The 68,210-nt window shown below is 42.2% G+C and overlaps 1 protein-coding gene and 12 non-coding genes across 13 annotated transcripts; 8 read left to right on the top strand and 5 right to left on the bottom strand.

Moving 5' to 3' along the window:
- The first annotated feature begins 42,150 nt into the window (after positions 1-42,150).
- Positions 42,151-42,224, top strand: trnat-agu. The gene has a single exon. It is a non-coding gene; the product is annotated as a tRNA-Thr (tRNA).
- A 322-nt stretch (positions 42,225-42,546) lies between these two features.
- Positions 42,547-42,620, bottom strand: trnat-agu. The gene has a single exon. It is a non-coding gene; the product is annotated as a tRNA-Thr (tRNA).
- A 119-nt stretch (positions 42,621-42,739) lies between these two features.
- Positions 42,740-42,813, bottom strand: trnat-agu. The gene has a single exon. It is a non-coding gene; the product is annotated as a tRNA-Thr (tRNA).
- A 231-nt stretch (positions 42,814-43,044) lies between these two features.
- Positions 43,045-43,118, bottom strand: trnat-cgu. Its single transcript has one exon. It is a non-coding gene; the product is annotated as a tRNA-Thr (tRNA).
- A 2,693-nt stretch (positions 43,119-45,811) lies between these two features.
- Positions 45,812-45,885, top strand: trnat-ugu. The gene has a single exon. It is a non-coding gene; the product is annotated as a tRNA-Thr (tRNA).
- Positions 45,886-46,178: 293 nt separating this feature from the next.
- On the top strand, positions 46,179-46,252 carry trnat-agu. Its single transcript has one exon. It is a non-coding gene; the product is annotated as a tRNA-Thr (tRNA).
- A 119-nt stretch (positions 46,253-46,371) lies between these two features.
- On the top strand, positions 46,372-46,445 carry trnat-agu. The gene has a single exon. It is a non-coding gene; the product is annotated as a tRNA-Thr (tRNA).
- A 322-nt stretch (positions 46,446-46,767) lies between these two features.
- Positions 46,768-46,841, bottom strand: trnat-agu. The gene has a single exon. It is a non-coding gene; the product is annotated as a tRNA-Thr (tRNA).
- Positions 46,842-47,363: 522 nt separating this feature from the next.
- trnat-cgu lies at positions 47,364-47,437 on the top strand. The gene has a single exon. It is a non-coding gene; the product is annotated as a tRNA-Thr (tRNA).
- A 184-nt stretch (positions 47,438-47,621) lies between these two features.
- On the top strand, positions 47,622-47,695 carry trnat-agu. The gene has a single exon. It is a non-coding gene; the product is annotated as a tRNA-Thr (tRNA).
- Positions 47,696-48,662: 967 nt separating this feature from the next.
- Positions 48,663-48,736, bottom strand: trnat-cgu. The gene has a single exon. It is a non-coding gene; the product is annotated as a tRNA-Thr (tRNA).
- Positions 48,737-55,597: 6,861 nt separating this feature from the next.
- trnae-uuc lies at positions 55,598-55,669 on the top strand. The gene has a single exon. It is a non-coding gene; the product is annotated as a tRNA-Glu (tRNA).
- Positions 55,670-59,316: 3,647 nt separating this feature from the next.
- Positions 59,317-63,549, top strand: LOC122774665. The gene is made up of 2 exons (XM_044034134.1): positions 59,317-60,384; positions 63,154-63,549. The coding sequence occupies exons 1-2, from the start codon at positions 59,317-59,319 to the stop codon at positions 63,547-63,549; spliced, it is 1,464 nt and encodes a 487-aa protein (XP_043890069.1).
- Positions 63,550-68,210: the final 4,661 nt, after the last annotated feature.

The raw sequence follows: 68,210 nt of genomic DNA, 5'->3' as shown, positions 1-68,210 counted from the left end.
ACTAAGGGAACAATAACAGATTTTTAAAGCACTTGTCAGGTCACTCAAAGAAAACAAAAGAAAGGTGATTAGTAATAAATAAATCAATTAAATGAATTAACGGGTGTTAAAACAACAGTTTGAACAGGTGGGTCCTCCCTCACATGTCCTCAAAACAATGCAATAAATGCTGGTCCCCACAATGTATTTAATACCTGCACAACACACACACAGAGGCTGATAAAGAACTGAGCCTTTAAATATTTAAATATGCCCATGATGCACTCTGAAACAAACACAATCAGCAGATTCTCAAAACACTTGAGCTCAGACAGAGTATGCGAGAAACCGCTCACACACACACACACTTGTTTTTATATCTTAGTGAGGACACATCATAGACATAATGCATTCCCGAGCCCCTTACCTTATCCATCACAACGTTAAGCACCCAACCCTAATCCCAAAACCTGGTCTTAACCTTGAATAAGTCCTCGTGGGGTCCAGACAACGATAGGTTTGCTTACGGACCTCCCAAAGATATAAATACAAACACAGACACACAAACCAACCAGAGCTAAAACATGACTCCATAACCTTAACCATAACTTACCCTTACCTTAACCTCACCACAATCCAAACCTTAGTCCTTAACTTAAACAGTTCTTCAGAAAAGGAGGTTCTGACTCATTAGGAACCAGGTTTTGGTCTCCATGAGGACTACAGGCCCCGACACGGTCAGTATTTTTGAAGCATGTGAATCTTCACACACACACACACACACACATGTCGCCTCCACGTGTGCAATATGTAGAAAATATTAAATCATACTTATCTAAATAAATAAATCTATATGTTCTATAAACAAATGCTGAGGATGAATAATTGATGAGGGAAGTGTGTCTGCAGTGATGTGCAGATGTGCGATGAACAAGTAAACACAAAACAAACCACACAAATACAACTCTTTTATGTGGACAACAATGACGATCAAGATGAAAACATGTTTGTTTGTTTGTTTGTTTAAAAAATACTCATTAAATAAAAAAAAAGTTGTTTTTTTTTAATTTTAGAGGATGTTTGTGAGATGACACGTCGTTAATAATGAAAACTGTCCATCAGTATTTATTTTTATTGCACAAAGACATTTCTTCGTACACATGTAAACAGAAAACAAACATGATTTAAATAGAAACACCTCTGGCTTCTTCCTGTTCCCACGCTGCATGTTAATGATGACTGGGTAAATTGTGGTTCCCTCGCCTGATGTTATCACCATGAACGTGGCGGTTTTTTATTTTTTCTCCGCTGCCCTTTCCTTTCTGCTCGACTCGGGACTCGAGACCGGAGACGTAGAACACACACACTCAAAGGTCATATTTACACCTGCTGTGTGGATACGTTAGTCACGTAATAGCCTCTCATTCACAGACACTGACGGACGTTAACAGTGTTATTAATACGATCACATCTCATCAGTGAGATTCACACAGCAGCTGTCATTCATTTATAAATCATCTGCTGCTTCTGCTGCTTATTCTTCTTCTTCTGCTGTTGCTTGTGGTTCTGCTGCTGATTTTGCTGATGCTGCTGCTGGTTATTCTTCTTCTTCTGCTGTTGCTTGTGGTTCTGCTGCTGATTCTCTGATGCTGCTGTGGTTATTCTTCTTCTTCTGCTGTTGCTTGTGGTTCTGCTGCTGATTCTGCTGATGCTGCTGCTGGTTCTGCTGGTTATGGATGGTCGTGTCTCTTGCAGTCAAATCCACTAACACAGAGGTCCCCAACCTTTTTTGCATCACGGACCGGTTTAATGTCAGACAATATTTTCATGGATCGGCCTTGTGTGTGTGGCAGATAAATACAACAAAATAAAATGATACGACCGGCATAAAAACTGGTATTTTCTGAATATATATAATAATAAACGTGAATCCACTGTGTATGCACATTTATTAGCAGCATGGCAGCAGCCAAGTCCATCAACCAGTTGCAGATGAGTTGGCGGAGAGAATCCGGTAATTTTTCAAAATAAAACATCGTTCGGAATTTAATTAAAGATAATAAATTTAACGAAAATAATGTAAGTTATGTATTCTTTCTGTGCGGCCCAGTACCAATTGACCAACGGACCGGTTCAGGTCCACGGCCCGGGGGTTGGGGACCACTGCACTAATAGTCAAAGTGAGATGAGAAACATGGAGACCGTGTGTGTGTGTGTGTGGCTGGTGAAACATGGAGTAAAGTTGTTTGTGGTCACAGAGGTTTAACTGTTCCTGAGAGTCTGTGTGTGTGTGGTCATCTCTGACTCTGTGGTTGTGTGCTTAGCACACACACACACACACACACACACACACACACACACACTCTGTCTGATTGGCCCACTGTAACACAGCCGCTGAAGGTCAGACAGAATTGACCGCTCCCGAGCTTCAGCTTCATCGACTGCAGATGAGACGATTTCTCGATCAAAGCGGCGTCTGCGTCTCACACACACACACACACACACACACACAGATATCTCGTTAGCAGTGACATCAGCAGCTGTCTCGTCTACAGTGGGAACTGAATAAATAAATAACCAAACCAACAAAAACAAATACGGAATCAAGCGTAATAAATGTGCCGCAGCGCCGCGTGTGATCCGTCTCTGCCGTCACCTTCCTCAGACTCGTCTGCTGCTGCAGCCATTTTTACACAGCACAGATGTTTTCAATTAATCGTGAATCCCTCTTCTCCCCATCTACCTCCCCTCCCCCGACCAGAACTCCCCCACTGAGCCGCGTTTGAGTAAATAAGTTTATTCTACATCAGGAATGGCAGCTCGTCTCCCTCCCTTCGCCCGGCTCCTGTCGTCCTCCACCGAGCACTGGCTGTGGTGAATGTGTTTTTTAACCTTGACTTGCAGGTGTCACTGTCAGGACAGGACAGTGTTTGTAATTATAAATGAGGGTTTAAGCAGCAGCAGCAGCAGCAGCAGCACCCGTGGCACCGCGGCGGCATCGGCACCGTGGTCGTCGTGGTGCAGCCCTGCAGGAAAAGCCCCGCTGTGCCGCGTGCGACTGCGGTCCAGGATACTTCATTAATCTTGCTGTCACTTCCGTGACGCTTTTCATTAGTTATGGGGTTTATCTGATCAACAGGCCTCACTCTCCACTTTCTTCAAACAGAGAGGCGCGAGGGGAGAGCTGAGGAGAGGAGCTGCAGCGCCGAGATTTCGGGGGGAAATCAAAGGCCGTCTGCTCGGCCTCGGTCGCTGACAAATCAAAGTCTTGTGGGAGGTCGACTCATGCGGAGCCGCCGAGGAGAAGCAGCTGCAGCAGCAACATCACGTGGCGCCGAGTTTGAACTCCATTTAAAATTCTTTATTATTCTCCTCAAGGACCAATAAAATCTATCTATGCGCTTTGTGCTGTTTGTTAAGTATAGAACAGAGGCATTCAGTCAAAACTCACCCAGGTCCAGATAGAGAAGGTTTTGCCCTCGAGCCAACGGTGGATTTAAGTCTGTGGACCAGCATCTGTGTTTGTATCTAAAATAAAGAGGGGCGGATTATAAATAAGTCCTGTAACGTCACACATGTGCTCCTTTATTTCATATCAAGACAAAAATAAAACAGAGATTTAATGAAAAACATTTAAAATTAGACACATGTGTTATTACTGTGTTCGTGATGGAATGAATGTGTATTGCTAAAGTAGCATGTTAGCATCAAAAACTCACTGTGGGCTACTGTAAAAACATGGCGGTCCAAAAACCTCTGATATAAATATAAAAAGAAAAACAAACACAATCATACAATAAGGTGAACGTATGAAGAAGTTATGAATTATTGTGTAATCTTCCATTTCTACAGTTTTGGAGGACATATTTATATGAAACCAGATACAGGAGTAATCAGACTTTGAATCGAATTATCCAGGTATGTTAGTCTGACTAAGACTAGCTCAAACTTAGTGGGACTAACATGTTTACATGACGTTAAGAAAACTGAACTATTGTCTTAGTCAGACTAAAATCGGACTTTTAACACACATGTAAACACACTACAATCCGTTTAAGCGTATACATGCAGGAGTAATCGGACTATGAATTGAATTATCCAGGTACGTTAGTCTGACTAGAACTAGCTCGATTTTACTCTGACTGACGTGTTTCTATATCATTGAGAAAACTGAGCTATTGTCTTAGTCCGACTAAAATTGGACTTTTAACATACATGTAAACTTAATCCAGTCCACTCCATTTAAGCGTATACATGTAGGAGTAATTGGGCTTTGAATCGTATTATCCAGGTTTGTTAGTCTGACTAAGACTAGTTTGTTTGTTTGTAAAACAAGCATGTAAACACACTGAATGACTACAAATCTGTAAAATGAGGGTTAAAATAGTTCTGCTTTAAAATTTGTATCCAGAGATCGAAATTTTCTGTCAGCTGAATATTCGTCTGAGCTTGTCCACACACACACACACACACACACAGACAGACATGTTGGGTGTAATGAAATATGTTGTAATACCCTGTAACTTCTATTCCCACTGAAACCGCACAGGGTTGATGAACTGTCATGACAACACAGAGGTGGAAAGAAAGAAAAAGCTGGCGTGTTTCACTCGCGTTTGCTGTGGAGCAACAACGACGACGATGACGACGATGACGATGAAGACGATGAGTCACTCACAGGGAGAAACATCCAGAGGAAACTCGACCAGATGGGAGAACGCTGGCCCGCGTCGCCTCCACCACAAGCCTTGTCTAAGTGGAGCGTTACGCTGATGACCGACGACCGTGATGGACGCTTTATGAGCGGCACCCGCTACTTAAAGTAAAGCGACGCCATGTCAAATGTTGTGGCTTGTGTGTAACCCCACCCACATGTGTGCCTGCGTCCCTCCCACTAAGCCCTCAGGGATTGACTCTGGTTTCCCACCATTTCCTCTCCATGTGTTTTAAATCATGGCAGTGAGCAGCGAGCAGGAGATAACCGCGTATACCTGCGGGGGAGAGGTTAAGCCAAACACGGCGGTTTAGCGGGCTCTTATTGTGAAATCCGATACGAACCCTCTGACACAAGTGACACGCCAGTAACTGTTTCCAGTCGTTCATGAACCTCCACTGAGAATAACTTCCCTTTTCTTTTCTTTTTTATTATTTTTCATGTACTGAAGAATAATAATAATAAAAAAAAAGAGATAGAGATTTCAGACTGCAGCCCGCAGCAGTGGAGAAATAAAATGACACATAAAACCACTCCTCCAAACTCCTCCAGTTGCTTTTTTTGATTGAAAACGGAACAGAAATGGGGTTTCAGGTAATCAGGCTGAAAATGCTGCTGCGGCATTCTCTGAAACGCTCGACCGCTCGCCAAACTGTTGATCCATCTCCTCTCTCCGCCTTTCTTTCTCCTTTCTTTCTTCTTCTCCTCCTCCTCCTCCTTCTTCTTCTTTTGCCTTAGAGTCTCCCGAGCAGAGAGGATCAAAGCGTCCCTGCGAAGCACTGCTCTTACCCAATGAAGTAATTGGAAGCAGAGGGTGAAGTCATGTCACCCAGGATGATGACTGTGATTGTCTGCGGGAAGAGCTCGGTGCAGAGCGAGAGACACCAAAGGAACAATGACTGCAAAGTGGTTTAAACGGGGTCAAGTGCTGACTAGATTTTCACCCAGACTTAGCTCACGAGAAAGAACAAGTAAAAATAAGTGGAGAAAAGTGTGAAACAAATGATACTCGAATACTTTAAGTGACAGTTAGGACATGTGTTATGACACTGTCTCCGCAGGGACAGGGACACAAGAACAGATTTTTGCCACATAACAAGGATATGTAGTTAACAACTATCTTAAAAACATGTTTGTTTGCTTTATCTTGCAGTGAAACAAACTTTTCTCACCCAAAACTCAAATTTTGTAAACCTGCACCAAACTCCATTGAGAAAAATCTGCATTTTTTTAGCTCACAGGGACACAGGAGCAGCTGTTCTAGCGCTGCCTCATTTGCTAAGTTTGTGACACTTACATAAATCTGAAGAAAGGATTTCAAGCACAGAAGTCGCAAAATAGCACATTTGAACGTAATGATTGAGGAAGCAATCGCCGATTTTCTCACTGGGCTTCGGTGTGGGAAACAGGCGCGGACGTTTCTCGTCAGAAACAGCTGTTTCACGGCTAGAAAAAAAGCAGTAAATGTATATTTAAGATGTTGAAGGCTTAAGCAGGTGCAGATTTTATGAGGTGAGTCTTTTGTTAAACGGCTTAAAATGTGTGCTTTTTTTTTACTTATCTACGGACTTTGGTCAGAAAATACAAACGAGCTAATGTTTATTTTCTTAAGTGAGTCTTTTATTAAATGACTAGAATCTCCATTTTCCCTTGTGTCCCCACATTGTCAGTGACACTAAAGAAAAGAACCACGTTTTTAGATGAAATGTGATATTTCTCCCTCCCCCCTAAAGCTTGGCAGGAGGGATTAAACTCCCCAAACATTAGGCTCATATTAAAGGTGGCTTTGGTTAAAAGACAATACGCCCATTTCATTACACCATTGTTGATGTTTACAGTATTTAATATTTTCCAAACGTTCAGGGTTGAATCACGGTTTCCTTCTTCATAAGAATGTAAACATTTGTTCCTGCTTGGTTTTTGTTTGTTGTAAAATTTCGAATCCAGTTATAACACATGATCTGCGTCATCTGTGTATATGATAAAAGTGTGAATATGAAGCGTGAAGTGGTTTGAATCCACGGTGATAAAGTGCCGTGACAGAGAGCTGCCTGCAGCTGCTGACCTCTGAGACGGGAGCACATTTTTCCATTACAACTCAAAACATTTGATTTTCAGTGAATTATTCCTTCAAAGGGATGGTTCTACGTTTTATATCGACACAGAGTTTGCCGATTGTGTCGCCAGAAGGAAGGATTTTAGCCTCTTTACCAAAAAAAGGCACATTTTATTAGTCTATGGAATCATAATAATATGTTTTCTCCTTTATTTCACAGGTAAAAAAATGTCCCCACGAGCTAAAAACAACGATTTTCTCAATGGAGTTTGGTGTGGACGAGTGAAAACTCGATTTCCAGCAGGATAAATGCCGTGTAATGACAAGATAACACGACATACATGTTATAAAGATACTTCAGCAGGTGGTATTGGCTAAACTCAGTTCTCAGTGACACACGTTACTTCAAACATCCTGAACTGTCCCTTTAAGTAACGTGATTTCTGCATCTTTTACCACCTGCAGAGCGTGTTCCGGCGGCTCACACACACGTCTGTCAGCTTAGCTTGAACTCACACCAGCCAGACGGAAATAATCTGTCTATATTAGTCACTCATCGCCGTGTCATGTGATGCAAAGTCGCTTCCACACTTTAAAACTGTAATTACGTCTCATTTCCTTTATTTAACTGCTCACAGCTCACAAAGAGTTGACTCTCTGAGACTAAAAGGCTGAAATGAAGAAGACTGTGGGAGATTTTCATTATTTTAAATGTTTTGCAAGGGAATACTGAAGATTAAGACCTAATCTGCACGAGAGATTCCTGGCTGTAAGCGTTGGTAAAAACACATTTATAGCTTTGTCTTCAGTGATTCAGTGATTCAACAGAGACTGGGTTGGGACCCCCAAATTATCCAAAGACAAGAGCAAATTTGGGGGCAGGTCAACAGGAGCCGAGGAATCCCCATCACAAATTTAAAAAAACAAGTCACCCAAAATCGACTTTCGCTGCGGTGTGTCTAGCTCCTCCCCCTAGAGTACGCCAAATGAAGGGTGCCAAAAAGTGGATCCAGACGGATCAGTTATCTTTGTACCATTCGCAAAACATAATTCATTACACAACAAAACAAACTGCAGCATGATCCTAGTCTTCAGAGAACAGTTTGCATAAACATGCACGCTAATAATGGAAAAACATTATTATACGTCTTTCTTCTCCCTCTCCAGGGGTCGCCACAGTGGATGATCTCCATGTTTCCCTTGGCTCAGCCACCGGATGCTCTTCCTGACACAACAGTGGGATTAAGACCAGCACCAGGAGAACACTGACCCCTGTGGCTGGGGGTCAATTCAGAGCACAGTTTCACGGTGTCCACGGGACACACTGCCCTGCCTGTTCTTGATGTTTCCCCTGCTCCGACACACCTGATTCAAGATAACGGGTCGTTATCAGAGCCAGGATTGAGAAACCCTGATTTACAGTGTCCAAGTAAAGACCTGTGCATCGTCCACAAGAATAGGTTTTAGGGTTAAGCCTGCGAGAAAAGAATGACGTCATTATTTATCTGGGCACAACTTGTTCTTGTGTGTTGCCTGACAACTGTTTTTTTGTGATTGAAAGTGTGGTTTATGTGGAAATTCCCAACGAGGACTTCCCAGGAGTTCTGCACTTGAGGTTCTCGTGAAGTGTGAAATGTCCTGGTCAGAACTTTGTTCTTGTTCTTGCCACCTCAAGAAAAACAACACATTTCTCTGTTCTTGCAGATCATGTGAGGCTTTAACCATGAGCCATGAGGTAACCCAACCCTTCACCTGACACCCATCAGTCACAAGCCAAGTTCCCCTTCGCTTGGCTATGAGTTGCAACAAATGGCTCTCAACAAATATTACCGAATTCAAATGTCTACGTCTCCAGAGCACAGGAACAAAGAAGAACAAAGAACGCACAAAGAACACAGATTCACGAGATTGATGCATCTTGCATTAATTAATTGGTTACAATCGAGGTGTGAAGAGGATTTAACCTTAACACTCAAATCAAACCTAATCAAATAAGTCAAGGTGTTTTGTCTTGTAAGGCAAAGACAGCAGGAAATAATCCCAATTAAAGCAATTAAAGCAATTAAAAAGCTGCTAAAAAAGGTTTTATGTCACACATTCAAATTAAGGATATTGAGTCACATGATCCAAAAAGTCCAAAAGTCTGAATAAAAGTGTAAATAACCACAATTACACATGTATAGCAGTTCAGAAAACCCAATTAAAGCAGTCTGAAGGCTTTATTTGGTGTAATCACAATAGTACAGAAAGTTTGTTATCAGGAAATGTCACAGTGACCAAACTGAAGACGTCTGTGGAGACATGCTCCAGCAATAAAACCAATTCCAGATTCACTCTGCAGCTTTGACTCTTGTGGTCCCCTCCACTTCTTTCCTCCCTCCTCCCTCCCTCACTCCCTCTTTGCAATCTCTCCGTCCCACTTTCTCTCCACTTTATCTGTCTTTACAGCTCGTAAAGCCGGAGAGCCAGAGAGAGACGAGCGGAGGTATTGATCCCAGGGAGGAGGAGGAGGAGGAGGAGCGCTGCAGTTTAACGAACACTAAATTGGTGTCAAAAACTCGTCACTTGACTAAAAGACAAGTTTGTCTCGGCTGAATGTTTTACCATCACTCAAAGAGTTCTTAGCCGAGAAAGACAAGATTAAGTAAAGTGCTCAGACAAAAGAAGCATCACATTGATTAGGTCGTTAAACAGCCAAGAGCTTTCAGACCTTTCAGAGCCTTCAGAGCCTTCAGAGCACAGCTGAGCTCAGGCCTGAGCGTCAGTCTTTTTTATCTCACTCTGGACCATTTTACGCCGTGTCAGAACATTTCCATGCACGGTTAAATTCAGCCAATTAAGTGGACGACGTTTCTTTCTTCCTCTGTTGACGAATAAAAAAAGAGCAAAAGTTATTGTTGTTTTTCAGCAGCTGGAATTAGGTTTGATGTCGGCGACTTTGTCAAGCGTCCAAGTTTGTGATGGAGGGGTTCTGACGTGATGCCGTTACATAATACTTGGCAGTTACAGACGTTCTTGGTCTATTTTCGGTTAATAACGAGTTCATATGTTGTGTTGGCATCACGATCACGTCCACGTCGGATCTCGAGTGAATGATGATGATTTCACGTCTGTGGTCATGATGTTACCTGGCCGAGGGAAACCAGGGTAACGTGTATGTGTGTGTGTGTGTGTTAAACTTCAGAGAGGATCAATAAGAAAAATAACAATCCAAAACTTCTCTTTACAAACCTAATCGTACGTGCTTATCTTACATAAACAAAAAAACCTCAAAAGCAAAGAATCCATTTACTTCGGTTTTCAGAACCCCCCAAATCTGCGTTTATATGTTTTAAATAACCTGTATACAATTCATGTTTACCATTTTAACTTTAGGTGTAACCCAACCTCTGGGGGCGGGGCCACGTCCAGCTGTTAAGTTGAGGGTTTGCGTGAGGCCAAATTGAAAAATGCGGATCACTAAAGACGATTCTGCCACACTGGATCGGCGGAAGACAAAGAGGACATGAGGACAGTCGGTGTAGCAGAAGAGGACACAAGGGGGACATGGTAAAATGGAGGCAAATTATCTGCTGTGGCGCCCCCTAAAGGGGAGAAGCCAAAGGAAGAAGAAGAAGTTAGAGACATGGCTGTAAATAAGTCGCTACCTTATTCACAAACGTGAAAAAGTGGGTCACCATGTATGAAGTCTGGGAAACACGGACATGGACCGTTCCACTGGTTCACATGTCGAACACGACAAACGAGTGGTTTCTTCCGTTACTGAGTTGCAGAGACTGGAACCAGCTGAGTCTGAAGACCGCTGCGTGTCAGGGAAGGAAAAACATGGCTGAAGTCTGGTGGACACTGGGACAAGATGATCTAAGACGACAGTCGTCCAGAATTAATTTAGTTCATCTGCGCCCGCTCCTCTCACTCCCCGATACTTCAGTGGAGGATTATTCAACCCCCCCCACACACACACACATTTGACTTGAGGGCAAAAAAATAAAAGAAAGGGAGTTGAACCTTTACCTCTGCCAAACTCCTCACACAAGTTTCACAGCCTCTAATTGGATTCTGATGTGTTTTTGACGACCTCCTTCCTCATGCTCGTCTCTTTTTAAAGGCCATCACCGGCACTAAATCAGGGAAGATGGCAACTTTGTAAACATCTGCCTTGACAAGGGAGGAGGGGGGGGAGGGGAAATATGTAAACTGTGGCTTCTTCGTTACCCACGGAGACGCAAACAGGAAATGACTACAAACAACGCACGTTGACGAGTTGTGGAATAAAACGTTGCGTCAATTAAGACGCAGAGCAGACTGGACCGTCGCTGCCATGTGTGCGATGAAATATCGCTGCCGGCCCGCACGGCCAATCATCTGACTCTGGTTATCTTGAAAGCAGAGGAGGTATCAGCGCTGGAATGTCATTAGCCGCACACCGGAGACGGCTTTTACGAGCCGCCGTGACAAACTGCCGCGGTTGTTGTGACATTGTCAAAGTAAAAGCCCTCAGCGGTCAAAGTGTTGTCCGAGAGGCCGCTCTTTATCCTGCTCCATCTCTAACTGGAACTGTGTCTTCACTGCTGCTGCTGCTGCTGCTGCTGCTGGCCCGCGACCCGCGGCTTAATTAAACCTGCCAGGAACAAGGGGGCGTTTCTGTGGGGATAAATCAGAGCGCTTGCTGAGTAACACGGCACTAACGCCGGGGTCTGGTGTGGTCGTATTGATTGCAGCAGCCTCCAGGATGTCGGGTCAATGCAGATCTGATTTGCATCAACATCTTGGAAAAGTGACTTAGAAGTTTTTTCCCCCTCCTCCCAGAAAATCTGCTGCTGCTGCTGCTGCAGTGTTGAAGTCATTCAGAGTCAGAATGTCTGTTTTATTGTCCTTGAACGTTGACATTTATTAATTATGGAGGCTAAAGACGACGTGACATCACGGCCTCTCTGACTGCGTCTCCGTCTGAATCCTGAATGAACGCCGAAGTGTCGGCCAGTTACCTGGAGATTCAGCTTGTTGTTTTTTATTGACACCAGGCGTGATGCCCACAGATGCAGTTTGTTGGGAAAAAGCCGTTTATAACGACAAGCAATGAAGTGTTGTCAAGTTCACGACGACGTCAACATTTCACTCTAATGTGTTTTTCAGGTCCATTCTCTCTTATCTTCATCGTTCATCTATTAAATGCACTTTCATGCTTGATTAAATATAAAACTGTCTGCCTAAAAGGTTTAAAGTGTGGTTGTATGAGGTACTAACACACAGAGTCAGCACATGCTTGAGTCTACTACAGCTTTTTTGTGCTTGTAAACAGCTCATTCCGTGCACCAAAGTCCATGGAGAAAATCAGCGATTTTACATCACAGCACACAGGAGGTGTTGATCCACTGCCGCCTCCATAAGTAAGTTCAAATATGTTACTTTTTGACTTCTGTGTTTGAAGATCCATCATTTGGATTTACCTGAGTGACACAAATTTACCAAATAATGCAGCAGTAGAGCAGAAGCTCCCGTTTCCCCATGAGCTAAAAACGCCAATTTTTTCTATGGACTTTGGTGTGGGAGAGTGAGCGGCTTAAAAACTTCAGTTTTCAATCAAAATGTGTTATCTAACAGTGAGATAAAGTGGACTTAAGCAGGTGTAGACAGTGTTGTAATGTAAAAAAGTACAAATATTTAAGTACAAAATCCACATATCTGTACTTTTACTTTTTTACTTTTACTCCACTACATTTCCTCAAACTGTCTTTTTAACTCATTGCTACCAAATAAAATCAGAAGAAGAAGTTGGAATTGAACCCACAACCTTCCAGTTGAAAGACAACTGCTTACTTCTTAAAACTTAAGTACATTTTATATCTGTCATAAACTTTAAGACTTTTACTTAAGTAATATTATAAGGAAAAACTTCTGACAAAGTCATTTTCTGGGTAACATATTTTATACAAGACTGGGTGTAGATAACATGAGGTGAGATGGTTCACAAGTGGCTAAATTATGCATTTTTTCCCCTGATGAGAAATTGTTTAAGTAAAGTTAAACTACAAGTTTCTATATTTTTAGTGGAGAAACAGCGCCGTGCCCTAAAATAATCCGTAATAACACAATTAAAACATCCAATCTTTCCTTCCAGGCCGGTGCATATTGACGTCTGCTATCAGATGCCCGGGCCTGAGTAAGCACTTCTCTGCCCAAACAAGCGCGTCACACGTGCAGCGCTTTGAAAACGCATTCGCGATCCAATCCAGAATCCTTTTTGTTGGCCGCTCAACAAAGGCTGCCTCTGTAAACCATGCAAGGAAATGTTTGCAGAAGAGAAGAGGAGAGGAGAGAGGAGAGGAGAAGAAAGGAAAGGAGAGGAGAGGAGAGGAGCGAAGCTGCAGGACATGATAGCAGCGCGTCGGTGCAACGCCTCGCTCGGCTCACGTTTCAGCGAGACTTGAACTTAATGAGTCATTTATTTTCCAAACAAAGGACACGTGCGATCGATCTCGTTTTGTTCTGACGGTGCATTTGTGTCCTTCTCGTTTCTCTTTGCCAAGTGTGCTGCTACTTTATTTACAGCCGTTGTTCATCGTGTGATGAACACGATCGTTGGCTCGAAGCGCATGAACTCTCGCTCAAAGATCGGATTGTCAAGTCGGTCAAAAAGGTCATTTTTTTTATCTATTTATGACTCGACATTGTAACGCAGTGTTTACCTGACTTTATATATGGGATTTTAAAGATGGACAGTCATGTCTGTAACACCTAATAACAAATAATTGAATTGAAAAGCAATATTTTGCAAAAAAAAAAGTAGGACTTTCACCAGCTAAAGTTTGTATTAATGTAAAACATTTTTCTTAAAATGTAGTTTTGCATTATTTATATATATTATATATTTATTATAGTTCATAGTATTATCTTGTTTTTTTGTAAAAAGTTCTGTGTTTAATTTAAACTCTTCTTTTCTATTGTGCTTAATCTGAATTTTCATACAGTTTATTTATTGGCCTTTATTAAAATATAATGTTTCTGTTCATGTTCTTATTATTGTGTTCTTGTGTCTCTCTGTGTTCTTTTAGCCAAACACAGGTTTTGGTTTTTATCTCACTTGGTCTGAAGCTGTTTATTTAAGTTAATATTATTTATATTATTTACTGGAGTTGATGCCATATTGATTTTTTAATCTTATGTTAAAGGTACAGTATGTAATCCTCTCTTCCGAGGGTGTTAGCGTTCAGTTTCCACTTCATTTGTCCACTTAAACTAAATTCATTTAAGTGTCAAAGACTCATAGTTTCCCCTTTATTTGCACTGAAATGAGTAATTAATTGTCTCAAATTGCATATTACCAAAGATAATATGTGATTTTCCTGCTCCTTTAGCTCGAACTCGAGTATGGTTTCCACTCGTAAACTCTCATATCTTCAATCATAAATTCGATGCGACGTGTAACTCAATAAAAGACATAACCTCGAGGTTATTTACAGGGAAATCTCCAGCCGCTGCTTCGTCCGGGCCCATAATGCACAGGAAGAATGTGCGCCTTGTCAGAGGATGACACCCAAATCCTCATAAATCCCACCGCTGCAAGATAAATGGATACCGACACCGCCGTCACCACCGCTGACCCTCGCTCCCCCACCATCCTCATCATCCACCCGTCACTGTCAAGGTCACGCAGAGCGAGGGATCAGCAACTTCTTTATTTTCCATCATCGTCGTCGTCGTCGCCGTCGTCCTGAGCCTCGTGCAGCTGAAGTCTGCAGGAGAGAAGGATTGTGGTCACGTGACGACGACGGCGTCTGGCCGACAGCTGAGCGAGGCTGACTCAGAGAGCAGATGAAAGCGAGGGACGTTATTTATTCACATAAGGAGTTTAATTAAAATCATGCCAGAGGTTTAAAAAACAACGATTCATAGAAACTCCACTGTTTGATTTCCAAAACACTTGGAATCAGGTGAAGCGACGATAAATCATCGCACTCCGCTTTTTCATTTTCATTTTTCATCAGAAATATCCCAGACACAGATTGGTGGAGTAAAGACAAACACAGCTGCAGTGGGAGCAGGAATCATCGCCTGGTGGCTGCAGAGTCAACAGACGCTGATTCTCATCCGCAGCTCAAAATTTTGAATAAAAATATGAAGCGGAAACACTGGGGTTTGGGTTGGTACTGTATGTATATATATATATATATATATATATATATATATATATATATATATATATATACTGTACACACACACACACACACACGATCTTCTGCAGCGATTATAAAACTTTCACATACTGTTCACGTACACGCCCACATTTATAAACATATAGTCCAGGTCAAAACATACCAGAATTCCAGTTGAAACTACTGGTGAGAAACTTGAGACTTGCAGCTAGCAGCTAGCAGCTAGCTTATTAACAATGTTTGATTTTTGTTCTCTATTCTAATACTCTATTTATCTAATGTTTACCTTACTTTGTGTTAATAGTTAGTTATGTTGTTATATTCATTCTGTTTGCATTGTACTGACAGCAAGTGTTTCCTTTGTGCTAAGCTAAACTAAGCTAGGCTAACTTTCCCGTCTCTGCCGGGAAACAAACAAACATTAAATCAACATGTCAAACACTTTATAAAATAAAAGTATTAAAGTACACAGCAGCGTATAATTATTCTGCTCCACCACGTTATTCTGGATTATCTGTGAATTTGACGACGCGTATCATCATCATCATCATCATCATCATCATCATCGCCATTTCTCTCCACAGTAAAACACGTGCGATGAGCAGATGTTAGAATGTTCCTAACATTACTGCGTCATCATGAATAATAAGTGTGTTTGTTTTGTTTGTGATTTCTGGATTTCTGCCTCTGTGTTGGCTCCATAAACCTGACGCTCACTAGTTCTTTCACTCTCATTATGCTTTTAATAATTTGCCCGTTGAGTCCTGCAGTGAGTTTGTGTGTTTGTGTGTTTTTTTGTGCTATGTTGGTCTTGGCTGCCGGTGAACAACTTTACACCTTCAGTGCAGTTTGTGGTCAGAGTTTCTCAGGGTGAACGGCCAAATAAAACAGTTAGAGTAAACAAGAAGTATCACACACACACACACACACACACACACGTCTTTAAGAACCTTTATATACATTTTAAATGGGTAAAAACTGCAGCAGCAGCAGCTGGTGTTGATGTTTCAAGCCTTTATACAACAATAATGACGAGAATAAATCATAATTCAGAGTTGAATTTTGCTCAAATTGACTGGATTTTAATATATTATTACTGTGTGCACACTGGATGTAAAAATGTGTGTATATAATGCTGTGGATCGTAATCCCACAACAATCTGTTTCTCTCAATGTTAATTTGATTTGATTCATTAACCCTTAGTGCTCATGGAATAATACACAACTCCTTAAATGGCTCTCCTGAGGTGTGAGCGTTTATACATCACATTTTTCATCTTCTCATGTGTTCTTGAGTCAAAGTGATGATTAAATTTATATTGCATATTTAAAAAAACAAAAAACAGGAGTACCAATAATAGATTATAAATATGAACTGATAGATTACAAACATGAATTCACAGATTATAAACATGAATGCATAGATTATACAGGTGAATGCATAAATTATGAACATGTATGCATAGATTATAAACATAAATGCACAGATTATAAAGGTGAATGCATAGATTATGAACATAAATGCACAGATTATAAAGGTGAATGCATAGATTGTGAACATGAATGCACAAATTATATACATGATTGCACAGATTATAAACACATATGCATAGATTATAAACATAAATGCACATATTATAAAGGTGAATGCATAGATCATATACATGAATGCATAGATTATGAACATGAATGCAGAGATTATTCATCTGAATGCATAGATTATAAACATAAATGCACAGATTATGAATGCATATTTTATAAACATAAATGCAGATTATGAATGCATAGATTATGAAGATGAATGCAGAGATTATGAAGATGAATGCACAGATTATGTTATGCTTTCAGGCACGAGACTGCAGCACTGAAATGCACGACTCAAAGTCAATGTTAAATTTAACAAAAGTTAACTTTATATGAATATAAACAAAAAGCGCTCACAAGGAGGATTAAAAACAGGAACAAAAACGCTCACAAGGAGGATCAAAAAACAGTAACAAAAGGCGCTCATCAGGAGGATCCAACAAATCTCAACTCGAGTAGACTAAATCAGGGAAACTTGCTATGAACAAACTTGGCGACATAACTCATGGACCAAAACAAGACGAAATGGCGACGTGACAGGGGAAGACCAGGACTATTTAAACAGGAGGTAAGTGGTAACAGGTGAAAGCAATCAGGGGCGGGGCAGACAATCACAGTGGCGGGAAATCACAGAAGGGAAGGAAGTCTGAACTGAAACGAGAGGGAAAGGTGAATACAAAATAAAACAGGAAGTGCATATGAAAGCAAAACATTTATGAGTGAGTAAACTTAACAAACTTGAAGAGATATTACAGATTATAAACATGAATGCATAGATTATATACAGCAATGCATTGATTATAAAGATGAATGCACAGATTATAAACGTGAATGCACAAATTATGTATGCACATGAGTGCATAGATTATGAACATGAATGCATAGATTATGAACATGAATGCACAGATTATAAACATGAATGCACAGATTACAAACACGGATGCATAGATTATAAAGATGAATGCGTAAGAACATTGAGTAAAATGAAGACATTTCTAGGATGGAGAGAAAACTGCATCTAGATCACAAAAAAAAAACTAATTTCACAGAATGAGCCCAGCAGACGAGGGAGAGAAAAAAAAATCACAACTTTAATGGAAAAAAATAAATGTAACCTCATCTCCCTTTTGCCAATTAATCCACGGGGATGATGAGAAAATGACTTTCTGAAAGAAAATATACCAGAAACAGCTCCAGCTGCTGTTTCACATGTTTTTGTCTATGATTAGCTCCTGATCCCGTGTGCATTAAAGTGGTGAAGCAATAAACACCTTTTTTTTTAAAAAAAAACATCTGAAAAACATTCACCAGTTTCCCCTCAAGACTCCGACAACTTCTCACCTCAAAAACTTCATCAATCGTCAGAGTTACAGAGTGAAAACATGACTGAGGTTTTAGAACCATTTTCCCCACATTTTTAAAGCACATTTCTTCATTTTGTGCATTAACAAGAATGAAGGTCATGTTCCTGGGAAAGATAATAGTCCATTATAGTAACAGTGGTTGCTATGACGACCTGACGCCAACCTTTGGAGCTATTATCAAGACGAGGTCACTAGGGCCTTGTTGAGACTGCAGCCCAAATCAGATTTGTAAGCACATCTGATCAGGATCTGATCTTCTGTTCACGTTATGTGTCCATGCTGAAGTTCTCCAGTCTCTTCTTCCACATGGATTTCTATAGTTACAGGCCACGCCCCCCCGGGAAAACTCTAAACCAGTGTTTCTCAACCCTGGTGCTCAGGGAACACTGGCCCACTCCAACACACCTGATTCAGATGAACAGCTCGTCAGCTCTGCAGAAGCCTGATAACGAGCTGTTCATCTGAATCAGGTGTGCTGGAGCGGGCCAGTGTTCCCTGAGGACCAGGGTCGGGAAACACTGGTCTAAACAGAAATCTGAGCCGGTTTCTGTCCTAAATGGTTTTGTGGACTTTGTGTTATTTTTAAACTCATGTTAAGTCGCTGTGTTTTCTCCGGATCTACAGTACGTCATTGTTGTCCGTGGGATTCCGTTGCTGACTGATACCGATTCCCATCCGTAGTCAACACTGGGGAGGCTTTTATTCTGAAAGAAACTAGACATTTAACGTGTCTCGGTGTCTCTGGCTTCTGTTTGCCTGTTCCCTGGACTCTCAGGTAAGAGCCTGCCGTTTGTTTCAACTCTCCACTTCTACCTACCTGCTGTGGTTTTAATGAAGACTAAACCACCTCAGTGTGTGGTTTGGATCCACTTTGGGAAAAATCTCAAGTATGATACAGTTTGGAGAGGTTTAAAAATAGGATTTGGGATTTCAGTCTAAACAAAGCCTTATTAACTTCAAGTGAGTCCAAGATTTTTCTTTTAGTTTAACAAAATAACTAAGATGCTGTTGCCAAGCTGAGGTGGAAAAAAATGATAATATTAAAACAAAAAAGTATCTCATGAAACGTATTATTTAATTAAATAGCAACAGAACACCGATGTAACCAGCAGTCGACCAATAACAGACATTTCCTCCTCCATAATAGAGATGATTTCCTTCAAATCTGTGTTTTTCTTTCTTCCAAACAAACTCAGTTTCTTTCACAATCTTTCGTCAAGTTCTCATGTTAATAATAATATGGTGCTGATGAGTATTTCTTTATTTGTGAAGCCCAAACCAAAATATAACTTCATCATTCATGTTTTAATATAAGTCAATGTGATCATCATCAGTTTCCATCCAGGTTTTTCTTCTGAGCCTATTTTTAAAAATAATTGCCGTAGTTATCGTCGTTGACAGAAGAGAACGATCCGAGGCCGACCGGAGAAAACACAACCACCTCAATAACAAGATCGCCAAAGAAAACACTGTAAATGTAAAAACAAAAAGCCTCGTTTGGTGCCGTCCTTTGAGAGACAGCAGTCTTATTAACCTCGAATGGAGCATGATTAGATCAAAACACTGAGCAGGAATAAAATAAAAAAAAGAGGAGCCCTGCTGCTGATGCTGATGCTGTCGTCACATAATCACAGAAAGTGGACAGACACTCAAAGAAAAGACGAGACGCCAAGGTGACTTTACAGAGACACGGAGCCCGAAGGAGACGACCACCAACGTTGCGGGGACACAAAGACGCCGCGCTGCTTTCTTGCTTTGATGAGATCTGTACAACAGTGAGACACCGTCTTACTTCCCCCTGCTGTAAAGTCATTAAAGGTAAGGTCGGAGATCCTTTCTTCAGACCGAAGCTTCGCCTCCAGAGCACTGGAACACGCATCGGTAACTTTGGGTACTTTTTGGAATACTTGATACCCGAAAAACAACAAATCATCTCAGAAGATCACAAAGACCTTAAGGAGAAACATCACTTTGGTCCAGTGTTGTAAAAGTACAAATACTTTGTTACTGTACTGAAGTCCAAGAATAATAGAAAAATACCTTTCATACTAAAGTACAGTAAATGTTATATACTGTAAGACTTTTACTTAAGTATTATTTTAAAAGAAATGACTTCAATTTCTACCAAAGTCATTTTCTGTTAAGATTACTTAAGTATCCCTTTAAGGTACTTTTTATATGACCGTTCTGGTCTTGGATTGCTCTGCAATCACACTTTTTCTTGGCAGTAGCTTTTCCCCAAAACAACGTGTTTCGCTTGCGTCTCGCTGTCTTCTGAGCGTGTGCGATTAGTGCGCAAACACGGGTACGTGACAGTTTGATTGATGCATCAAGATCCAATGAATTTGTTGGGGTTGTCCGTTCCACAGGTGACAAAATGCATTCATGAAATGCAATCAGGGTGTGAAGAGGACTGAAGCTAACGCTAACCCAACACAACCTTAAACCAACCCTAACCCTGACTCCCCAAAATACGCTGGTTGTGGAACAGATTCGCTGCACTCTGATCCTCACAGCTCCGGCAATTGGTAAACTTCCACACCCCGATTTTGGAACCGCACGCAAAGAGCGTGTTGGGTGCGCGTGGGCAGCGAACACACAAACTGAATTTCTGCCCCACCGCTAGGTGGAGTATTAAGCCCCGCTCACCGAGCAGAAAAATAATTTCGACAACAGAAGAAGTCACCAAGGATAGTCATCCAAGCCTCGACCCTCGATGAGCCGCTCAAACCAGACGTGTCTGAGGGAGCTGTAGCATCGCTCTCTTCTTCTGTGGTAGGAATGCGTCGTATTCCCTGCATCTTGTACCGCCACCCGATGGTGAATTCAGATACTACAGGACCCTGACGGGCGAGTATACCAGGGTCAGCGCAATGCGACGCACACGTGGAATAATACCAGGGCTCTTACACTGCTTGCGTGTCACAACAGCTGGCGTCGCGATACTAGCTTTTCTCGCACGGAAATACAAGGTATGTTTCGTAAACACAACAAAGCAGAGAAGTTTTTATACCGACCGAAGAAACAGGCACATGGTGGGCTTCCAATGATTCTTTCATGTAGTTACAGAATGTAAATGGATGTTTTATTTCCCTACTTCCTGAATTCAGCTTATCCACTCCAACCTTCTGCACCTGCGCGGACCCGACACACTGCTGTTACTAGTCAACTTTGACGCGTATCACCGACGCAACTGTTCCGCAACCGGTGTATTTAGGAGGTGACACCGTCTTATCTGCAGCAACAGCAGCGCTCCATTTCCACATCTGCGACTGCACACCCAGAGAAATGTGACAGCGCTCGCAGACTCCGCTGCACATATCGCGTGATATATCTCACACGCGGCGTGTAACGTGTTTAAAAGCTGTTTGTGTTGATTCCTTCCTCCTCAATCAGACAAACTTGTCATCAGAGACGTGAAAGACGAGACAAACTCTCGTATGAATCATGCATCATCGGGTTTTTTTCACGATAACGCGGAGGTTCATTTTATTTATCATTTGAAGCAAAAAAAAAGAAGAAACCTTCTGCACACAGATTGGAAATCCATATGGAAAAGCCATTCCCTCACCACCGCTTATGGAATAAATCAAATGAAAAGTTGGTGGTGGTGCAGTCGACACGTTTCAGGCTCGGCTTATTTCGACATCATTGAATGCAGATGTAGGAGTCGACTCACATATTTTAAATTCTTTGTACATGACAAAGCGGCAGCTCTGTTTTCAATTTGTTCCTTATTGGATTGAACATAATCTGTTCTGGGAGCTGTATATTACTGTCCTGATCGATGTAATCTCACAAAACATCCCTGCACGTTTGTTTTCGAGCGTGTGTTCCCCAGGGGAACGTCAGCTAAACACAGCGTCTCCCCTGTCCACTCACTCGTCCAACACTCGGCTCTTTGCTGCTCCTGAGAGGACGCCGCCGCTCGTCCCGGGAGTGTGTGTGTGTGTGTGTGTGTGTGTGTGGAGAATTATTCATTTATGTTCCACGAACGCTTTTTCCCCAGACAGTCCTGGAACTGGTGACTTTCCAATCACAGGCCTGATCTCTAACCTCTGCAGAGGGCAGCTGGTTCTCTGTGGACACTGATGGAATAAAAAGCTCCAGGTTAAAGCGTTTCCACTGGAACGTTTTCTGCAGAATACACGCGTGTGAACTGTCGTTACTTGTTCACGTGTCTACAAACATGAGTATCAACTCGAGAGGAAGTTTTTTGGTTTTTCACAAACGCACAGAGAACAGAGATTATCCCAAATGTTCTCTGCATTCGGAAAAAGGGGATGTTTGTCATTTCCTCTTCGTCCGACATGTCTTCTCTCTTTCTTATCGCTGGGAGGCTGTTTCTCACAGGACCAAAGACTTTGTGACACCTCCTGATTCTGAGGAATTTGGCAGCCCTGATCTTGGAACCTCCAATCTGCCCACATCAAGACTTATAACCATCGCAATGACTCCGTCGCTGTTAAATTAGGGTAAGAATCCTGCATAGTTTTGCTTTAAATGCCCAGTGTGTCAGAATTGGTAATAACATCTGTCCTGGATGCATCCTCTGATGCAAGGGCGTAAGTTTGGTTACAAAACTGGTTGGGACACTGCTTCCCATGGTCGCACACTGAAGATCTTCCTCGCTCGACAGCTCTTCCTCGAGCCATATTTATTTTCCTGATTCCATAAATGGTCCACATTTTATAAACACAATTCATCCTCAGGACGGATTAGAGAGCTCCTCCTCAACTGACGTCCCCTAATGATCATACATTGGCTCATTTGCAGCGAGTGCCACATTGATCATCAAATAGTTTTCCCTTTTCTGACTTCTTTCATGCTACAGCAGCGCGAGTAGAGCTTTTCATTCACTCCAGCTCCTCTCGTCTTCCGTCACGCACGCGTTAAAAAATATTATTTCGTTCTGGAGAACAGAGATGACGTCATCGTGTCTTTGAATACAAGGGCGGCCAAAGAGGAGATGGAGTTGGACCCCACTGACATGTGATGGTGAGACTGCACATTGAAAGCAGGTCAGGGATCTGCGGTGGCCTTCACGTACCAGACACGATGTCGTTCGTCTTCGTTTGTGTCGGAAGCTCAAGTGCAAAATGCACGTTCTGTTGGGGCTTCTGTAGAAACAGGTTGGCGGCCACCATGGAAGCAGACCCTTCCTTAAAACCATGTATTCTAATGAAAACAAACCCATTTTCTAGCGATTAAGCACTCGTACACTTACACAAACACAGCGGAGGGTAGTATATTTAATGTCTGCCAACAAACCCTCCTGATTGTCACACGCTGGACCTTCTTTTAACCACTTGCGGCAGGTTTGGAAGATTTGAGGATGATGTAAGCGTTTCCTTGTCATGAACGCAGTACGATTTAGAAACAGTGAGTAATCTGTGGTTAGGTTTAGGCACACGGAGCACGTGGCCCGGGGGCTAAGAAAAGATCATGGTTTTTTCCCCTCATAGTGTCGCAATGTCCTCTCCACAAAAACACACCCGAATGTTACCATAACACCGCAACACATTTTTCCGAGGTTTGGTCTCGAACTGTCCTCTTCGCCATATTTCACTCCACCGACAAAAAACCCTTTCCTCTGTGCCTCAAGGTGAGAACTGTGCCTCAAAGACGTGTGAACTACATCACTTTATGGATTCAATTAAATCAGATTGTATTGGAAGATATCCCTTTCCCTTGGATGTCTCGCAAACAGCAGATCAGCACAAATCTATCGTACACAGTAGTGTAATTAAAGTATTTGATGATGTATTACAGTACACAGCTAATAATAGTAGTAGCACAGTCCCACATGAGAGATTATTCTGTTTGCACTTAGTTTTTACACTCACTCGTTTCCCCATCTGTGAAATTTGCATATTCATATTTAACATCTGCACAGTGTGCAGCCACCAAATGTTCATTCGTTAACGTGATCTCTTAATTCCAAATGAATCCTCGATTCAGCTGCAAAGAGTCAAAACAAACTCAAATTCAAATGTTTTAACTTCGACTTATATGATGGAGTTAAAAAGTGCCAGATTTGGTTCTTCTGTCGTTCAATTCAATTCAGTTTTATTTGTGTTGTGTCAAATCACAAGGATCACTGCACATAGTCAGGCAGAAACCTTACAATATTATAGAGAGAGGAGAAACCCCACAATTCACACTGTGAGCAAAACACTCGGTGTCAGAGGAGAGAAAAGACGAAATCTTTGGCAGAACCAGAAAATGTGCAGCATCTGCCTGGGCCGGTTGTGGTGAAAGGACACATGGGGGACAGAGGAGAGCTGGGGGACAGAAAGATGGAGGTGAGGTAGAGACAGAATAGAGAAACCAGAAGCAGATATATAACAGTTGAATCAAGGTTAGTTGTCGGAGACTGGACTTGCTTTAGTGAAGTCAGTCAGTCAGTCATCATCTAACCGCTTTATCCTCCACCAGAGGGTCGCGGGGGGTGCTGTGCCACCAGAGGGTCGCGGGGGGTGCTGTGCCAATCTCAGCTACATCGGGCGATAGGCGGGGTACACCCTGGACAGTTCGCCAGTCCATCGCAGGGCCACACACAACTAGAGACAAACAACCATTCACTCTCACACTCACTCCTACGGTCAATTTAGAGTGTCCGATTCACCTATTCCCCACATTGCATGTTTTTGGACTGTGGGAGGAAGCCGGAGTACCCGGAGAGAACCCACGCGCACACGGGGAGAACATGCAAACTCCATGCAGAAAGGCCCTTGTTCCAACCGGGGCTCGAACCCGGGTCTTCTTGCTGCAAGGCGAGAGTGCTAACCACTACACCACCGTGTGGCCCGCTTTAGTGAAGTTCTGGGTCATATTTCCAGTCCAGTAGGTGGCGGTAATGTACCTATTAGCTGGTTTTCCAACATCTATGCCAGCCTAAACGTGGCAGAACAAACATTCAGATCTGAAGAGGCCTCTTGGACGAAGGTGAAACCGCCTTCCCGAAAACGACGCGTCCAGTTGTCACGGATTCACTGGACTCTCTTCTCACTGCTTTACTCCAGCGGTGCTGGCACACACACACACACACACACACACACCACACTGGAGACAAGTGTTTGTTGTGTTCGCCCGCCTGAGCTGAATATTGAAAGGACAATACAGAGAAGTGGACAGCTCAATCCATTACAGCGGCTCCTAGAATTACATTTTCCTCACATACAGTGGAGCCTCGTGAGACCTGATGCTCCTGGAAGCTGGAAACAATTTGGCACGCGTTGGCTAATTTTCTCTGCTCACTCTCAGCAAAGACGCTGGTGTTTAAAGGTGGAAAAAAAAAGAAGACATTTTTGCAACTTACAGGTATTGGACATAACTCAAGAGTGATGCGAACCCCCCCTCCAGTGACAGCACAGACTGAAAACATCTGCTCGTATAACCCCGAGCCTGAGTGATGAGCGAGCTGTTAGCCTGCAGTCTGTGTCTTGTGCTGACTTGTGTGTAATCTCAGTGTCAGCAGATTAAGCAGCTGAAGCCAGAGCTGTGCATCTTTTTTGTTCAGATTGAAAGTGAGGAGAGAGGCAGAACTGAGTGTGGGAGCAGATGGCTTCTCTTGAGGAACGGCTGAGGGGCGTGATTCCAATTAATACCAAATGAATTTAAGGAAAAAGGTTGGTTTTTTTCACAATTATCAAGGGACAGGAGTGGAAAAATGATCACGGCTGTGAAATGAAGAGCTCCGGTGTCCATTTTTATCATTTCTTCTGATGCCGTGGGATTTATCCTCCGCAGTATTTCAGCGGCGATGACAACATCGCACCGCTCACACAGCAGCGGCAGCTGTTTCGCTTCAGTGACGTCACCTCGAAGAAGTCACGGTGGTCCAGAGCTGGGACGTACCAACACAAACTCAGGAACAACAACCAAACTCGTGCAGGGACGTCTGTCTCAGAGTGACATAAAGCAACAAACACATTCTGGACGTATCGCAGACGTAAAGCTGGCTTCCATTTTATTTGATGCCAGTCTTTCATTTAGTGGACTAAGTCTGTTTTTCCCGTGCGGCAGCCATGTCTGCGACGTGAAGTCAGTGCTATCCTGCAATCTCACAATGCTAACGAAGCTAACAAAGCTAAGAGACAACTTTCTGTCTCAGCACCAGCAGGAGGACACTTGTTTGGACACGTTAGCATGCGCCATGATCGTCAGTCGTTGATAAAAGTAGTCGTAAACTTCCAAGAGCTAAATAAACAGCAGCTGTCAATCACACTGGTGTCCACATTACGTGCTATTCTTGTCATGACCACTAGGTGTCTCCAGACGCTGTTGCGTTTATATTTAAGTTGTGTTTTTAGTTTAGTTTCCTCTTTTATTTTGGAAGTCTTCCCAGTGTCCGTACCTTGTTAGGTTTTTACTTCCTGTGCCCCTCCTCTGATTGTCTGCCCCGCCCTGATGTGACTCACCTGTGTCGTACGAGTTTCACCTGTGGTTAATTATGTCTGTGTCTCTGTTTATAGTGCAATACCCGTTTAATGTGTGCCTTTGTTTTTCTTGTCTTGTGTTAGTCGGGTATTTGTGGTGTGACGTTCAAAGTCACGTACCACGTTTAAAAGCTGTCAAACTAACCACAGGACAGTCATGATTCACAGATACAGACACACCCTTGTATTTACAGATAGATGCTGTTGTCTTTTTCATATTTTACCTGCTCTAGTTAGTTTTATTTGAATTAAAAGACTCAGAAAGCCGTTCTATACTTTGGGTCCAAACTTTTACGGCAGCTAAGAAGTTTATCTGTGGGTTTGTCCTTTTTATCTCTGTTTAAACTCATTAATGGGATTTCGTACGTGAATGCAGGATCAGACGCTCAAGAGTTTCCATCATCAGGTTTCATCTGGATCTGATCCAGATTACGGATTTGGAGGAAATTTAAATTTAACATGGTTCGGTCCCTTTGAACAAGTTCACACAAGTTTATCTCAGCGATATCTCAACAGATCAGGATGAGAATTTTGTCATGATTATGTAAGATGGTAACGGCTATAAACAGGTAAAGTTCTGCATGTTTAAGCCTTGGTGTGATCTGGTTGCAAATATGACGGCGTCATTATCATCTATTTTCCTCTAAATGGGAACAGAATTGACAAAATTGACCTCACGTTCTATTAAAGAACAGAAAATAGTGATTTAGAAAACATTTACTGACGTTAGAAATCAATCAATTTTCTTATAAACTTCCACTAAAATTTAGTTCCTCTGACAACCAATGACGTCGCCCCCTGGTGGCTCACTGCTACTCCGGCTCACCTTCCCTTTTCATAACCACAGTCTATGGTTATAAAAAATATCTGCACGTCTTTGTTCTGCTGAAGGAAAACTGGAGCAGGAGAAGTGAACGTCAAGAAAACACCTCACAAACAGATTCAGACCTTCTTGCCGCAAGGCACCAGTGCCAACCGCCGCGCCACCGTATAGATTTACCCACTGACTCAGCGTTATTCCACTTGATTAGTGAGAACTTTAAACTGCTGATTACGCTCATCAAAGGATCGTAAAAGTCGCTCGGATTATTCTCCCGGGTTCCATGAACGTCTGGGCCCGATTTCACGGTCATCCATCCCTGCGACGCCCAAAGTGGTCGACAGCACAAAGTAAACTCTCTTATTTACATTCTAACACTTCACTGTCTCACCGGGGTCGTCCCAGCCTTCTCTTGTTCTTGTTGTTGTTGTTTTCTGTGGCTTGTAATTGGTCACCACTGTCTCTGGAGTCTTAAATGTGGAACATCTGTTGTGACTGTGTGACCACGTATGTTTTATTTTGGTAACTTCCATGTTCTCTTGTTTTCAGATCACTATTTTCCCCACTTATCAGTTTCTTCTCAGGCCTCAGTAAACACATCCCATCATTAACTCCCTAATTCTTTCCTAATGTATGATCTGCTGTGTTTTTGTACCAAAACTTTTTTAACTAACCAGTACCTTAAAGATGGTACTTGAGTAAAAGTACAAGTCTGTTACCAGAAAACGACTTATTTTTAGTAATATTACTTAAAAGTCTTAAAGTTTGTGACATTTACTGTATTTAAGTGAGTAAATCCAGTGGCAAAAAGTAAGTTGTGAGAAATATTAATAACAAAGTATTTGTACTTTGTTACATTATTACATTACAACACCGACTCTTATAAAAAAGTTTGTTTCCTGCGTTTGAATCAGGAGTCGTTTGTTACAAAGTGCTCGTAACCACATGAGATCTCATAAAGCTCGTATAGCATGAAACTGCATTCACAGATTTGAGAGCGTGACAAATTAACTTGATGCCCTAAAATATTCCATGCACATAAAAATTCCTCCCATCCTGGGACGAGGTTTTTCCTTCTGGCAGTTCTGCGTTTTCTATCTGCGTTCACTTTGAGTTTTGAAGTTTGACCTCCACGGGACAGAGAGACAAGCAGAAGTTTCTCTGCTTTGTTTTGTTGGCCGAACCTTTTCTCTGACTCATGCGACCTGAAGATGAACAGGAGAGAGAACAACATCACGAGGATCCCGCTGGAAATCTCTGGCCACCTGTTGGATGTCAGAGCAGTCGTCAGTGGGGGTTGACGTAGCTCGGGGATTGTAAATATCTCGGTCGGGATTTCCCATATCCGTGGAACTGTGGGAATACATCTGTGGTTCAAGAGCAAAAACAACAAAAAAAACACAGATTCTGTGGTTTGAAAACCGTCCTGTAGAAGCTTTTTAAACCAGTTTGTCATTGTTATAACTGTGAAAGAAAGTAAACCGTGTATAATCTTTAAATACAAGTACAAATGTTGCATTCAAACCATTGACGCCACACAATCCTGCTGTCCTGTGACATTTGGAATCCATACACTGCAAAAATGTCATTTCAAGGATGTAAAATAAGCCTCAGTTCTGGGAAATTGTTCTTATTTTTTTTGCCTAAAAAGAAAAATAATGTTGGTTAGCAAGTTTTGCAATAGAAGAATAATCTTAATTTTGAGATGTATATGTGTAAATATATATATATATATATATATATATATATATATACATATGCATAATAATCATAAATAACCTTCACGAGACACATCACATTGAGGAGCTCAATCTGAAGAAATTTAAAAAAAAGCCAAAACCCAATAAAAGACTAGATGTTCTCAACTCAACCCAATTAACCACATAACAAGTGTGTATGTTTAACTTGCACAGTCTTCTGTATGAAAACACTTTATTATGAATGAAAATACAACCTTGTTTTTTCAATATTCATTAGTCCGTTAGTGAAACATTTCCCTCAAGGTCATGTTTTCTGTTTCTTTCATGTTTCACGTTTCCTGTTTTATTGTGAAACTTTCCTCTCCTCTTGTTTCAGACCACTTCACTTCCTGGCCCCGTGTGTGTTTTCCCTCCAGTCTTGATTGTCTGCCCCGCCCTCATTAGATTCACCTGTGTCTCGTTGTCTTCCTCCACCTCTCTGTACATCCTCGTGATCTGTTTTCCCGGGTTTTTTTGGATTACTGCCCGTGTGCTGACGTCCGCCTTTGCCTTGCCCTTTAGGATTTGTTTGCCTGGACGGACGGACGGACCATCATTCACCGAACCACCCTTTTTACCAGGTAAGGTGGTTTTGTTTGAAATGATCTGAACTGTTTTTGGAGTCGTGCTTTCTGTGGCGTACCAGTCTTAACAGTTAGTTTACTATAGTTAACGATAATAATCTTGTTCCTAACCAGTGTTACTTCACAAGTTACTTATACATTACATATACATACATTATTTGTTTCTCGTTACTGTCATTTCAAAGGAACTTGTTACATTATAATGTTACTGTCTTTGAATTGTAAGGCATTACATTACTTTTGCGTTCACTGCAGCTCATTAGACATCCAGCAGGAGGCGATGTGGTATGACATAATGACTGAGCTAGGCTAAGGCTAACAACAGTACAATATAATTGCTGCTATAATGACTCATGGCGCGATAGAGATACTTTAACTTTAGAGAGAGTTTCTGCAGGTATCACAAATCTAAATGAATGCTTTTTTATGACATTTCAAACATGTTTAATGCCTGTGACTAACTGAAAATACTATGCGTATGTGTGTATACTTACTTATATACACACAAACATACATATGCGCACATACAATATCCATATCCAACCCTGAATTAAATAGCAAGCATTTCTTTTTATTATGATATTAGATATTTGAGAATGTAAATAATTTACATTAACTGTCACCCGATGAATGAATTTGAAATGGCTCATAAAACGGCTTACAATGTCAAAATGTATTTGCACATAATAACTTCAGAAAGTACCAGACCAGAATCCATCAAGTTTATGTTTGTGGAAATTGTCCTGACACTGAAAACACATCCCAGAATTTGAGCTGTCTGGAGAGTGAAGGAAGAAACTCAAACTGAATCCTTCAACTTGAAGGCTGGAACATAACGTTTGTATTAAGTTCAGTACGTAACGTGACAAAGAAATCACTGGGATTTAAGTGTGTATTATAATGTGTGTGTGTGTGCAGCAGCAGTTGTGGTAGTAGCAGCAGAGGTTGTGTTGCTGGTTACAGCAAAGTAACGAGTTAACAGCTGGCTTCCTTTTACCACTGATTTGTGGTTCTCTGATAGCAGATGGGATTTGACGCCATTCTGGAAATCCTTCTCCAGGTTTACTGTCAACAGTTTTCATTCAAACAGTTTTGAAATCGTTCCTCTTCCAACCGCTTTGGATGGAAATTGCACTATCCCATTTCTTCATTTGTCTGCCCGTCTTCTTCACACGCTCAAAGCATGTTGCGTACTATAACGTCAGGTGTTGTGCACCAGCTACTTTCCGTGCAAAATGAATGTTTATATACTAAGAATAAATCGGTAATATTATTTTTTATATTTTTGAATGCCTCCGGGAATCGAATTTAATGACTTTTAATGCTTTTTAATGACCTGCGGAAACCCTGATAGAGCAAGAGCCTACTACTGTATGTTGTATATTGTGTTTGTATGTCTTATCTGGATACAGATTGACGTTATGTTGCTGTTCTGGTGTCTATTTATATTATAGTCAACAGCCCAGTAGCACTAACCTGTTGAGGCAATGATAGGCTATCAAGGTTGCTGGCCTGGAGCTAGCAACAATAGCTTAGCCTGGAGCAGGCAACGATACTAACCTTTAGAAGATTTCTCACAATTTTCTAAAAGATGGCATCGTGCTAGATGTTTTGTTAAATTACTGGTGCTATTTTCCGAGGTAGACAGATCTTTTGGTTCCGCCCACAAAGTGCACTTAACTACAATGTTCTTTGCATCCTCGTCTCCGACGAACTGAAAATAATGAGCTTGTGTTCACCTCACAAATATAGAGGCCAACTCTGCTGCGGCAGCCATCTTCTCCTCAGTCAATAGTTCTCTAGCACTAACAGGAAGTAAACATTTGCATGGATTATTTTTCTCCTCTGCTAACTTTGCTGTGTTGGTGAATTTGTATAGAAACAACAAACCACTTAATTTCAGGTTTAAAATGCATTGTAATGCACGTTACTGTGATTTGTACCGAGTAAAATATTACCTTTTTTTTAGTAATGCCTTACATTACCGTGTTACAGCAAACGGTAATGCATTACAGTATTTGCATTACTTTTGTAACACGTTACTCCCAACATTTTTCATAACAATTGAAAATTCAGTGTAAACCTCATGACATTTGAGAAGGGGTGACACCACTTCAGCATTCCTTTTCAAAATTTCTGCAGATTCCAACTCTACTTAACCCAGACAGACACATGAAGCTGTGAGACAAATGTACTGTTTGATCCCAATAATTCAATCATCTCAGACGTGCTTCCCAAAAAAAGAAATGCAGAAGAAGTAGCACAAGACAAATGGAGCTGGAATCAAATCAGGGCTTTTGAAAGATGTGTCTGTGAAGCAGGATGAGAGTTTTTCATCACTTGTCACCATGTGGACGGTCTGACCTTGATTTAGCCAAGATCTTTTTTTTTCCTCCTGACGCCAGCACATGGAGAACTTTTAAGAAAGTTTTACTTTTCACACTGTCATCCATCAAATTGAAATTGAGTGTCTTTTGTGTTGTTGAAGGACATAAAATGAAAAGACAGTTTGATCCACTGGATCCAGATTTGTTTTTTAGAACCATACCTGCTTATTCAGTAGTTATTACTATATACTATACATTATGTATTACATAAACATGACAACATTTAACAAAGATGTTGCTGAGATTCACAGCTGAACTTGTTAAATGGGACTGAACCATGTGAAATTTAAATTCCCGCCAAATCCATAATGTGTATCAGATTTGGATCAGATGAGTAACTTTGTGTGAATGTCTGATCCTGCACACAAATTTCAGATTTCATTGAAATCCGATAAGTTTTGACAGAGATATGATTTTTTTTTTTTTTTTACATTTTGGCCCATTATTCTGTAAGAGATAAGGATTGTGTTACTTCTGCGTGTTCCATGGCGTTTTGAGTTTAGTGTAGCAGCAACAAGATGCATTCAATGACCCGGGTAAATGACATTACTTCTGTGGCTCTCACTGAATGTTGAGGTAGGCAGAACATCTGCGAGATGCATTCAAGGACCCTGGTAAATTTAATCACTTCTGTGAGGGCCACAACATTATGAGGTTTGAGAAACAGCTTTGAGATGCATTCAGTGACCCTCAGATACTTTGCTAACACATATACATATCCACTAACCTGCTGCTACTGCTGCCACCTTGTGGTAACATTGGAGAAGTGTATTATTATTCAGTTACTTTCAGGTCAATATTCAGATTGCCAAATTTGAGAATATTCTGGACAATAATTCTCATTGTTTTGAAACAACAATAAACATATTTGCATCAACTCACATGTTAATAATGAGTCCTGATTCTATTTAAATGTATATTTTCAGCCCTAGTTTAGACAATTCCGTGCTATTATTTTTGTTCAGTTTTCTTCTTGTTTTTTCCTCCCGAGTTTCACTGAACCCTGACATTAGTAGACATGAACTTCTTTTTAATTTAACAAAAATGACAACAATGGAATAGAAGATTTAGATCAGGTTATTGCTCGCTGTTCTCTCGCACTCGCAGCATCCACAGACGTAATTGCTCCCATGTCTCTCACCCTGTTATTTTCCTCTGAATTTTAATGGCGTTGCTGACAAAAGACGACTGGGGGCAGCCTAGTTTTTTTTTTCTCCCCCTCCCATTTTTTCAGTTTGCGTCTTTATTATGCGCTCCGGTTCAACGTGTCTCCAGTGTGCTGTCAATGGAGCTGTCAGTTTGACAAGGCGGCGGTGGCTTCGCTGAATAGCGAGCTGGTTGGAAATACAGGAAATAGTGTTTTCTTCTCGTTGCTCCCCCACAGACTGTCATATTCACTTTCTGAACATGTGATCACCAAAACACAGCGGGACACGATACAGACATTTACACTATGGTAACCACAAACACAGTTCCTGTTGTGCGTTTTTATGAAGTTTGTAATGAGAGCTTTATTTTGATAATTTATTTACAATCATCATGATATTTGCAATTCAAAATATTTTAAAAAATTGTATATATGTATACATATATGTGTGTGTACATATATACAAGTATATATGTGTGTTTATGTATATGTATATAGACACATATACACACACATACATATATATATATACATATATATGCGTGTGTGTGTGTGTATATGTATATGTATATATATGTATATATATATATATATATATACATATATACATATACGTGTGTGTGTGTGCTGGCCCTAGCAGCAGCTGGTTAGTGGGCTGTATATATGGCTGTATATATGCAAAGTGTCTGAGGATCACTGGATGCATCTCATAGCTGTTCACAACCACAAAAACAAATTTGATGCAAAATGAATCTGTAAATGACTAAAACAGACAGACAAGATAAAATAGAATGAAAACATTAAATCAAAAATAACGTGTAGGCAATTTTAACTAAAGCTTATTTATGATTAAATTGTTCTCTCTTGGTCAGTTTTGGACAGTTTTCATCAAGTGTAGGGCCGTGTGTGGCCCGCGGGCCGCACGTTTGATCCCCCTGCTCTCGTATGTTATATATAGTATCATCACAGCGGTGAAATTCCAGCTGACTGGAGCTGCAGCTTATTTGTCATCCCTCATTTCTCTCTTTGATCCCACTGCTCTGTGAGGCTGGAGCCCGTTCCCATCACCCTTTTCTAATTAATAACAGGCTTCTTTCTGGGGATTTCGACTCATTTGTTTTCATTTTTCCCCTCCTCTAACCATCCAGCTGAGTCCCACAATAATTGTTTTTTGGCCGTGGTTGCTGCAGACTAAAGGAACATGCCTAATTTCTTTTTTTTTTACAATTGAGAGGGAAAGAAGCAGGAGAAGTTCTTGTTCGTGCCAGTGGGCAGCGAGGCGGACGATTGTTCTCCAGCTTTACTGGCCCACCATGGATCTCCAGTGATGTAATTTCTTATTAAAATAATTGGTCTTGATAGAAAACAGGCTCGGCTTTGATATTCTCTTTATCCAAAAATATGAAACTGATTAATATCTGGGATCAAGCGGTTGCTTGTTGGGTGGATATTTGCGGGGATGAATCTTGTTTCTGGTTCATTCGCCTCGGCAGCTTGTGACGGAGGAGGAGCGCAGTTTTTGTACGAAGGATGTCACAAAAAAAACCACCAGGAGTAACAAAACATTAGGTTCAAGAGTCCGGGAAGCGTTTCCTCACATGTGAACGAGGAGGCAGCATGTGGTGCTCAGTCCAGTCCAAACCTCTTACCAGTGTTTGGTTCACATGAGGTCAGTAACGGGAAAAAAAATCACAGCTACAAAGCAAAACACTGCAGGCTCTGAAGAGGATGATTTACAGTATGAACCACTTCTATACTGACCCGTGTCAAAAGGATCTTTTAAGTGTGAACAGGTCAAACAGCAGAGACTTCAGATCATGTGTCACATATTTAGATTTACAGCTACTTTTAAGCACTGTATATACTGTATATATATATATATATATGTACACTGTCTGATGTAATATATGTGTATATTACATCAGAGTTAATGAGTTGATATGAAAACATTTAAAAAAAAAAGGCCAAGAGATGATTAAAAAAAAGTCAGACGAGAAAATTACCAAAACATAGAAGATTAATTAAATTCCACAGTAAAACTCATTCATTTTCAAAAAAGTAACAATTTAAGATTATTTTCAAGTGAATTTCACTGTTTTTGTGTTTAAAGTTACACGAAAAGAGTCTAATTCAACACTATCACACAGTATTTAGCACTTTATCAATGCCAAATCTTCTAAAAATCACGTAAATATGTGTCAGATCCATATTTATGTCAGTAACCAGTGAATTTCTGTGGTGTGGCATCAAAGTCTCATCCAATCTAATCAAAGCCGAGCGGGTGTTATCATACAGGGATTCTGCTATGGTATATTGGTGCAGAACAAATACAGCAACGGGAAAATAGAATAAAGTTTAAAAAAAGAGAATCAGTAAGGATAAATAAAAACTAAGATGATTAAACTGGGAAAAGAAAAGTTTAACATTTTGCAAGAATCACCAAAATAAGACCATACAATGTAAAAGTACAGCTTAAATATATAAAGCTAAGAGTAGAAAAGTAATAATATACAGTAGATTAAAGTAAGAGCCGACAGGAAGACGGTCGGTGCCACTTGTATCTGGTGGATTATTATTGTTATTATTTAAATGGCAAACAGAGGAAACTGGAGTAAGGATTAACTGCTGCAGATCATCTACGGCTGATGAACCCTTCATTATGGGACATGTAAGTGGTCCATGGCCAGTGGACCCTCTGCCTCTTCTGTCTACCAATTCTCTGTCCCCTCAACAACTCCATTAGACGACACAGGAACGTTCAACCTTCATTTAACTCATCAGGATGTGCCATTTTAGACCAGGTTTTTGTTGGTCAGTGGAGCAGCAGCTGTCTACTGCAACATGTGTGTGGCCCAAAATGCCTGAAACCATCATCTTACCCACATACCGGGCCAGATTTGGGTAGCCCTGTTTGCTAAATATGGGCCACAAACTGGTTACTGTGGTGCTACCTGTCAGCAATTGTTCCACCAAAGTTCACATGTGGACAACTGTAGGGTCGCATCCATTTTATCAGGGGTACATGAAAGCCAGCAGTGCCACATTGTTGCCAGAAGTGGCGCTCATCCAGATGCTGCTTGGGAATGCTCATCATGAATCAACACAGGCACAGATGGTTGAGCCTCACAGCAAGAAGGTCACCAGCTCGGATCCAGCTTTGACCGAGGTCCTTTCTGTGTGGAGTTTGCATTTTCTCCCCACGAGTTCTCTGGCTTCCTCTGAACTTTCAAGAACATGCAAAAATTGGGGACTTGGTTAAGTGGACACTCTAAATTGATGTGCTCACAGCAAGAAGGCCACTGGTTTGGGTCCCAGTTTAACTGTGTGGAGTTTGCAAGTTCTCTCCATGTGCCCATGGGTTCTCTACAGGTTCTCCAGCCCTCTCTTCTATGAGAACCCATCTATGGGCTACCACACAGCTGTGCCTCAGCAAAAAGGTCATCGGTTCAGAATCCGTCTTTCATCAAGGTTTTTTCTGTGTGGAGTTTGCATGCTCTCTCCATGTACACATGGGTTCACTCCAAGTTCTCCAGCCTTATCCCTTATGGGCTACCACACAGCCGGGCTTTACAGCAAGAAGGTCTTTGGTTCAGATCCTGATTTGCTTGCACAACTTGGGGATGAGGTTGATTGGACAAGAAATTGATAGTAGATGTGAGTGTGAGAGTACATGGTTTATTGTCGAGGGATGTCCATCCAGGGTGTAACCTGCAGTTCGCCCTATGTCAGGTGGGATTAGCACCAGCTCCACCTGCAACCCTGAAGTGGAGGATGAGCAGTAACAAAATGGGCGACTGATGAGCGCAAGTGCATTTGCTTCCTACACAACCAGCTATGTCACTTGAGCTGTGCTGTGCGTCGCGTTGTGATGGATGTAAATGTGTTCACCAGTCGCCATCCATCACTCCAAGAGTCAAACTCTGATCCCAGCAGCTCCAGTGACTTCTCCTGTGTGTATCCTTCCTTCCCTATACTTCCTTCCTCCACCTGTGGTACCAACAAGTGGAATATCCAAACACCACATCACACAGGCTTCATTACCACTGGTTTCCCTACATGTTTTATAACTCATTTTATTGCTTGTTTTTAAAGCCTTGAATGTTCAGGCTCTGCTTCATGTGCCAACTCCCTGTGAGTCTGCTCGTCTGGCAGGGCTCGCTCTGCTTTCACGTTCAAAATATCCACTTATACACTCGGCTGTGTACCTGTTTCACAGTGTGCCATCTGTCATTGAGCGGAGTGTGACATGGTGAACGGAGCGGATGGAGTTACGGGCGCAGATATTTTCAAACACAGTTTCTCCTTTTTCTTCATGTTCCTGCACTCAGATGTACGATGATGATTCAAACAGCTGAGGGTGAGAGTGAACATTTAAAACCTGACTCATTTCTTCCGGCCGCACAGCCGAGCAGTGGACCGTCTTCACAGCAGGTGATCTGACATGTCAGGTGATCAAGTGTTCCAGTGAGAAGGGCTGTGAGAACGAGTTACAACACAAACCCAGACATAAGAAAATGTAGTTTTTCAGTTTCACTTTGCTCAGTATTAACAATCGCCTCATGTCAGGGTCGGAAATTAAATTAATATGAATATTTTCTAGCTTAAACATGGACCTTGTCGGGACCAGTAGTCCTCATGGAAACCATAACCTGGTCCTAATGAGGCAGAACCATATTTCTTTGGAAGATTCCACACAGTTTCTGCCTCATTAATAAATTTTGTTCTCCTCCTTCCACCAAATATGGAATGCCACATTTTGTTTAACGGTTAACTGCTACATTTAGCTGCCATGGCTAATGCTAAAATAAATATAATCAGGCCAAGTCGAAAATTAAGGTTGTTTTTTTTTTGTTTTACCTACTCAGTTGAGTGTTGAGTCACTTTTTATTCAAAATTCTTAAAATGATAAGGCACAGTGAGCTTGGCCTTAGAATCCATCAGAAAAATAAGACTGATGTTGTGTTGCTCTCAAAACCAGGTTTAAGTTCTTAACTTAAAATTGTCATCTTGAGCAGAAAAAAACAAAGTTTCTGAAAAGCAGCAGATGTATTTCACATTACTATTTCACAGTAACAAATCTGCTGGCTCACCTTTTAGCTTAGCTGTTAGCTCCACCAGAGTGGCTCAGGAGAAGAGGCGTCACAACGATGGCTCAACTTTGCTAATGTGGCTAATAGTAAGCGTAATAATAAATATTTGTGCACAGGTGAGTGTGGGGAATCTCTGAATATCTTCAGATAAATAAGATTTTACTAGCTAAGAAAGTACAACGCAAAGAAAATGCTGGGCCAAGATGAACAGAGCCTCTCAAAACATGACACAGCACAAAATGTATCACAGAACACAATTAGGAACAAGGTAAATTAGCAACTTCTACTTTTAGCTTTTTCTGTTAATCAAGCTAATCGGAATATCGCAATTCTGGGAGAAAAAGACAATTCTAAAATGTCAATTCTTGATCAATCTCAATTTTTTTCTACCAATTTACACCTGTTTATTTAATGTATTATTAAGCTTCCAATGAACCTTACCGCAGCTATTTTTGTTGTGAAGTGGTTGAAAGAGCCAAAGTGCTTCTATTATTCATGCCACAATGATTTTTTTTTTTAATAATACAGCATATTGTTGATATCTTTCTTTAATTCTACTGACATTTTAAATCCAAGCTGAAAGCAACCAGGGAGAATAAGAAACTACCAAATTAGGATATTCAATGTTTTATTTCCACAAATTAGATTTTTGGGTTTCATTTCGAGCGTTGGCCACCGAGCAACATTACATATACGAGTGTTGATGTAAAATCAAGACCAGCCGTCAAACAATAGCTAAACAACACGGGAAGAATTCGAGCCTGGCGTCCAATAAAAACGCCGTTGATCACTGATGTCAGGAGGTTGGAGTTTCTCACCGCTCTCAACGCGCTGCGGCACGAAAACAAATGTCAGCGGCTCCACAATCACGGAGCCGCCTGCAGCAGACTTCTCAAATCAAACTAACGAGTGAACGCATGGAAAGAAAGAAGAAGGCTGGAAGGGAATAAATGGAGAAGGGCACACATGCAGTTGATCTTTTACTCTGCAGCGAAAAAGGGAGGCAAACGTGATGAGGAAAATATTTATGTTCTTTTCCCTCTGACTTCTGTACAAGGACTTAGTTTAGTACATTTATTGTATGCTATAATAACCATACCTCACAGGGAGGAGTTTCAGGTTTCAGGAGTCCTGGTATTGAGGACTCCGTCACTCAATAGTTTACTTGAAATTAATTAGAGAAAAGAATGTAAATGTACAATTCCTGCAATTTGCCAAGTCTCATTTCCAATCCCTTCTATTTAACTGTAACATTTTCTGCTTTGGAAAATTGTGATTTATTTCATGTTATAGACTCAACGTGAATATTTAGACACTAAAATAACAAAAGTATAACTTTCCCTCAACATCACTAAACTGAAATGCATCATTTTATGACTTCAGTGTTCAGACATGTTTGATCACATTAACCTAAGTAACACAAACTGACCACACGAGGCAGTAGTAGACCAGCAGCTCCTCTGTTCCCTGTGAGCTAAAAATGCTCATTTTCTCTATGGGGTTTGGTGCAGGAGAGTGAGCGGTTTCTTAACTTCAGTTTGAGGCTGGAAAAGGCTGTCAAACAGTGAGACAACACACCTGGTCAACACAATGGTCAACTCGTCATCAAACTCTGCAGAAGCCTGATAACGACCCTGATTTGAAACAGGTGTGTTTGAGAAGATGCAGACCAGTGTGGGTCTCCAGGATCAGGACTGGGAAACCATGCCTTGAACAACCCCACCTAAAAAAAACAACCTATCTTGATATTTGGTTTTTCCAAACTTTCTGGCACGGACACCCATTCTTAATTTCTGCCATGTTATTGTATGAGTCTAAGTGATTTGGACAACTTCAAGTCCCGTCCCCCGATTTATAGTTCCACCCACTCTTGGTTCCGCCTCCTCTTGGTCACTATCTTATCAAAGAACAATTCACACTCACATTTACATTCTCCAATTAACCATAATCCCAATCTGTATGATTTTTTGGGGGACAAAATGTCAAACAAAGATGTCTTCCTTTCTCGCTGTGCGGCTCCACTGTTGTCCACCACACCCCCGCGTTACCCTGACGCAGATGTCTCCAAACAGAGTCTGACTCAGATTCATGAATTTGGGGAAAATAAGGAGATGGAAAAATGAGCAAGTGGATATTGTTTGTTTTGAAGGGTGTGGAACATTCACCGTCAACTCTGCTCAATCAACTTCAACTCATGAAGCTCCCTCTGCGAGCGAGGCTTGTTTTCATTTAACCACTCTAACCTTTTACCGTACGCCCGCGGACGCCGAGCGCCGGCGCACTGGAACAGTTTGACCTTGTCTCGAGCAGAGGTGGAGAGCTCGTTGAAACGACCCATTGACGTACGCGGCGGGCCAATGAGGAACCGGCGCCGCGATGTGCTTATCACTCTCTATTTCATTCCCACCTTCCCACTGACCTTCATTGAACAATGGATCCTTGCTGAGTTAAAGGTTCCTCTGTCCTTTCCGCATGGATGATGGACGCCCCACCTGTCCCCGCTCTTTCACCCAGCGTGAGGCACTGCGGCGAGGCAGATGTCTGTGTGGTGGGTGGAGACCATGGGATCGGTCACCGCCACACAGTCTCTCGCTCGTCTGTTTTTTTTTTCCCGGGAACAACAGACAGCAGACTTTTCAATTATTCACGCCGTTGAATCCTGTCACTCTGTGTCTTTATCTGAGTTTGTCCTGATCAGTGATCCTTATCTGAAGGTTGAGTAAAGTCAGAGTCAATGGAAAGAGGCAGGACTTCGATAGGTGGCTTTTTCACTGTCGGCGTGGCTGTTAAAGGTGAAAGAATAGGGCTTTTAATGGGAACAATGATCATTTGATTTACAGTGAAATGACGTTAGCTAGACAGATAGTGGACAGCGAGGGGACAAACAGACACATGCAGCGTTTGTTTACGACGGAACTGAAGCTTCTTCTGCTCCTACTTCTGGAGAATAAGACATTCTGAGTGTACACACACCGCAATCTGATCGTTAGAAGAAAGTTTGTGCATGTAAACGCAGCGATTGAGTCCTCCAGAGACCTAAATACACATTGAGTTTTCACATTTCTATGAACCAGCAGGAACCTAAAGCTGCACAAAGTCAATGCATAGACGCTGATTTAGCATCAGGTCGAAAATGTCTACTTTTCTACCTCGTACTGTGACGCGAAAACCAAACCGCATTCAGATTCTCAGGTTATCTGAGTGTTCACACCCGCAGCTCTACATCTACCATTTAGAGTCCGTGTACGGAAACTGCTTCAGCTTTCAAAGTCTGTACGGTTCTATGTGAAAAGTTGCTTTCTGAAATAAATTTCTGGATAATGTCTGAGTGACACAAAGAAAACTGCTCCCTAGATGTTGAGGACATTCTCCTGCTGCTGTGGACAGATCTGACCCCAGTAAGAAACCTCCCCCTGAATGTGAATGGAAAAGTCCAGAAAATGTTTATGTTCCACTTTTGTGGACAGAAATGTGACTCGAGACAAATTGTTGGTGAATTGGTGAAACCTGAACAATGACGCGTGATTTTCTGACAAACACAAAGCAGTTCCGAGAGCTATAAAGTCACAATGTCAGCACTAAAAGAAGGAAAAAGAGTTTTTGAACAAAGTCAGACAATAAAGGAAATACATTAGCATCCCAGAGATTATGAGGTAAAGGTGAATTGATCTGCACCAATACATTCCCTAAATCCCCAAATATTTTTATTCCACCGTCTCCACTTCCTTACACAATTTTACGGCTCTACAGATATTTGCTGATGCATGAAGTAAAGAACTGGAAGTCATCAGCTTCGACTGTGGTGTGATGCAGATAATTTACTGCTCTCATTATACGAACTGTCAAATGTGGAAATCCTGATTTGTTCTTTGAAAAAGTCTTTAAATTGGAATGTTTTTTGCAACATACTTCCATAAAAATAAGTTTATGACCTCAATAAAACTATGAACAGCCTCATTAACTTCACTTTTTAAACTGTGGTGATCACATGATGCATTTTGACAAAAACAACAGTGAATCAATCTTTAGATAAGAGGAAGTTAACTGCAAAATACGACTGTGATGCAAACAATGTAGGATGGATAAGGAGGCGCTGTGGCTTAGTTGGTCAAAGTGCCTGTCTAGTAAACAGGAGATCCTGGGTTCAAATCCCAGCAGTGCCTTGTTGTTGAAGGAAATATCAACTCCCTTCATCTGTAGGTCTTTTGAAACAATGAGAAAGATTGTATTTCCTCTTTTGTGTGAGTCAAGTTCCTCTGACTTGTGTGAAACTTTCTGTTTTTGCTTCGTTTCAATCAACAACAAGGCACCTGCTGGGATTCGAACCCAGGATCTGCTGTACCTAAGCCACATTTAGCCTTTCCCTAATTAATATAAAGTAAAAAATATCTGACATAATTTTGATTTGATATATATTACAAGGTGTAATGAAACTTTGCAGTGAGGTAAAGAGATTTCTTTTAGACCTTGCTTCCATCAACAACAAGGCACTGCTAGGATTTGAACCCAGGATCTCCTGTTTACTAGACAGGCACTTTGACCAGCTAAGCCACAGCACCTCTCTCTAAAGATTCTTTAAGCCCTGTTCTTAAGGAGGTTATATTTTGATTATATACTGTATATTAAAACAAAAGTTCTCAGTTTTAACGTCCTTTAGACTTTGCATCTGTCAACAACAAGGTACTGCTGGGATTTGAACCCAGGATCTCCTGTTTACTAGACAGGCACTTTGACCAGCTAAGCCACAGCACCTTGTGCTAATGTCAAGTTTTAGCCCTTTTCTTCATGAATATTAAATAACTCATGCATGAAATATAATTTTGAATCATTTATGAGACATATATCATGGTTTATCTCTTGAAAATATTTTTTTTAAATAAAGCTTTATATAACTACATTTATGTGGCAACAGCTTGGTGCCATATAGGTTTACATAGTTCACTGTTTTTTGTCTGAAGAGAGTTGATCTTTCCATCAACAACAAGGCACTGCTGGGATTTGAACCCAGGATCTCCTGTTTACGAGACAGGCACTTTGACCAGCTAAGCCACAGCGCCTCTCTGTGCGCAGTTGACTTTCACTTTTTTTCTGAATAAATATTTTAATATGACCTACCAATACCTACAGTCTTCCATGGTAGAATCAATGCATTTCTGCAACTTAAGAAAATCATTTTTGGTTAAAGATGATGATTTTCATGATATTCTGGTCAACAAAAGAGTGATTTGTACTTCAGGTATGTTTTTAGGAACATATCAATTCAGCTGAAAGCTTCTCACTAATCAAACCTCCTCGACTTCACAGACAGAGGAAAACTCAGCGACTTAAGCCCTTTTCCACACAAAAGTATAACTTTCCCTCAACAATGTCTTTCTCAAAAAGGTTTTTATAAACATGGCATCATTTCAACAATTGTCTTCGTCCACACACAAAACCCCTCCAAAAACACTGTAGTATCGATTTCAGGCCACACAAAAATACACCGAAAACAGAAAAGAAGACAAAGTTTTATTGAAATAAAGCTTTGATTAAACAAGTATTTATAACAATTATACAATCGTAAAAAAATGGCACAGAATGAACCAAGTCAGTCAACAACAACAGAACTTTTCAATGTCTGTGTTCATATTTTCCAGCTAGTTTGTTCTGGAAAACGTGTTCTCCAACTTCATATAAATTAAATAATTTCATTAAACTACAGCAACAAACAATAAATCTTAACCAGGACACTCTAGCAAAAAGAGATTCTAATACAGAGGTCACGGGTGCACCGACAAAAAAACTGACAGAACTGACAGAAAAGTTCTCATTCTTTAATATAAATTTGATCCTGTGCAGTGACGCAGCACATTCCTGAACGGTCACGATCTCTGACACACACATAAACACATCATCTGCATAAAGTCGGATATTTTATCCCCTGTGTTCATATTTTCCAGGCAGTTTGTTCTGGAAAACTTCTTCTCACTTCTCCACATAAACATAAACTTCAATCATGTAATTAAACTACAGCTACAAACAATAAATCTTAACCGTCTTCGAACAAGATGGATCCAAAAAAGAAGGAAAAGTAATCAACAACAATGATGGGGCTATGACATCATTGGATTCCAGAACTTGTGTTTTAAACAAGAAAACACGAGGGTGAAGATTCAAAGATTCACCTAAACTAACTCAAACTTGTAGTTCTTCATTTTGACATGACAAGAAAAGTCCTCACCCTCTCATTTGTCCTGTGCCACATCACATTCGATGATGGAGCTTTGACATCATAGGTTTCCACATCTTGTGTTGGTTTTATACAAGAGATGAAGGGTCCAAAAGTAGAATTTTAGGACTCCCAATTTGGCAGATCCATGTGGTCCACTGGTGCCTTTCTTGGCCACAGGACACTCTTGCAAACCAGATTCTTATACTGGCTCTTGATGCACCAGATGTTGCAGGTGCATCAACAACAGGACTCCCAAATGTGGCTAAAAGATAGAAAACTTTGAGCTGTCAGGAGGACATCATCTGCATAAGATCGGATGTACTATCCACCACCACACTAAGTTTTTAATCTGTATTCTTATTTTCCTGCCTGTTTGTTCTGGAAACACAAACTCAAATCATTTAATTAAACCACAGCCACAAAACAGTAAATCTTAACCGTCTTTGAACGAGATGGATACAAAACAGGCAACAGGAACTCGTCCCACTGGGCGACGTGACTCATCGTGATTTGATTTTTCATGCGCTTTTTGTGTGGATAAAAACAACAAAAGAGTCAAAAGACTTCCCAGAAGCCGCGGCGATTATCCATTAGATTCGGCAGATTCTGTTCTCCGTGATGCTGGCGATGCCCCGAGTCGGTGAGAGGGAGACACAGACCCGGCGCTCATGACTAATCTCTGACAATGATCTGCTCTTTGTCAAGATCACATTATGTGCCGTCATTAGTCATGTTCCATGAGCCGCATGTCGAGCTAATTGACAATAATGGCAACAATCAGGTTGAAGTGGAAAACCTGTGGAAAGCGGCGCGGCGACCGGAGCAGATGGTTTTTGTTTTTGCTTCTGTTGGGTTTTTTTGCATCTTTCCTCCCAACAAAGAGAAATCACCTTGACAGTGTCTGTTTGTTTTTAAACGGCCGATGATTGCGGCACCTCCTGGGACCTCGGCGTCTAATCCGCTCCGGCTCAGGACGGAGGGATCGTGACGCAGCAGCAGGAGCTCGTCCTCCTGTTTTCCACTGCGTCCACTCTGATGAGGCAGAAATGTTTAGACGATCAGTCAGTGCCGGGGAAACTTGGTGCAGACAGAGTTCTGATAGGAACCATACACACTCATGTCCACACACCCAACTGAATGAATAATATTATTCCAAACTGTCACATTGCTGTTGAGATACACAACAGTAATTGTCAATGCTGCGAGCGTAGATAATGGATTGTTCCGCACAAATCAGTGTTTCTCCTACTTTCATCATGAAGCAACAGATATGTGTTTCATAAAAGAATCAGAACTAGATTTCATGCATGTTTTCTTAACCCTTAGATGCATAAGTGCATCAAAAATGACCCCATGGCTTGTTATTCTTCAAAATCTTTGAAATTAAAAGTTTTTATATTTTCATATTCCAGGTATTCTTCATAAAACATGCTTGTGACATGAGGCCATTTGCGTTTTAAATTTTTTTTTCATTAATTCTAAGAAATCCAAGGGTTAAATATTAATTCAGAAAAAAGGTAAGTCAGCTTCACGCAGAGAGGCGCTGTGGCTTAGCTGGTCAAAGTGCCTGTCTTGTAAACAGGAGATCCTGGGTTTAAATCCCAGCAGTGCCTTGTTGTAGATGGAAAGATCAACTCCCTTCACACTGAAATATGTAAACCTTTATGACTCCAGTAGTTCTTGCCACATAAATGTATTTATATAAACCTTTATTTAAACAAATTAGGCATATTAAAAAACATATTTGTGCTTTGTTTCTGAACATCTTTACTGATCTTTTTATACCACCAAATATTTTCAGGAGATAAACCATGATATATATCTCATAAATGATTCAAAATTATATTTCATGCATGAGTTATTTAATATTCATGAAGAAAAGGGCTAAAACTTGACATTAGATCAAGGTTTTGTGGCTTAGCTGGTCAAAGTTCCTGTCTAGTAAACAGGAGATCCTGGGTTCAAATCCCAGCAGTACCTTGTTGTTGACAGATGCAAAGTCTAAAGGACGTTAAAACTGAGAACTTTTGTTTTAATGTACAGTATATGATCAAAATATAACCTCGTTAAGAACAGGGCTTGAAGAACATTCAGAGAGAGGCTCTGTGGCTTAGCTGGTCAAAGTGCCTGTCTAGTAAACAGGAGATCCTGGGTTCAAATCCCAGCAGCGCCTTGTTGTTGACGGAAGCAACGTCTAAAAGAAATCTCTTTACCTCACTGCAAAGTTTCATTACACCTTGTAATATGAATCAAATCAAAATGATGTCACAAATTTTTTACTTTATATTAATTAGGGAAAGGCTAAATGTGGCTTAGGTACAGCAGATCCTGGGTTCAAATCCCAGCAGGTGCCTTGTTGTTGATTGAAACGAAGCAAAAACAGAAAGTTTCACACAAGTCAGAAGAACTTGACTCACACAAAAGAGGAAATACAATCTTTCTCATTGTTTCAAAAGACCAACAGATGAAGGGAGTTGATATTTCCTTCGGAAAGAAGGCACTGCTGGGATTTGAACCCAGGATCTCCTGTTTACTAGACAGGCACTTTGACCAACTAAGCCACAGCGCCATGTCTTATAGTTAACTTTTAACTCTTTTCTATTTAAGAACACATGCATGATATAACTGTGACATATATACATATGTATATAAGGTGTATTGAAACAAAAGCTTTGTTTTCACATTTTGTTGGGGTAAAGTAGGTTTTATATGTCTGAAACTTTCAGGTGAGCAGTTTTGCTTTTAGACTTAGGTTTAAGGAAACTCAAGGCACTGCTGGGATTTGAACCCAGGATCAACTAAGCCACAGCACCTCTTTTACAAGTTTACTTTAGAAATAGATATGAGTAACAGGCCTTACTGCCACAACAGGAAATATATAAATAAATAAACTCTTCACCTCATAATATAACACTTAATATTTTCAATAGATATACTAACAGATATCCATCCATCTTCTAATGCTTTATCCTCCACATGAGGGTCGCAGGGACCAACAAGTATATGTATCATAAATGGATCAAAATTATATTTCATGCACGTGTTCTGATATATTCTTTAAGAAAAGGGCTAAGAGACGACTGCACAGGCAGGTGCTGTGGCTTAGCTGGTCAAAGTGCCTGTCTCGTAAACAGGAGATCCTGGGTTCAAATCCCAGCAGTACCTTGTTGCTGTTGGAAGCGAAGTCTAAAGGAGATACAGACTGACTCTATCACACCTACTTGACTCCATCAGAAAGTGAAAAGCCAATCTTTCTCATTGTTTCAATGCACCCACTATATACAATATTTATTATTAAAATATAAATGTTCTTTCTTAAGATAAACGCTAAAAGTGTTGTTCATAGGAAGGCGCTGTGGCTTAGTTGGTCAAAGTGCCTGTCTAGTAAACAGGAGATCCTGGGTTCAAATCCCAGCAGTGCCTTTCTGTTGATTTCCAACCTGTTCTTCCACATTGTCTCTACTTGTTGTTGTACATATACGAGGCCTGTGTAACTGCTACACTGCCACAGAAACGGAGTACAAGACAGAACTTTATCTAAATTTAATAAAAACCGATAAGGGAAAGAAATGACAAAACAAGAAAAACTGTGACTTTTCCCTTTAAAAAAACATCCATATGTTCTTCTTCTTCCCTGTAGGAAAATCCTCATCATCTCCGTCTCGCAGCGTATCTCAGATCTGACGCCAGAGCTTTGCAGCACGAAAACGGGCGAAGACATTTGCATGATGGAGGTAAAAGCTAATTGGGGCAGATGTAGTTTCCCCCGAGGACACGCCTCCCTCACCATCCACGGCCCAATGTTTCCAGCGCCGCCGCTGCTTGGAAAGCACTCAGCGTCCTATCTGTTTTGATCATCAGATTTCTGACAGCACGACTGATTATGGATCACGTAGCATGTTTGTAGCTCGAGCACCTCCTCCTCCTCCTCCACTCTTGATTTGCCTGCTTTGCACATTTTTCCTCCACACACAGCACTTTGTTGGATGCCATGCGTCTCCTGATGAATGACGAGGACCTTTGGCCCCTGTGGCAGCGGCGGAGAACAAGTGCAGAGCCATGAAAGTCGAGTGAGGCCGGAGGCAGAGAGTGTTCTGTGATAAGTCACCGCTGACATCACATACACTCCCAACAAAGGGCTTTGTGGGAAAAATAATAATATTAATAATAATTATGTGATGATACTGAGCAGCAGTGCAACACAACAGCTGTTTCACATTTTTTCTTTAACCTTATTTTAGTCTGTCAGTAGATCGGATAGAGGAACAGTCGAGGAATCTTTGTGGCTTTTTGCCTGTATGGAAACCTTTGTTTTCATCTTTTGTTGGAGGCAACTTGGTCTGAAACGTTCCAATGTTGCTTTATTTGGACTTTGTTTTAGTCAATAACAAGGGACTGCTGGGATTTGAACCCAGGATCTCCTGTTTACGAGAGAGGCACTTTGACCAACTAAGCCACAGCGCCTTCGTGTGACTGATTTCTCATTGATTCAATACACTTGATATATCTAATAAAAATATAACCTCCTTAAAAGGGTTAAAAGTGAGTTCCAGTGAGAGCTGCTGTGGCTTAGTTGGTCAAAGTGCCTGTCTTGTAAACAGCAGAATCTGGGTTCAAATCCCAGCAGTGCCATGTGGTTGTTTAAGTCTAAAAAAACAAACATTTCTTACATGTACTCACCTCAAAGTTTCAAAAATATAGACTAAATGCTGCAAGTTGGCAATCAACAACAAGGCACTGCTGCAAGCCAGGATCTCCTGGAGATCCCCAGAACCACACTTATCCTTATTGTAATGAATTAAGAGTGTGTCATTACATCATATATCCACAATTGAAAAAACTACCACTACCACTACAAAAACAAATAAATATCACATTAAAAATGCAGAGAAAACAATAGAGAATAGAGAAAATGGTTCCAGGATTTTGCCTCGCGGCTATAAAAAGTAATCTGCACCATTTTGTCTTTCTTATGCTTTAAGCTACAAAAACTATGCCAGATTTGCTCAACCCAGTCAATTAGAGCTGACCTGCAGTCAGAGCATGAAGCTGTTTGGCCTCACGTCTTTGAAGTGCTGATACAGTGTCGACTCAGTGACTCACAGCACACCAGAACGACCCATGTGGGATCCATATGCACGACCGGCGTCGCCCTGAACGGGTTAATGTTCGTCGCGGCCAGGTTCTCAGAACCCTCGCTTTAACGACAGAGTCGCCAGGAAACTTCAGAGGTACGAAGGTGGTGAAGCGTTTTTGTGTTTTCGGGCCAAAACGTTCCTGTGGCGCTTGTGGAAGAATAAAAAGCCCTTCAGGTCCAGTTCTGGGGCTGGTTCTGATGAGTTTTATTTCACTGCACAGCGGAGACAGAAGTCCACAACAAAGGAGCACAATTCTGTCTGAAGACGTTTCATAAAACCATGGTCTGTACTGTACACTTCAAGTTTTCTGTCTGAGGCCAACCAGGAAGTTAGAATATACTTAATAGCCACCAGGAGGCGACTCCGCTGGTTGCAAAATTTAATTCTGACTCGATTCATTAGGTGAGCAGTCGTTTTCCAAAGGAGTTAATGGTCTTAATCACGAGTCTCAGCTCTTTTTTCAGTAGAACATGATGTCAATTTGGTAAAGTAGGCGCCCGTTTAGGGGTCACGCGGTGGTGAAGTGGCTCGCACAGCAAACCAAAAAGGTCACCGGCTCTACCAAGATCCTTGTGTGTGCATGGGTTCTCTCCAGGTTCTCCCACTGTCCAAAAACCTTGAGATCAGGTCAACTAGACGATGATTATTTGTTAATTTCTTAAAAACTCCAGTGGAGTCCATGGGAAGTTTGTCCAGAACTCTCTGTGCTTTTAGGTGATTTTAAGAAAAAGTCATATGAAAATGAACAACAACAACCATGTAAAAAATGTCTGCGTAGGTTGAAAAGGAGATTTTCTGTGATTATTTTCATTGACCTCAGCTAGCGTGCGCCACTCTAACAGACGCAATACACACTCATTATAAAATCTAAGCAAAAAGTATCAAACTTAAACTGTGATTGTGTAAAAACCGTAAAAGACATCAAAACTTTGACGTAGGTCAACCACGTCTTTACGTTAAAGTATGACGACACTGCGAGGCTTCATTCTTTCAACCGTTTTCGACCGTGGTGACTCGCAGCAAGCGCTCTAATAAAGAGTGTAAAAAAAAGACGATAAAGTATGGCTCATATGCTGGTGTCGTCCAATAGGAGCCAGGTTGCAGGTGACGCTCGTCAGCTCGTCATCTATCACTGAAAAAGCCTGGTAACAACTCATTTGTTTGAATCAGGTGTGGTTGGTCGGTTTCTTTGGCAAGTAAAATTCCAGTTTGTCTTCCTCCTCGTCGCGTTAGGGCTTTTTAAATCTTTAAAAAGACCTCATGCACAGAAGATTTAACTAAACGAGTGGAAATGCATTGACGATTCAACCAACACATCTGTGTAGAAGTCCATTAACAGCAGAGTAACACAAGCTGAGGTGTTCACACCATCTAAACCCGAATCGGAGGATCCTTCACTGGAGTGAAGACGAGCGAGGAGAGAAAATGTCCCTGTGAAAAGTCTTTGCATTGAGTGAATCTCCACTGGACGCGGTGCAGTCACGCCGGAGCCTGGTGTGGCGTGTTAGCTTTGGCTGAACGCACAGTGCGAGGATTGATTCCCCCGTCACTTACAATAGAATCACCTCAGCAGAAGATCTGCTGTTTGAACAGGAGGAGCCATTAAAGTGGCCGTTAATGCTTTCAGCGCGCACACACGGGCATGTGGGTATCGTTTTAAAGACGGGCACGGAAAAAAATCCTGACACTGTTTCATTTCAGAGGGAAGTTCCAGACTCATGAAGTTAATCACTGAAAAATCAATGACTAAATTACTCTTTTATTGTAAATTAATAGGTTGGAGCACATTTTCTATTTAAATGAAATTAAAGTTCTCTGATTTCTGCTTCTTAACGTCACATTTACTGATTCTCATTTAAAACAGATCTACGAGCTGTAACACGAGGCAGGACTTGATTTTAGCCGCTATAGAAATAGGTTTGCTTCCTAAAATCTCCCTCACTGAAGAACTCTTTGTCTCTGGAAACCACTCACTCTCCCACACCAAAGTCCACAGAGAAACTCAGTGAATTGACATCACAGCACACTGGAGTTGTTGATTCACTGCTGCCATCCATCAACAAATTCAAATGTGTTATTTTCCAGACTTTTTTGTCAGAAATCCTTTGTTCAGAATCACCTAAGTGACACAAACTGACCAAATAAGGCAGCAGTAGAACAGCAACACCTGTTTCCTCATCAGCTCAAATCGCTGATTTTCTCTATGGAACTTGGAATGGGGAAAGTTAACAGTTTACAAACTTCAAAGTCTTTTTGTAAAGTTGCTCAAATCTGTTTTTGTCCTTGTGTCCCTTCTGGCAGCCATGTTTTTAGTGGAAGTCAGCGTCTGTGTCTCAGGCTTTTTCCAAGATACTATTCTGCTCGACTTGGTTTTGTAGTTGTTTTGTTACTTTTCCATCAGTGAAAGTACCTGGTTCTTTTTTAAATACCTGCTCTGACGAGGTTCCATGCGAGCTGAGCCGATACTAAAATGTGACAGCAACAGACTGCCAGCCACTAATTCTAGTTAAAATCTACTTATAGTTCCAAAATCTACTTATAATTCCAAAATGTACTTATAATTCCAAAATTCAGTTGTAATTCCAAAATCTACTTATAATTCCAAAATTAATTTGTAATTCCAAAATCTACTTATAATTCCAAAATTTAGATGTAATTCCAAAATCTACTTATAATTCCAAAATGTACTTGTAATTCCAAAATCTATTTATAATTACAAAATCTATTTATAATTCCAAAATCTATTTATAATTCCAAAATGTACTTGTAATTCCAAAATTAATTTGTAATTCCAAAATCTACTTATAATTCCAAAATTTAGTTGTAATTCCAAAATGTACTTGGAATTCCAAAATGTACTTAGAATTCCAAAATCTATTTATAATTCAAAAACTTGTAATACTACTTAGAATTCCAAAATCTACTTAGAATTCCAAAATCTATTTATAATTCAAAAATTAACTTGTAATTCAAAAATCTATTTATAATTCCAAAATCTACTTATTATTCCAAAATCTATTTATAATTCCAAAATCTACTTGTAATTCCAAAATGTACTTGTAATTCCAAAATTTACTTATAATTCCAAAGCCAACAATGTCCAACTGCAGATAAAAGTAAGCCAGAGTCGAGTGGAACTCTATTTAATGTCAGTGTTGAAACCTGTGTTTGTGGACAAATATCAGACATTACACCAGGTTTATTTCATGCTTCAGCATCACACACATATTATAAGACATCATTCAATCCACACACCGTTGATGACAAATCTGCACCTGCCTTTGTCTTTTACAGTAGAAGCCTCGTCTTCCCTCTGCATCACTTTCAGCATCTAAAAGCTGCTCAGATTTCAAAGCCTCACATAAATCTCTCATCTCTGCACACATTCTTCCTCATATTCTTCTTCTTCTTCTTCCTCATCTTCTTCTTCCAGCAGCAGCATCATCTCCCACTCTCCAGTCCCACATCTGTTCCTGTCCGCTCCTCTTTTACTGCACACTGCCCTTGGATGCTCTGATAGGTTCTTAAAAAGTAATTTGTCATTATTATGTGTTTCTGAAAATGGCCTCCAGCCATGATTTAAATGACGGCAGAGAAACTGCTTTGTCCAGAGCGGAGGAGACGCTTTGAGGAACCTTGTGCTTGATTTTCCCTGAATCCCAAAAAAAAGAAACGTGGACATGATGAGAGGGAGATAATATCAGTGTGTGTGTGTGTGTGGGTGTGTGTTGGGAGTGGTCGTGTGCTGGGGTTAGGATACGGTTTAGCAGAGGAGGAGGAAGTCGAGATGAAGGTGACGTTCATTACACGCTCCGGTGCACACACACATAACCCTGGTTCACACACACAGCCCATCAATTACACACACACAGGCTGGTTTCCATGACTTCAGAGGACATTGCATTGACTTACATTGACATTTTCCCTGGAGACCTTCTCTAAGGTCAGATGATCAGCTGATCTCGGAGGTTCTGAAGGTCAGAGGATTTCAGGCTTCCGTGGTTATGGAATAACGCAGAGCCCGCCTCTCAGTGTTGTTTTTACGTGCATGTTAAAAGTCCGACTGTAGTCAGACTAAGACAATAATTCAGTTTTCTTAATGTCATTTAAACACGTTAGTCCGACTAAAATCGAGCTAGTCTTAGTCAGACTAACATACCTGGATAATGCTCCTATATGGATACGCTTAGTCGGACTGGAGTTGGACTTGGTTTTTGTTTTCCTGTGATGTAAAGGTCAACAGGAACCTGATTCAATACGCACTAGCTGACAGAGAGATACAGCGCCACCTCCAGGGGGAGTCAGACGTACACAGCCATTTATACTCCATGGAGATTCGGCAAGTTGTCTTTGTTTTTTTAAATCTCGCATGAAGACACGCTTGTTGTTTTCCCTCTGCATTAGACGCATTTTGAGTTTACAAAAGCAGTTTACGATGAATGAATGAATGAATGAATGGATTGCATAAAGACTAGATAGTCCCCATAATGTGACTTTGAAAACAGATTTCAGTCCTCACAACATGACTAATACCTGGAACACATACGCACCTCAACCTTGTCTCCAGCTTTAACCGAAGCATTTATACCGTAGATCGTATCTACATCAGAAAATGGACATTGTCTTTCATTTTTTTGAAAATACCAAAGTCGCATTTAGCCACCAGGGGGCGACTCTGTTGGTTAAGACTTTGGGAAAATGGTTTTAATCATTAGTTTCAGCTCTTCTTCATTAGAACTTGATGTCAAATTTGGAAAGTTGGTCAACATGACCCTTCACACACACACACACACACACACACGCACATGGGCACTCACACACACACTCTCTCTCACACACACACACTCACAAACCTAATTTCCGCTGCATAGTAAAATCTGGACTAAACTAAAAAGTCACCTCACCCCAAAACAGACAAATAAAAAGGAAGTTTGGAGCACAGTTACTCTGTCAGTCACTTTTAGCAGCTTGTAAAAACCTTTTAGAACACACACACACACACACACACACACTTTGCAAGTTTAATACTAAACCTTACACAGAGTCAGGTTTGGTGGTTTTGTTCCACTGCCATACAAGTCTCTAAAAGCAAACAAAACCAGAGTAGTAAATGGACTTGAGTGCATGAACTCAAACATAATTTGATTGCTAAAAAAACTAAAAAAAGTCCAAACATAAAGTGGACAAAAAATTTAAAATACAACCGTCTCAGTGGAAATAATGTTTGGAGGTTCTGTAACTTGTTTCTAAGCCACTTACATACAATATTCCACATGTAGAACTATTTAAAATTAATTCTGGGGGGCGAGTGTTTCTGACGCCTGCTGCGATTATTCACATGATCCATCCTGTGCAAAGGAAACCATCGAGTGCAGGAGCCGGTGGTTGGTCGCCATCACTGCTCGCCTCATTTCAAACACGCTCAGTTTCGTTGAAGTTGACAAATGATTGGCTGTGTCCCGGTGACCCGGGCGGCCCAATCGTCTCAGGACATGTGGATGAAATTGCAGCGCAGATAATGTGTCTCATCATTAATTACCTGCCCCTTCTATCAATATCTCATTACAGTGGCTGTCTGCTGGAGCGAGGAGGAAGATGAAGCTCCTACTGGAAGTCTTTATATCGACGATGGAGCCACTGAGCCGCGATGCCGCCGCTACGAAAGGCGGACATTCTGCTGCCCAAAGCTGTGCCGGATTAATTTCATCTGTTTAATCAGAGACTGTTTTATTCTCAGGATGTAAAGTGAAGGCAATTAATTTTCATTAACCACCTGGGAGGAAAGAAAAAAAAAAAACAGCGGTACACTGTAAAAAACAGCTCTGCTGTTGGAAGAAGTCAAATATTCTTAAATTTGATTTAATTTAGCCAGATTTTGATTAAGCCAAGTTAAGACGTTAACAGTCGAAAAACTAGACAAGAAAATGAAGAAAATTCTGTTACTTAAGAGTGTTTAAAATGAGCATTCTTTAACTTGGTTAAGATAACTTTAGGTGAAATATAACATGTCAATTTTTGAGACTTTGATACAGTGATTCCCAAAGACTGGGTCAGGACCCTCAAAATGGGTCACAGGAGAAACTTTTTGGTCCCCAAACTATTTTTTTTACAGAATTTTCCCAACCTTTCAAGTAAAATTTAAATATAATGGAGAACCAGTAGCATTAGCAGCCTTGTCATAGTATGGTCCCATATGGTCTAGCGGTTAGGATTCCTGGTTTTCACCCAGGCGGCCCGGGTTCGACTCCCGGTATGGGAACTAAGGTTTTGGCACAAGCCAAAGGAATTTGACTTGTGACCAGAAGGTTCTTGGTTCAATCTTGGGATGACAAAAGGCTGGGCTCCCCCTGAGTAAGGCACCACCCATTCCCTCGTTGCTCCACAGGTGCAGGTAAGTGCTTTGTCTGGCTTGTGTGTGTACTATGGATGGGTTAAATGTTGAGGAAACACCACTGTCACAAATTGGTGTGTGTGCAAAAATTGCTCATTATAATTCCAGTAGTGGCAGCAGCAGTTATAGTAGCTGTTGTAGTAGCTTTGGTTACAGTGGTAGCAGTAGTAGCATTGGTAGCAGTAGCCGTTATAGTAGCTTTGGTTACAGTGGTAGCAGTAGTAGCTTTGGTAGCAGTAGCAGTTGTAGTAGCTTTGATTACAGTGGTAGCACTAGCAGTTATAGTAGCTTTGGTTGCAGTGGTAGCAGTAGTAGCTTTGGTAGCAGTAGCTGTTATAGTAGCTTTGATTACAGTGGTAGCACTAGCAGTTATAGTAGCTTTGGTTGCAGTGGTAGCAGTAGCAGCAGTAACAGTAGCAGTGGAAGTTATAGTGGTAGTAGCAGTAACAGTAGTAGCTGTAGTGGCTGTAGTAGTAGCAGTTATATTGGTAGTAGCACTAACAGTAGCAGTAACAGTAGCATTAGCTGCAATAGCAGCCAATCCATCCACAGTCCATTGCTGGGTTTGACTGCTCGCCAGCCGAGTGTTTACAGAGGCAATAGCGTTTAAGTGCTTTACTCAAGGACAGCTGCACTGTCCTCTTGAGAGAAACACATTAATGCAACAATGATCTAACTGCCAGAATAACCAGCCTGCTCTGTGCTTCATACCACAGCGGCTAATGCACTGTCTCTGTCTCCTGCTCGCTGATTAAAACCCTAATGGTGTTTTTGTGTCTGGTCCAAACTTTTGTCTCGCAGAAGGCAGATTCGCTTTTATTGATGTGCAAGGGCCCAGGGTTTTACTTAGATATTAAATAACCAATAATTGTTTCTTCATAAAACCAATCATGTGACGTTACATAATAAAAGGACTGAGTGTCAGCAAACGATAGATTAAAAGATTAGCTTGTCAGTCAGTTCCTAAAATACAGTCACACATGACTGCATTACTGCTTTAACCAAGTGTTAGGGATTTTAAGGTACAAAACAGCGATAATGTTTCAGTGATGCAATTTGTTTTTGTCCTCTAGACCTTACATTTCAGAAGAAACACGTAAGTAGACAACGGTAAAAACAGGCATCGTGTGTGCAGTCAGGGGTTTATATAACAGTTAGTTTAACAGGATTGTTCTGATCACTGATTTAACGTTGTTTTGTGCTGAGAAACTCAAAAATACTGTGGATGAAGTCATCGCTGAGAAGACGAAAGAAACTTGTCTTGTACAATTTACGATTCTAAACAAAAGTATGAACACATCTGTTTCCCAGTCAACTCTAGACGGACGGAGACTTTTGTCCATACGTTTTGTTCATAGCGTACCTTGCAGGGGAGCTAATGGTGATGGACAAAACAAAGCAATAGCACCAGAAATCGTGGGGTTAGTATAGAATATATAGTCCAATCAGTCAGGAAAATGACAAAGCAGAGTCTATATGGGCATTTATGACAGAAATATTGCAAATTGAGATTAATATGAATATCATTACTATTACACAATCCATTGTTATTAATATGGGCATATTGTTGATGCCTGCAACTTGGTACTCGGCTCAGCCCTCTAGAGTAATAGTAATAGCAGTAGTAGTAGTCGCTGTAGCAATAGCAGTAGTAGTAATAGCAGGAGCAGTAGTAGTAATAATAGTAGCAGTAGTAGTAGTAATAATAGTAGCAGTAGTAGTAGCAGCTGCAGTATCAGCAGTTGTATTAGTAGCAGTAGCAGTAGTAGTAGCAGTAGCAGCTGCAGTATCAGTAGTTATATTAGTAGCAGAAGTAGTAGCAGTAGCAGTAGTAGTAGCATTAGTAGCATCAGCTGCAGTATCAGCAGTTATATTAGTAGCAGTAGTAGTAGCAGTAGCAGCTGCAGTATCAGTAGTTATATTAGTAGCAGTAGCAGTAGTAGTATCAGCTGCAGTATCAACAGTTATATTAGTAGCAGAAGTAGTAGTAGTAGCATTAGTAGTATCAGCTGCTGTATCAGCAGTTATATTAGTAGCAGTAGCAGTAGTATCGGCTGCAGTATTATATTAGTAGCAGAGTAGTAGCAGTAGCAGTAGTAGTAGCATTAGTAGTATCAGCTGCAGTATCAGTAGTTATATTAGTAGCAGAAGTAGTAGTAGTAGCAGTAGTAGTATCAGCTGCGGTATCAGTAGTTATATTGGTAGCGAAGTAGTAGCAGTAGTAGTATCAGCTGCAGTATCAGCAGTTATATTAGTAGCAGAAGTAGTAGCAGTAGTAGTATCGGCTGCAGTATCAGTAGTTATATTAGCAGAAGTAGTAGCAGTAGCAGTAGTAGTAGCATTAGTAGTATCAGCTGCAGTATCAGTAGTTATATTAGTAGCAGAAGTAGTAGTAGTAGCAGTAGTAGTAGTAGTCAGCGGTAGTAGTATCAGATGCGGTATCAGTAGTTATATTAGTAGCAAAGTAGTAGTATCAGCTGCATCAGCAGTTATATTAGTAGCAGAAGTAGTAGTAGTAGCAGTAGTAGTATCAGCTGCAGTATCAGCAGTTATATTAGTAGCAGTAGCAGTAGTAGTATCAGCTGCAGTATCAGTAGTCATATTAGTAGCAGTAGTAGTAGCGGTAGTAGTATCAGCTGCAGTATCAGCAGTTATATTAGTAGCAGAAGTAGCAGTAATGTGGCACAGTTGTTGGACTGAGTTCTTCAGAAACTGCTGATGTAGTGGGATTTCCACGCACAGCCATCGCCAGTGTTTATAGAGAATGGTCTGAAAAAGAGAAAATATCCAGTGAGCGGCAGTTTCTCTTGGAGAAAATTGCTAAGATTGTTGGTGCCAGAGGTCAAGAGAAGAATGACCAGACTGTTTCAGAATGATAGGAAGACAACAGTAACTCAAACACCCACTCGATACAACCAAGGTACGGAGAAGATCTGTGTGAAAACCCAACAGAAGACCACACCGGCTGCTCTGTCCTGTCAGTGACTGTACAGAGCATTAAAATAAGAGGGAAAAAGAGAATAAAAATCTTGGGAGTCTGCAGGTCAATGATCTCAAGTGAGTCCCTGAGAAGAGAATATCTGTCAGGCGACTTCTGGGGAAGGATAATCAATTTTCCAGTGTGGCAGTGGGGCTTGGTTAGAGCGACGGCTGCTGGAGGAAAGGAAGGAGTGGCTCAGCCGGTGATCAGACAGCTGGACAGAATCAGGTAATTAGTCAGCTATATAAGCATGTTTGTAACCTGGTTCTGGTCTCTTGCAGTAGGCTGGGTCCTCACACGGACACACAGAGAGAGAGAGAGAGAGAGACTGAGAGACACAGAGACACAGAGAGTCAGACCAGCGCAGCGCAGGAGAGCGCTGACACACCAGCCACAGCTGACTGCTTATGTTTTGTTTGGTTGATTATTTTCAGTTACAATAAACCGATATATTTGCTCCCTCAACGCCGCCTCCTCGTCCTTCCCGAACCCCAGTGAGTGGGAAAGGCTCACAGTGGCACCTGAACAGGGACGCATGGAAGGACAATCTCCGCTGTCGCTGGCCCTTCAGCACCTCGCTGCGATGCAGGAGAGCACCACCACGCTGCAGCAGCAGCAGTCCCAGCTCCTCGCGGACATGGCGGCGTCACAGCGGGACGATCGTGCTCTCCTGCGGGAGCTGCTGCAACGCCCGGCTGCCCACGGCGCCGACCCGGAGCCCGGTCAAGGACGGTCTCCGCCCGTCGCCCTGCAGCGGATGACCGCGGAAGATGACCCGGAGGCATACCTGGACATCTTCGAGGGCACGGCGGAGGCGTGTGGGTGGCCGGAGGAGGAGAGAGCGCTTCGGCTTCTTCCCCTGCTCACTGGCGTGGCGCAGCTGGCCGCGCACAGCCTGCCGGCGGCGGCGCGCCACGACTACACACAGCTGAGGAGAGTCATCCTGGACCGGCTGGGCAGTACGTCGGAGGGACACCGGCGGCGGTTCAGGGGGCTCTCCTTTGAAGAAGCCGGGCGCCCCTTTGCATACGCGCAGCAGCTCCTGGACGCAGCGAGGCGCTGGCTCCAGCCGGGGACCCACTCCGCTGAGGACGTCGTTGGACAGGTGGCGCTGGAGCAGTTCATCGCTGGGTTACCATCGTCCACAGCCAATTGGGTCCAGTGCCACCGCCCGGCCAACATCGAGGCAGCGATCGTCCTCGCGGAGGACCATCTCTCTCTTCCCCGGCGGAGCATGAGGGAGGAGACCAGGCCAGCGACGATCCCTGCCAGCCGTCCCACTCCAGCCCCGAGGAGGAGGTTCCCAGCGGCATCGGCTCCTACACCACACCCACGCACACACACACACACACACACACAGCCGGAGCATGCATCGCTCCGGTCGTCTAATTACCCTCTGCCGTCTTTCCCTCAGGGCCCAGCCTACGTGTCTGATCACCTGGCACCCCGGGGGGCTCCTCAGACGCCAGGGCAGGTGTGCTGGCGGTGTGGGCAGCCCGGCCACATCAGAGCGGAGTGCCCGCTCATGGAAGTGGGGCAAGTGGTTCGGGTTGCCGGGCCGCCGGCCCCCTCCCCCGGTTCGGAAGGGACGTACCGTATACCGGTATGTATACAAGGGGGTACACATCAAGCTCTGCTGGATTCTGGTTGTGAACAGACCATGATCCATCAGCGCTTGGTTCGACCGGGGGCATTGTTAGAGGCATCGTGGGTGAGGGTGAGGTGTGTGCATGGGGATATTCACGATTATCCGGTGGTGGCCCTGGAAATTTGTTTTAAAGGGAAAAAACATAGAGTAAAGGCTGGAGTTAGTACTCGCCTCACGCACCCTCTAATTTTGGGAACAAACTGGCCGGGGTTTACGAGCTTAGCAGGGGAAACCATGAGGGTGCGGTCACGTAAGTCAGGGAAATGTGAGTTATGTGCTGTCCTTAGTGGTGAGGCGGAGGTGCCGCATCCCGACGCTGCTGGGGGGGGGGCACAGATGGCGCCCATGGAAGATTTTCCCCTAGCACAGTCTCGGGATGAGACCCTCCGCCACGCCTTTGACCAAGTGATGAAAATTGATGGTTGTCCGGTTCACCCTAACACAGCACTCTCTCACCCCTACTTTGTTGTCGTTAAAGACCGTTTATACAGAGTGAGTCGTGACGCTCGAACAGGGGAAGAGCTCTCCCAGTTGTTAGTCCCAAAAAGCCGCCGAGAAACGATTTTCCAGGCGGCTCACCACAACCCCATGGCGGGTCACCTCGGATATGATAAGACACTGAACCGGATCATGGCCCGATTTTACTGGCCGGGCATTCGGGCGGATGTAAGTCGGTGGTGTGCATCCTGCCGCGAATGTCAATTAGTCAACCCTCCGGCCACCCCAAAAGCGCCCTTGCGCCCATTACCATTAATGGAGGTCCCTTTTGATAGGCTTGCCATGGACCTCATCGGGCCATTAGACCGGAGCGCACGGGGATATCGCTTTGTGTTAGTTCTAGTGGACTATGCAACACGATATCCCGAGGCAGTACCCTTGCGCAACATCTCAGCGAAGAGTGTTGCACAGGCACTGTTTCAGGTCATCTCCCGAGTTGGGATCCCGAAAGAGATCCTGACTGACCAGGGCACATCGTTTATGTCACGTACACTACGCGAGCTATACGAATTACTGGGCGTCCGCTCAATCCGGACTAGTGTGTACCATCCCCAGACCGATGGCCTGGTGGAGCGGTTTAACAAAACTCTAAAGAACATGATTCGTAAGTTCGTACACGAGGATAGTCGTAATTGGGATAAATGGTTGGACCCTCTGTTGTTTGCAGTGCGGGAGGTGCCCCAGGCCTCCACGGGTTTTTCGCCCTTTGAACTCCTGTTTGGCAGGAAACCTCGGGGTGTCTTGGACCTGGTTAAGGAAAACTGGGAGGCGGGTCCAAGCACCAGTAAAAATGAGGTACAGCACGTACTGGACCTGCGAGCAAAACTCCATTCACTGGGTCAGTTATCACGGCAGAATTTGCTCCAGGCCCAGGAACGCCAACAGCGGCTGTACAACAGAGGGGCTAAACTTAGACAGTTTTCACCGGGAGATAAAGTGCTTCTATTGCTGCCATCGTCTAGCTCCAAATTACTCGCCAAGTGGCAAGGGCCCTTTGTGGTCACACGACGAGTGGGGGATGTTGACTATGAGGTTGTGCGTTCTGACAGGGGTGGAGCAACACAGATTTACCACCTTAACCTCCTCAAAGCCTGGAGGGAGGTGGCGTCTGTATCTCTGGCCACCACGGTGATTGAGAGAGATGAGCTGGGACCGGAGGTGAATAAATTAAACAGGTCGGCGCCGGTCCCCGTTGACGATCATCTCTCGCCGGGCCAGAGAGCAGACGTGGCCTCGTTGCAGCGGCAGTTTGCCGACGTGTTCTCTCCCCTGCCGGGACGCACAAACCTCATACACCACCACATAGAAACTTCCCCGGGTGTGACAGTGCGTTCACGACCCTATCGCCTGCCGGAACATAAGAGGAAAACTGTTCAGGCAGAACTTCAGGCTATGTTAGAGATGGGAGTAATAGAAGAGTCCAACAGTGACTGGTGTTGCCCCATTGTTCTTGTTCGCAAGTCTGATGGGTCAATACGGTTCTGTGTGGACTACCGTAGAGTCAACGAGGTGTCCAAATTCGATGCCTATCCAATGCCCCGGGTCGACGAACTCCTGGATCGGCTGGGCACGGCTCGCTTTTTTACGACACTGGATTTGACCAAGGGCTACTGGCAGATTCCCTTGTCGCTAGAGTCCAGGGGAAAAACGGCCTTCTCCACTCCGTATGGTTTGTACCAATTTGTAACGCTTCCATTTGGGTTGTTCGGGGCCCCAGCCACGTTCCAGCGCCTCATGGACCGGGTGCTGCGGCCTCACTCTGCATATGCTGCGGCCTACTTGGATGATGTCATCATTCATAGTGAGACCTGGGAGCAGCATATGCAGCAGGTGGGAGCAGTGCTGGAGTCCCTGAGGAGGGCGGGGCTCACGGCCAATCCAGGGAAGTGTGCAGTTGGACGGAGGGAGGTACGGTATTTGGGGTACCACTTGGGGGGAGGGCAGGTGCGGCCACAGATACAAAAGACCGCAGCGGTGGCAGCCTGCCCAAGACCCAAGACCAAAAAAGAGGTTAGGAGGTTTCTGGGGCTGGCCGGTTACTATAGGAGGTTCATCCCGGCCTTCTCGGAGCTGACCAGCCCCCTAACCGACCTGACCCGAAAAGGTGCCTCAGATCCGGTCCAGTGGACGGAGCCGTGTCAGCTGGCGTTTGAGAGGGTTAAGCAAGCCCTCTGTGGGGAGCCACTTTTATACACACCTAACTTTTCTCTCCCTTTCATCCTGCAGACCGACGCCTCGAACAGCGGGCTGGGGGCCGTTTTGTCCCAGGAGGTGGAGGGCGTCGACCGCCCCGTACTGTACATTAGCCGGAAGCTAGCTCAGCGGGAGGTGAGCTACAGTACGGTGGAGAAAGAGTGCCTCGCCATACGGTGGGCGGTCGGTGCCCTCCGCTACTATCTCCTGGGGCGCCCATTCACCCTCTGGTCGGACCATGCCCCGCTCCAATGGCTCCACCGCATGAAAGATGCCAACGCGCGGATCACTCGCTTGTATCTGGCTTTACAGCCTTTCCGGTTCAAGGTGATCCATAGGCCGGGGAACCGCATGGCCGTGGCTGACTTTCTCTCCCGCTCTGCGGAGGGGGGGGGGAGTGGGCTAGCGGCCGGCGGGATCCCGGCCTAAGTCGGGCGGTGGGGGTATGTGGCAGTGGGGCTTGGTTAGAGCGACGGCTGCTGGAGGAAAGGAAGGAGTGGCTCAGCCGGTGATCAGACAGCTGGACAGAATCAGGTAATTAGTCAGCTATATAAGCATGTTTGTAACCTGGTTCTGGTCTCTTGCAGTAGGCTGGGTCCTCACACGGACACACAGAGAGAGAGAGAGAGAGACACAGAGAGACCCAGAGACACAGAGAGTCAGACCAGCGCAGCGCAGGAGAGCGCTGACACACCAGCCACAGCTGACTGCTTATGTTTTGTTTGGTTGATTATTTTCAGTTACAATAAACCGATATATTTGCTCCCTCAACGCCGCCTCCTCGTCCTTCCCGAACCCCAGTGAGTGGGAAAGGCTCACATCCAGGTTGTCACCAGCAGCAACTTTGAATTATTTAAAGAACCAGAAAAGAAACAGTTTGTCATTTTCTTGCGTTGTTCAAACCTTTTACGCTGCCACGTCAAATTATTCTCCACACCACACACACACACACACACACACATTCTTGAACAGCATCTGTAGTGAGGACACTGGTTTGTTTTTGCTTTTCCATCAATGAAAGTACCTGGTACCCGGTGTTTTCTTCTTAGTTCCTGCTCTGACGAGGTTCCAAGCGAGCTGAGCCGATACTAAAACGTCAGCAGACTGTTGGCCACTGATTGATCAGAGTATCGTTACTGGAAGAGTCATGAGAATCAAACCGAACAATGCAGAACTGTAGTAAAAAGTTAAAAAGTTAAAAATCCCTGAAAACATTAACGTTAATCTCCAACATATAGCAAAGGAAATGTCTAAAATGTCAATACCAGAGGAGTCTGGTGTATTTAGCCACAGCAATCAATCGTGAGCTGAATCACAACAAGTAACGGAAAACTATACCAAACGGAGTAGAGCCGAGTCGAGCTGGAATTGTATAGTGGAAAAGCGCCAATAGACGTAATGCCTTCCCCAGCCCCCTAGACCACCCTTAACTAACCCTTGACCCCGTGTTATTCAATCCAGGTCCTCTGGACCCACTGCCCTCCATGTTTGTAAGCCATCTGTTCTATTTGGTTTCCATGAGGAATAATAACAAAACAACCGGCCCCAACCACTTTTTTGGTACCCTTCTTGGAGTACCAGAGTAATGGTACGGTATGGTTGATCTAGACCCACGACAATCAGCTGATTGAGTGACCGAAAAGCAGCACTCCTTTGCGAACCTGCTCTGGTACAACGCCGAGCCACGTATCTCGCTGACGCAGCCATCAGGGACATCGTAGGCGGGTGCTACCAAGTAAGGGTAACTGTTGTCAGGGGAGAACAGTTACCCTTACTGCCACCGCCACTCCAGCACACCTGATTCAAATGCAATGGTCGTTATCAGGCTTCTGCAAACGCTTGATGACGCATTGACCTTTTGAATCAGGTGTTCTTGGAGCAGGGAAACATCTAAAACATGGAGAGCAGTGGGTGCACAAGGACCAGGATTGAGGAAACCCTGCCTTAACTTAACTGGAACCTAAACCTGACCCCAAAACTAACCTTAACCTTTTCTTAATTTGAGCTGCGTTGAAGGACAATTTTGAAACTGCGATTGAAGACTTCAAAATGCGATCTGGAACTTTACGCATAGGTTTGGAAACGGCATTCTGAGAACCCTGAAATGCAGTTTTTTGGAAATGGGTCCCAGATTGGGAAAATCTTGCTTCTTCTTGTAGAAAAACCACTACCCTTCTTTAGGGAAACGCAAATGTCACAGTCCCACATTTTTTTACACACTTGTCTTCTTCTCTGTTTTTGTTGTAGCAGCGTTACAGCGCCACATACAGGCCTGGCATAGACACAACATGTAATGTATATGTTGTGTATATACTGCATATATGTATACAGTGTATATGTACTGTATGCAGTGTACATATATATGAAAAAGGAACAGAAGAATACATTTACAGGGACCTGCATGGAATTAGAATGCCTTTATTTACATTACATTAAATTTACATATTCTTTTGTGTGGTGACTATAAATGACAAGTGACAGGATCGCCGTACTTGTTGCATATTAAGTTTCAATTTTGGCCTCCTGGGGCAGCCTTGGTTTAGAACAAGTCATTCTCATATGACAATTAGTTGAATAAGCAAAATTAAGTCTTTCACTGGTTTAAAAATCGTGGAGGAGGAGGACGAGGAGGATTCTGTGAAAATGAAACCAGCGTCTCTTAATCCCTCTCAAATCCTCTACTTGTACACTTACTGTATCAATGCGGCCTCTGTTTCTCCGTCCAAGAATCCAAATGACAGAATGTGAGGGAGGGAAACAGAGAGCTGTCGCCGCGGGCGACTGAGCAGAGGATTAGGCTTCATTGTAGTGAAGGAAAAGTGAGAAATGAGGAGCAGGAGGACGGCGTTTTTTTCCCCCTCTCGTCTGGAGGATTATCTCTCAGACCTGCTGTCTGTTCCTGCGCACACTTCCTCTCAGCGCGGCTTTGTCGTCTTTGTCAGCTGCCGATCTGAGAGGAATTAAAACAAGTTCCACACTTAACCGACTCACTGTATCTGAGTCTCCAGTGAGTTCATTAGTGTAATTAACACGAAGCACAACAAGGATCGTTCTCCGTTCCTCGGCAGCGGCGTTGACTGTCTGTTTTCAGTGCAGTGTTAATTTACTCAAAAGGAAAAGTTGTCTTTTAATCTCATTTGAGTCCAAGAAGAAACTAGGCAATCATCTTGAATTAATAAATAAAGAAAAGAAGAATAAAGCTCAAACACTGTTTTGTTTAGATGAAAATAGTCGGTCTTTTTATGTGAAGTAATCTTTACATGTTCCTTTGAAGCGGCAATAAAGAAAAAAAGGCTCTAGTTAAACGGGTGCTTCCAGGGCAAAGGTCATTCACTGGTATCTGCTCTGTGGTGACCCCTCACATTTGACCCCCGGGCTGGGAAACATGACCTACTCTGACTTCTTATCTGACATAAGTAGTCGAATTAGAAATAAGACAAATATTTATTTATATAAGAGAAGTATTTTTTAATTAATTAAGATTTTCTTGTTAGAAAAATAATCCGCCTGTGGGCTATAACGATTAAAACTAGCTTGTAATTCTGCAGCACCTCTGCAGAGAACGCTGGCTGACATGTAATAAATATGTAATTATCACAAGCAAACAAATTCTGTCATTTAAAAAGCCTAAAGTAAGCTGTATTATCCCCTTTAGTCAAATTTAGATACTTTCTTCTAGTGCAAAACCCACAAAAACCATAATTGTAATTGAAATAATGTGTTAATGAGGAAGTTTTTCATGGGTTATTTTTACCCATTCATTTCCTATGGGGGGCATTAAGTTAAATAAGGTTCTCAAAACTCAAACAAAATGCATTTTCTGTTATGTTTTGATAATAATTTAACAACAACCACAATTCGAATCTTAACTCTCAACTTCAGCAGTTCTTCCAAAATGAGGTTCTGCTTCATTAGGACCAGGTTTTGGTCTCCATGAGGTCTACTGGTCCTCGTGAAACAGATATTTTAGCAAGGACTTAGACATAATGCATTCCTTAGCCCTTTACTTTAACCTTAACCATCACAACTAAGTGCCAAACCTTAACCCTTAGCCAACCTTAATCTAACTCATACCCTTAAACCACGTCTTAACCCTTAAAAATCCCTTTAAAGTCGTGAGTCCTCACTTTCCAGAGTCATACCATGCAGATAATGTTAAGATAAGTAAACACTAAGTTCCTTTAAGGTCCTTTAAGGACAGGTTTGCACAGATGTGTAGCAACAGTGTTATGTTAACTGTAAAAACATTGACTTAATTGAGTCGCGTGGGAGAAAGTGGGTCAGGGTGACGGCGAAGAACAGGCGCGCAGGGAAACATGGAAATGAATGAAGAAAGAAACGCAGTTGAGGATATAAATATTTATACAACTCTGTGATGCTAATAAAAGTTTCCCCCGTTTGAAAGAACAGTGACATTTGACACACTGCAGTTTCGACATTCAAATAAAAAACTGGCAGAATTATTGTTTGGAAGTCACAATTCACACTTTTACTGAGTCTGTGCACGTTTACTGTACGTGAAATACACCGTTTCTATGAAAATAAACCAGAATAATGAATTCACCGTCATTTCTTCGACCTCGAATTTTCATAGTTTGTTTAACTGACAATCGATGTTTATATTAACTTTCATCCAGCGTTTGGTCAAATCAGACCAAAGCTGTGTAAATGTGTGAAGACTGTGGTTTTTCATCTGATTTCCTCCTCATGGTGCTCTTTCCACACTGAGCACACGTAAATGTAAAAAATATAATCACACATTTGGTTTTCACGGTCAAAAATGACCGCCATAGAAAGTGAACAGGTGAGATTAAATCATGTTTTTTTAATGGTTATCAATGGAAAAAATCTCCCCATAAACATACAATCACCTGCGTAACCACCTATGTAAAATATAAAAGAAAACAGCATGAATTCTGAGATTTTTTCGGGCCATGTAAAAAAATTAAAATAAAACTCCAACTTTTTTCTCAGAATTCTGACTTTAATCTCAGAATTCATTTTTACTTATTTTCTCTTGTAGAATTTATGATAATAAAATAGTAATAAAAATAGTGTGGACACTGAAATAATGGAGGAACCTTGGCTTC

The sequence above is a fragment of the Solea senegalensis genome, linkage group LG9 (genome assembly GCF_019176455.1).
Source record: "Solea senegalensis isolate Sse05_10M linkage group LG9, IFAPA_SoseM_1, whole genome shotgun sequence".
In the NCBI taxonomy this organism is placed as follows: Eukaryota; Metazoa; Chordata; class Actinopteri; order Pleuronectiformes; family Soleidae; genus Solea; species Solea senegalensis.
The sequence above is the reverse complement of the archived record's forward strand: the minus strand, read 5'-3'. Positions and strand labels throughout refer to the sequence as shown.

Coding starts and splice junctions, on each gene's coding strand:
- LOC122774665 (XM_044034134.1), top strand. CDS start 59,317: ATGGAAGGACAATCTCCGCTGTCGCTGGCCCTTCAGCACCTCGCTGCG. Junction 60,385..63,153: donor AAGGGACGTACCGTATACCG/GTATGTATACAA, acceptor TTCATCCTGCAG/ACCGACGCCTCGAACAGCGG.